The sequence below is a fragment of the Manihot esculenta genome, chromosome 16 (assembly GCF_001659605.2).
Source record: "Manihot esculenta cultivar AM560-2 chromosome 16, M.esculenta_v8, whole genome shotgun sequence".
NCBI classification, from domain to species: Eukaryota; Viridiplantae; Streptophyta; class Magnoliopsida; order Malpighiales; family Euphorbiaceae; genus Manihot; species Manihot esculenta.
The window spans coordinates 28,495,769-28,566,839 of record NC_035176.2 but is presented as its reverse complement, the minus strand read 5'-3'; the positions used below and the strand labels follow the sequence as shown (position 1 = coordinate 28,566,839).

At 33.4% G+C, this 71,071-nt stretch overlaps 6 protein-coding genes across 10 annotated transcripts; 4 read left to right on the top strand and 2 right to left on the bottom strand.

Annotated features, from left to right (window-relative positions):
- The first annotated feature begins 5,420 nt into the window (after positions 1-5,420).
- On the top strand, positions 5,421-12,421 carry LOC110604177 (glycine dehydrogenase (decarboxylating), mitochondrial). The gene is made up of 15 exons (XM_021742308.2): positions 5,421-6,876; positions 7,129-7,374; positions 7,449-7,526; positions 7,618-7,718; positions 7,801-7,996; positions 8,127-8,252; positions 8,830-9,015; positions 9,131-9,244; positions 9,805-9,957; positions 10,469-10,657; positions 10,945-11,022; positions 11,104-11,229; positions 11,322-11,420; positions 11,588-11,705; positions 12,130-12,421. Exons 1-15 carry the CDS (start codon positions 5,596-5,598, stop codon positions 12,222-12,224), a joined length of 3,186 nt encoding a protein of 1,061 aa, XP_021598000.1. The 5' UTR covers positions 5,421-5,595; the 3' UTR covers positions 12,225-12,421.
- Positions 12,422-23,267: 10,846 nt separating this feature from the next.
- LOC110604233 (probable serine/threonine-protein kinase SIS8) lies at positions 23,268-32,025 on the top strand. Of its 2 annotated transcripts, XM_021742380.2 has the most exons (13): positions 23,279-23,841; positions 25,241-25,684; positions 25,915-26,018; positions 26,538-27,607; positions 28,657-28,697; positions 29,132-29,200; positions 29,326-29,426; positions 30,466-30,544; positions 30,641-30,739; positions 30,872-30,940; positions 31,044-31,093; positions 31,188-31,364; positions 31,438-32,025. In XM_021742380.2, exons 1-13 carry the CDS (start codon positions 23,437-23,439, stop codon positions 31,517-31,519), a joined length of 2,790 nt encoding a protein of 929 aa, XP_021598072.1. In that variant the 5' UTR covers positions 23,279-23,436; the 3' UTR covers positions 31,520-32,025. The 2 variants fall into 2 exon arrangements, with proteins under 2 accessions (XP_021598073.1, XP_021598072.1); XM_021742381.2 differs by lacking the exons at positions 31,188-31,364; positions 31,438-32,025 and having other exon boundaries at positions 23,268-23,841; positions 31,023-31,093.
- Positions 32,026-32,164: 139 nt separating this feature from the next.
- On the top strand, positions 32,165-35,205 carry LOC110604234 (uncharacterized protein ycf36). Its single transcript, XM_021742382.2, has 4 exons — positions 32,165-32,905; positions 33,055-33,083; positions 33,743-33,799; positions 34,717-35,205. Exons 1-4 carry the CDS (start codon positions 32,425-32,427, stop codon positions 34,930-34,932), a joined length of 783 nt encoding a protein of 260 aa, XP_021598074.1. The 5' UTR covers positions 32,165-32,424; the 3' UTR covers positions 34,933-35,205.
- Positions 35,206-38,522: 3,317 nt separating this feature from the next.
- Positions 38,523-41,603, top strand: LOC110603746 (protein REVERSION-TO-ETHYLENE SENSITIVITY1). Of its 2 annotated transcripts, none has more exons than XM_021741635.2 (3): positions 38,523-38,862; positions 40,533-40,909; positions 41,118-41,603. In XM_021741635.2, exons 2-3 carry the CDS (start codon positions 40,601-40,603, stop codon positions 41,538-41,540), a joined length of 732 nt encoding a protein of 243 aa, XP_021597327.1. In that variant the 5' UTR covers positions 38,523-38,862; positions 40,533-40,600; the 3' UTR covers positions 41,541-41,603. The 2 variants fall into 2 exon arrangements, with proteins under 2 accessions (XP_021597327.1, XP_021597326.1); XM_021741634.2 differs by having other exon boundaries at positions 38,525-38,862; positions 41,106-41,603.
- Positions 41,604-42,111: 508 nt separating this feature from the next.
- Positions 42,112-44,372, bottom strand: LOC110603745. 2 transcript variants are annotated; one of them, XM_021741632.2, is made up of 6 exons: positions 44,092-44,372; positions 43,452-43,522; positions 43,326-43,366; positions 42,720-43,226; positions 42,566-42,656; positions 42,112-42,430 (listed from the first exon to the last, which is right to left on the bottom strand). In XM_021741632.2, exons 1-6 carry the CDS (start codon positions 44,231-44,233, stop codon positions 42,344-42,346), a joined length of 939 nt encoding a protein of 312 aa, XP_021597324.1. In that variant the 5' UTR covers positions 44,234-44,372; the 3' UTR covers positions 42,112-42,343. The 2 variants fall into 2 exon arrangements, with proteins under 2 accessions (XP_021597324.1, XP_021597325.1); XM_021741633.2 differs by having other exon boundaries at positions 43,452-43,529; positions 44,092-44,342.
- A 4,336-nt stretch (positions 44,373-48,708) lies between these two features.
- On the bottom strand, positions 48,709-51,497 carry LOC110602980 (calcineurin B-like protein 9). 2 transcript variants are annotated; one of them, XM_021740612.2, is made up of 9 exons: positions 51,061-51,497; positions 50,796-50,959; positions 50,606-50,688; positions 50,298-50,357; positions 49,720-49,828; positions 49,580-49,632; positions 49,393-49,473; positions 49,174-49,286; positions 48,709-49,069 (listed from the first exon to the last, which is right to left on the bottom strand). In XM_021740612.2, the coding sequence occupies exons 3-9, from the start codon at positions 50,630-50,632 to the stop codon at positions 49,015-49,017; spliced, it is 498 nt and encodes a 165-aa protein (XP_021596304.1). In that variant the 5' UTR covers positions 50,633-50,688; positions 50,796-50,959; positions 51,061-51,497; the 3' UTR covers positions 48,709-49,014. The 2 variants fall into 2 exon arrangements, with proteins under 2 accessions (XP_021596304.1, XP_021596303.1); XM_021740611.2 differs by having other exon boundaries at positions 50,796-50,967; positions 51,061-51,495.
- Positions 51,498-71,071: the final 19,574 nt, after the last annotated feature.

The window sequence follows — 71,071 nt, the reverse complement described above, 5'->3', positions numbered from 1 at the left end:
AAATAATCTGAATAATTAGTTTGAATATTAACGCTTTAGCAACCTTTACCGATATCTGATATCTGGTTAGGATTCTTAATGCAAGATGAATGGTAATTGAAGAGAAAATGACAATAATAATAAATAACTATACCCTACAATGAGTACTAATAGCCATTTTCAAGCACCACATACGTCCTTTTCATCAGATTATATTTCACATCCCAAAAATTTACACTCCATAAATGCCTTTTTGTCAATTTCTCTCCTTCATTATCCAATTCAATTTTACATTTCTGTCACACATTTTTTAATAACCCATCAACATTTTTGCTGTGCATGGTTGGGCAGTTTCGTCATTTCGTTTCTTTTAATAATCAAAATAAGATTAAAATTCATAAGTATTATTAAATTTATAATTTAATGATTCAGATTTCTATATACTCCTAAAAAAGTAAATTGCAAAAATTTCATGTGTCAATTGAAAATTAACTTTAGAAAGATTATAAATAATATAATAATTAAAATTTTTAGAATATTTCAATATTCAAAATGAAAATTTTAGAATATTTCAATACTCAAAATGAAAATTTTTAAATTTAAAAGAGCTAAATATATATTTCTTATGAAAAACATAAGGATATATATACAAGTTTTATAAAATTGAAGGGGCCAAAATTAAATTTTAAACAAAATTTGTGAGAAAAAAAAACAGCAAATGGGTTTAAATGAAAATTTTACAAATTTGGCTCCTCCCAACACCAGTGTAATTTCGTAGTCTGTATTTACTCACCCAAAAACTAGCTCAAGGAGAGGAGTACCCATGACCCATATAAGGGGCACATTACCACTTTTCACAATCGATGTCGATGTCGGATTTAACACACCCCTCACGCCCAGAATTTTTACTGGTGCATGGCACATTTATGGGCGTCCAAGGGGTAATGTGCCCCTTATATGGATCATAGGCACTCATCCCCTTGAGCTAGTTTTTTTGGGGTGAGTTAGACCTGATCCAAATTTAACATGATATTAGAGCCTCTCCATTCGATATTGGACGCCCCGTAAATGTGCACGCACCAGTAAAAATTTTAAAAATTTTAGGCGTGAGGAGTGTTAAATCTCATATCAGTTGTGGAAGGGGTAATGTGCCCTTTATATAGACCATAGACACTATTTTTGCTTGAGTTAGCTTTCGGGGTGAGTTAGACCTGATTCAAATTTAACAATTCTCGCTCTAGCTTTAAAATTGGATCAAATTCAGTTTGATTGAGCGAAACTTTCTTATTATCAAAATCTGATTCCCTTTTATTTAGGCACACTATCACTGGAGGTTCATCTGCATTTCTGTTCTTTTCTTTCCCATCTGCATCATCTTCTCTTTTCTTCATCCTTTTCCCTTCACAATAATTTCAGTTTTTTCTAATGATTCAAAATTTACGAGAGACCTTTGGCCATGATAAAATAATTGAATTGAATTAATTATTAAAGGAGGTCGTTGAGTCCAAGATTGCATGGCCCAGATGTCGTTAAGGGGTCAATGGGGAGAAAAGTAGCAAGCAAGTTTAAGAGACCTTTGACCATGATAAAATGAAATAAAATAAAATAAAATAAAGCCCCGTGGATAAACGATTTTTTAACAGGAGAAAGGTTAACTATTTTTTTTAATTTTATTGAATAAAAATATTTATTATATTTTCTTCGTTTTAATTAATATTTTTAAGGGTTTGAATTTTCACTTTAGGTGTGGAGAATGGTTTTAAGTGTGATGTCAGGGATTCAGAACTGCACTGATATCTCTGGTAGCTAACGCTCTCATGGACTTTCTTTTATTGGACTCTAAAGCATCTTTTCTTTTAATTTGCTTTTTATCAGTAGACAATTCTCGCTATTGATCTCTTTCCTCTTTATTTGCATGTCTGCTGGGTTATTTGGTTCTCTTTGCTCTTTATTGCTTTTCTATTATGATGGTTTCATTACTGATCGGCGTCGATTCAGGCTTCTTCAATTTTTGTTGGTGCTTGGTTGTACGGTCTGGTACTTCAATAGTGCGGCAGGATGTTGGCTTCTGACTTTGCCTGTTGGCCGTGAGTTTTGGTTTATTTAACTATTAATTTTTAGTTTTACTTGTTTTGTTTTATTTATTTCGCTGGTGATTTTGGTTAGCTCAGTTAGTTTTGATTTCTAATTTAATTTGTTTAGTTTGATTAATTTGTGATATTTTGAGATTCAGAAAATAGAGTTTTAAAGGGGTTTGTAAGTTTGGTCTAAGAGGAGGGTATCATCTCCTTTTATTCTTTTTCTTGGTATGATAATGACGTGTAATGGTTTCATTGCCATTGAGCCAACTATTCCTGCCATACGGATACGAACGTACGAAAATATCAGATATCTGCATGGCCATTTAATTCCCTTTCCCAGTGCGCGTGTAAGTAAGTCTGTTGGATATTTGGGCCGGATATCTCTTCTCCTATGGGACTCCATTATTGAGCATAATGTAAGAGAATTGGCCCAAGGGAGGTCCAACCTCGAGGCCGAATGATTAGGGCCCAATCCTCGTGGCCGAGTGATCCAGGCCGGCCCGTTGAAGGAACATCTTGTCCTTTGAGTAGGGGCCTTATACTGGGTCATCAATTTAGTTGGATCATTATTATATTTAAATTGGACTTTTATTATTTTTTTAGTCTTTTTATATTTATATCTTTTTTATTTATACTCTATGCGCCTTGAAAATGAAACTTTATAATTGCATGGTAAAAAAATTGTATTTTTATCCAGTGCAACAAGATCATAGATTAATACAAATAAATTTATTATTTTTCTCTCCGTATTATTGTTACATATATTATATTATAGAATTGTAAATTTATTAATAGACATGTTTTTATTAAAAAAGTAATATTTTTTATTTACATTGATAATTTTTAATAATTATTTTAGTTGTTTATATGATATTTTTCATTATATTTAAATATAAATAGAACTATAAATTTTACATTTATATAAATACTAAAATTAATTTAAATAATGGAAATTTAGAAAAATTAATTTTATTAGCAAATTAAATTTAGTTTTTTATTGTAATAAAATAACTTATAAAGGATCATTTTAATAATGCTATTATTCCCTCATTTTCACCTTTATATATATATATATTATAAATTTTTAATTTTTAATTTTTATTTGCAAGTAACATTTTTAAAAGTAATTAATAATTTTTTAACTATTACTACCATAAAATAACAAAATAGTAGTAAAAATTATTTACTATTATCAAGTTTTACAGTAAAAATTTTAATTAAAATTTACTATTATTATAAAAAAGCTATAATTAAAAATTACTATCATTAACAATTACTTTTATTTTTTATAATGAGCGCTGGTAATTTTTATATAATAACATTTTTTAATGTGTTTATTATAATAAAATTTATTTAGAATAATAATAAAATACAATTTAAGTACAAATATATAAACTCTAAAATAATTTAAATATAAATTTAATTTTTAACTGTTAATATCATAACATAATAAAATAATAATAATAAAAATAATAGTTACTATTACTAAAAATTACTATTATTATAATAAAAAAATTAAAATACTATTATTATAATTAATTTTATTATTTTTCTATTATAGGCACCAATGTTTTTATAATATCAATATTTTAATGGGTTTATTATAATAAAATTTTATTTAGAATAATAAAAAATATAATTTGAGTACAAATAGAATTTAAGTATTTTAAATTTGTATAAACTCTAAAATAATTTAAATATAAAAAATAAAATAAATTAATTTTAAATAGCTAATTAAATTTAAAATTTCCATTATTCTTTCTTTTTCACTGATGGTATAAATTGAAAATAATTTTTCTTTTTATTTTTTAAAATTTTAAATTCATATAAAAATATTAATGATAATGATGAAGGTTGGAGTGTGGAGAAGAGTGGGACTCGTACGCTCACAGAACTCCACCAACCAAACCACCACTCCTTTCAGAATAGATTCCCAGTCAGGGATCTTTCTCTAGAATCTAGATTCCACCTTCCTATTGTAGCTTCATCTCTACCGTTAATTCAGCATTATTTATTGATCCGACGGTCTTGATTTTATTAGGATGACCCAAACCATACCAACCACAATAACTTGGAAAAATTCGCAGATTTCCGGTTTATGTTGCAACGTACAACGTCGGCCAGACATTTATTTCAAGTTTCATCAGATAATTTCCCATTTATGCCCTCCACCCAACCCTCCTGGGTCCCACTTACCAGAATTTAATTTAAAAAATAAAATAAAATTTCCCAACTCAGAGTAGGCCCCACCATCCCCACATCACAAAGATTTCTTAGCAATTGTAGCTGGCGCTGGTTCGATTTGGTTCTTGATTTTTTTTTAAATATATGCAATTATTATTAAATCATATTGCGATCTGATTTTGAGTTTAAAGCAATAATTTTATGTGGAAAATTAGATATTAATATACAATAAAGAATTTAAATAAAATGTAAAATAATTTTTAAAATTATTTAAGCGAATTTTAACCTCTTATTTTTACTCAATATAAAAAAATATTTAACTAATTATTTTTCTATTAATTTTTATTCAAAATAAAATTAAATTATATATAATTTTATAAAAATTTATTTAAATATTTTTACAAAATAAATCGTTTCAACAAAAGTTAAACATAATTATCTTTGGGTGTCTTTTATTGTTCTAATTTGACTTTAATTTCAATTGGATTTCAATTCAATTTTGATTTTATCCAATCTGATTATTCAATTTTTTTTCCATCTAAAAATCAAATCAGATTTTATTAATTTAATTTAATTTCAATTCAAATCAATTTAAAAGACTAAGAAAGTATTTGATTTAGGTGATAGATTAAGTGAAAGAATATCTATTAATTGCATTTCGAATTGAATAAACATAGAAATCTTTTTTAAAAAAACCTGGTTCTGCTCCAGATCAAACCAACCGGGCCGGATCTAATGTGAAGCAATTGATAATTGTAGAATATTTTGAAGTGCATTTGATTGGTCCAGAAACCCTAAAGCCTTGACTGTTTTTGTACTGAGGTGAAGACATAGGAGATAGGCAGGGTGTGAAAGAGATTCTGCCACCGCAGAATCTCAGATTACATTGTTCAAGGAAAAAAATCAAAATTTTCTTACTTCTTTATCTTCGAATGAAAGAAAATGGGAATTATTTTGATCCATTGATACTCAATCTGTTTTGCTTCAATTACTTCCATTCATTTTTCTGTTTTTTGGAGATTTGGTGACCTTTTGTTTTGCAGATGGTGATATTCTCAAAAAAATCTGTCCTTTTCTTCAGAGTTGCTCAGTCACCCACCACCACCAGATCTTGAACCCATAATTTTTTTTTTTTCATTTATGTATATGCAACTAGTATATATAATAATTATACACGGACAAAAATTCACTGTGTTATCACCAGCCCATTTCTCCACTCGTTTCGTGGAGTAGAAATAATCCCATTCTTGAAACTCTTTCTATTTTTTCTTCACCAACCCCTCTCCTCTTTCTGCTGGTTTAGCCACAAAAAGAGGAGAAAGAACACTTTTTTTCTCTCTACATCACATTCATGGAACGTGCAAGGCGTCTGGCTAACAGGGCTATCTTGAAGAGGCTGCTGAGTGAATCCAAGCAATGCAACCACCAGAGCTGCCATGAGTCTTCAACTCTGTTGAACTCTTCTTCTCCTGTATTGTACACTCCTTCGAGGTATGTCTCATCGTTGTCTTCTTTTGCTTCTAGAAATCCCAGATCAGGGATGTTGCTAGGAAGCAAAAATATTGTTACCCATAATGCTGGTGGTGGTTATTATGGTGGTGTTTCACAAGTTCGATCCATATCTGTTGAGTCTTTGAAAGCCAGTGATACTTTTCCCCGCCGCCATAACTCTGCTCCTCCAGAGGAGCAAACTAAAATGGCTGAGTTATGTGGGTTTGATAATCTTGATTCTTTGATAGATGCCACTGTGCCTAAATCAATTAGAATTGATTCAATGAAGTTCTCTAAGTTTGATGAAGGGCTAACTGAGAGCCAAATGATTGAGCACATGAAAAAATTGGCATCAAAGAATAAGGTTTTTAAGTCATATATAGGGATGGGATATTATAACACACATGTTCCACCAGTTATTTTGAGAAACATAATGGAGAATCCAGCTTGGTACACACAGTACACACCTTATCAAGCTGAGATATCTCAGGGGAGGTTGGAGTCCTTGCTTAATTATCAAACCATGATTACGGATCTCACTGGATTGCCCATGTCGAATGCTTCATTGCTCGACGAAGGGACTGCTGCTGCTGAGGCTATGGCTATGTGCAATAATATCCTAAAAGGGAAGAAAAAGACTTTTATTATTGCTAGCAACTGTCACCCACAAACTATTGATATCTGTAAGACTAGAGCTGAGGGTTTTGACATTAAGGTAATTACTATGGATCTTAAGGATATCAGTTATAAATCTGGGGATGTTTGTGGGGTTTTGGTTCAATATCCTGGGACAGAGGGTGAAATCTTGGATTATGAGAACTTTATTATGAATGCTCATGCTAATGGGGTTAAGGTTGTTATGGCAACGGATTTATTGGCACTAACAATGTTGAAGCCTCCCGGTGAACTGGGGGCAGATATTGTTGTTGGATCTGCTCAGAGGTTTGGTGTTCCCATGGGATATGGAGGTCCACATGCAGCATTTTTGGCTACCTCACAAGAGTACAAGAGGTTGATGCCTGGAAGAATTATTGGTGTTAGTGTTGATTCTTCTGGGAAGCCTGCTCTGCGCATGGCGATGCAAACCAGGGAACAGCATATTCGCAGGGATAAGGCTACAAGTAACATCTGCACTGCTCAAGTAAGATACTGTATTTCGTATTGTGGGTCTTTTGTTAATCATTTGTGGACTGCTTGTAAAGCCTCTTTCAAATGCCTTGTTTTTTAACAAAAGCTTTGATATGGATTTACTTAGCTCAAATTTGTGTCAGGAACACATTCACTTGTATTTATACTATGTAGAAACTCTTTGATTGTTCAGTTCATCATATCCCCAGCTGTGTAGTAAATTGGCCTTGCTTTGGTTGAAAGATTATTATCTTCTTCTGTTTAGGCCTTGCTCGCAAACATGGCTGCCATGTATGCTGTCTATCATGGACCTGAAGGCCTTAAAGCCATTGCACAAAGGGTTCATGGTCTTGCTGGAGCCTTTGCACTTGGACTGAAGAAACTTGGGACTGTAGAAGTTCAGAGCCTTCCCTTCTTTGACACTGTAAAAGTTAAGTGTGTTGATGCACATGCGATAGCCGATGCTGCTGTCAAGAGTGAGATAAACTTGCGAGTCATAGATGCAAACACTGTAAGTTCAAACCTATCTGTTGTGTTACATGGCTAGTCAATGTCATGGGATTATCAGAATATGTTGCTTTTCAGATCACTGTTTCCTTTGATGAAACAACCACCCTGGAGGATGTTGATAAACTCTTCAAAGTTTTTTCCAGCGGCAAGCCTGTAAGTATTACAAAATATTTCTCATTCTTTTGATAGTTCCAATTCATAACAATCAGAACCTTCAAGTTATGATCTTTATCTGAAATCTCAGGTGCCATTCACTGCTGCATCTCTGGCATCAGAAGTTCAGAATGCAATCCCTTCTGAATTAACAAGGGAGAGCCCATTCCTGAACCACCCAATCTTCAACATGTATACCCTTGTCCTGCAAATTTGAACATTAAGATTATTATCCGGAAGCCACTCAAATTTATTTATTTTTCTCTTTTATTAGGTACCATACAGAGCATGAGCTTCTCAGGTATATCCATAGGTTAGAATCAAAGGATCTATCTTTGTGCCACAGCATGATTCCACTGGGATCTTGTACAATGAAATTGAATGCAACCGCTGAAATGATGCCTGTGACATTCCCTAACTTTACTGATGTTCACCCTTTTGCTCCTGTTGAACAAGCTGAGGGTTATCAGGTAGATAGTTACACATGTTTTTCAAACAGAAAATTGAGATGTGTTATTGCTATGTTTCATATTACCAAATAATGTGATTCTTGTTGATAAAAGATCCAATTGACCTTTCTGAATTCTTATATTCCCTTAGGAAATGTTCAATGACCTGGGTGATTTATTGTGTACCATCACTGGGTTTGACTCATTCTCATTGCAACCAAATGCTGGTGCTTCTGGAGAGTATGCTGGGCTGATGGTTATCCGTGCATATCATAAGGTATATACATATACATTAACTTGTAAATAGTTGTTTACTCTCCATAGGATATAGACTATAGCCATTAATTTCTCCCATGGTGTTCTAGTAAGATTTTTTTTTTATTTTTTATTTTCTTAAGTTGAAGCTTTTTTTATGCTGAGCTCAAGTCAAGCATGTTTATCGTTCAGTCTTGTTTCTTCCTATAATTCATGTAAAATGTTATCATCGGGAGAAGGGGGGGGATGCCCTGAAACTTATTTATAGTATCTGAGGTCAACACTTTCTAGTTTCCTTGGATTTGTTTCTTTGTTGAGAGTCTTGTATGAGTTGATATAGGTATAAATCCACTTTTGGATTGATTTACAAAATGGACTTCTCAAACTATCTGATCTGTTATTCTCTTACTCAAATGTATAGTTAAATGTAAGCAATAGTTGCAGCTTTCTCTTGCCTCTGTAGATGGTATTTATTTTCTTTATTCACATCTAGAAAGTCCTTCACCGTTTGCCAGTCCTTTTGCGGTGCCTTCTAATGTTGTCTATTCTTTTCTTGAAACAATTAATTATTGCTAATCCCCCCCTGAATGAAATTGCAGTCAAGAGGAGATCATCATCGCAATGTGTGCATTATACCTGTTTCAGCACATGGGACAAATCCTGCAAGTGCTGCTATGTGTGGAATGAAGATTGTTGCTGTTGGAACTGATGCCAAGGGAAACATTAACATTGAAGAGCTACGGAAGGCTGCTGAAGCCAATAAGGACAACCTGTCAGCACTTATGGTATGCATATTTTATTTTAATTTGTGATTAAATTTTATTTGATGAAAATATTAGTGGTTTTTCTGCTCGGAACTTTCATCTGGTGCCAGATGTCTTATTCTGATTTAAATTTTAGGTTACATATCCTTCCACTCATGGAGTCTATGAAGAAGGTATTGATGAGATATGTAAGATCATTCATGACAATGGTGGTCAAGTATATATGGATGGGGCTAACATGAATGCTCAGGTCTGTTTTTCTTGCACTATCTCGATCAAGTTACTATTAAAAATGTTAGTTCTTTCCTCTTCCAAAGTTTCCCAATTGGATATGGTGATGTCACTTCACGAACTCATATCCTTTGCAAAAACTTAAAATGGCTTCATTACATGCAGTTTTTATTTTACGTTCTAGGTGAGGAAGTCGTAAGCACTTCTATTACTGCATTTTTAGTCCATACAATCCATGAAGGGATGCACCTGGCAGAATTATGAATCTCTATGCAATTAGATCGAGACCGTTACTTTTAGATTCAAATTAATAACCTCTCCGTTGCATTATATGCTCTGCATAAACTGTATTTGGAACTCCAAACCAAAAAAAAAGTGCAGGTCCTTGTTTCCTCTTTGGCCAATGCTTTCCATCCTTCGGCATAATCTTGCTTGGAGAAGTTCATCAATTTAATTGAATAATTGATCAGTCATCTGAATGTTTAATTGTTGCAGACATCTCTGAACTGTTATCACATAAGCATTATTGTTTCTCAGGTCAAGTGAACATATTGTCATCTTAAGTTCTTGTTATTTCAGGTGGGTCTGACAAGTCCAGGTTTTATTGGAGCTGATGTTTGCCATCTTAATCTCCATAAAACATTTTGCATTCCACATGGAGGCGGTGGTCCAGGCATGGGTCCTATTGGTGTGAAGAAACACTTGGCACCATTTTTACCTTCACATCCTGTGGTACGTATTTTGTAAACAACTTAGCGCATGTGCTTTCTTGTTCAGATTCTATATTTGCATTACCTGTCCTGACTCTTGACTATGGGACTACAGATGCTTATCGGGAAAGTATTCTCAATTCTTTGTCAAGTTTTTTCATAATCCATGTAATAAAAAGGGTGACTTAGTGCATGAAGCATCCACACTTTTGGGCTTTAGAGAGGGATAATGTCTGCAACCTTACCCCTGCTTTGCACAGCGGCTGTTCCCATGGCTCGTACTCATGACCTCTACAAAAATGAAATAACTTTACAATTATACCAAAGCCACACTCTTCATGCTCCATAATAATTGCAATAGGTTATACATTAAGGAAATCTGGAGCAAAGCAAATTGTCCCTTCTTTTTAATTGATTCTTGTTGTTGGAATGACTAACAATCATCACTCATTTCCCTTCTTTACAGTGTTTGCAGTAGTATCTTTTATGTATTTGTCATGCAGTTCTTTAATTTATTGTTCATTGTATTGAAGGTATCTACTGGTGGCATACCAGCGCCTGAGAAAACTCAACCATTGGGCACCATTTCAGCTGCACCATGGGGCTCGGCACTTATCTTGCCAATATCTTATACTTATATAGCAATGATGGGATCTACAGGATTGACAGATGCTTCAAAGATTGCCATCTTGAATGCAAACTACATGGCAAAGCGTTTGGAGGTTACCAATTTTTCTTGACTTTATATTCTTCTGTCAAAAATAATCAATCAGTTCATTCTGAACTTCAAGAAAATATCATGAAGCCTTTCCTCCCCTTACATAACAAGCTTCATTAGTAGAATGATAAAATCATGCTCAACTCTACTACCATAGTTTGTGATGTGTTTGAAGTGCCTGTTCACTTTATTTTCTTCAGTAAAACTTAGTTGTGACTTCTGAATTCACTGTCGAATTCAATTTTTAGGTGATTGTTGCCCTTACTTTAATTTATTTGTTTTGCTTGTCAGAATTACTACCCCATTCTTTTCCGGGGTGTCAATGGAACAGTTGCCCATGAATTCATTGTGGACTTGAGAGGCTTTAAGGTAGTTTATCCTTGCATATTTGTTCTAATCATTCCCTGTTTTTGATCTGTTATGAATAATTGTGAGACATTCTTCTCCCAGAATACTGCTGGGATTGAGTCAGAGGATGTCGCCAAACGTCTCATGGACTATGGATTCCATGCACCAACAATGTCATGGCCAGTTCCAGGCACACTTATGATTGAACCCACTGAAAGTGAAAGCAAGGTGAAGCTGCAGATCATTTTCTCCCATTTTGTATCCCTCAACCCATTTCTTCCTTCTTATGGAGTTTCAATCAAATTCAACTTCTTTTTCAGGCTGAGTTGGACAGATTCTGCGATGCACTAATCTCCATTAGGCACGAAATTGCAGAGATTGAGAAAGGAAATGTCGATATACACAACAACGTACTGAAGGTGAACTGGCTTGTTATTTTTTAAGTATAACTTTTACAATTAAGATTTACTGATGCCTTTGAATTGTATACTGGGATGGTAGTTATGCATTCTGGTGCTGCTTCTTTTTTTTTATTCCTTTCAAGTCATTAATCTAAAGTGCAATTATCTAAAATGTGAAAATGCAGGGAGCTCCTCATCCATCATCTTTGCTTATGGGAGATGAATGGACAAAACCATATTCTCGGGAATATGCAGCCTTCCCTGCTTCTTGGCTCCGATCTGCCAAGTTCTGGCCAACTACAGGTACGTCTTGTCGTTTTATCTTTTTTATTTATTCGATTATTAAAAGTGGAAACTTAGTTGCCTTATTAGATCTTCAAATATTGCTATGAATTTCACTGGTTTCTCGCTTCTATACGAAATAAAGCTATATCACTTTGCTTTCTTCCTTTTTATTTCTGTGGTTATTGAAAGGTTGTCAGTTCTTCAAGTTCTTAGTTATGCAGTTGTCTTTTATGAATTTACATCAACACAGACAATGGTAATGCAATCATTAGCTATTCATCTTCCCTATTAAGAATATGAAATTTCAACAGCTTTTATGATTAGCGAATAATTAGCCAATAACATGGAACTGGAAGTACCAAATAATTTCAGTATGCATGTGTGCTATGTCGATAGCTCTTCGATTTTACTGATGACTTGATTATGGGGACTGTTATTTTAGGACGCGTGGACAACGTGTATGGCGACCGCAACCTTATCTGCACCCTTCTCCCAGCATCACAGTATGTGGAAGAACAGGCAGCAGCTACTGCTTAAATCTGCTGCATAAATGTGTTCCTTGTGAGGTTGCCTCATGAACATCAAACTCAAAAAATCATCTCTTCTGCTCTCTGTATATATGTTTATCCATATTCACATGCTCATTGCAGCTGTAAACATTCATTTCTCAATGTACTGATAATCAGCTGCCTTAATAACAATTGTTGCTAATTGCAACACTTCTACTTCTGTAATTGACATTGCTTTTCATCTCTCTTCCTCCACTATGACTAATTGATCTCTTAGATCAAAAGGCAAAAGCATTGAGCATTTATTCATAAAGTAGAGATTACTTGAATGCAACCCACATAGGCAAACATGAATCTATAGTATAAATACATGGGATTTTAGAGTACTCACTATAATTTTATCATGGGTTTATGTAGATCCGATCTGAATGAGTATTTTTCTTATGAAATTTGGAGGATTGTGTTAGTGCAAATTGAACATACAAGTTTTTTAATTTAATCTTTAATCCCGGCAATTGGAAGGGGCAGTTTCGTGGAAATTGTGTTCCATGTTCCATGCTTTATGACCAAGGACTTGGTGGCCTAAGAGCAGAGGGAAGGGAACCTACTTTCTGCTTGATTCTCTATCTTTGCATATTGGGAAGTGACAGATTTTTTATTGGCTGTTGCATGTGATGATTGCCCAGCTGGACAACAATTTCAGCCAAGGGAACTCATTGGGCCATAGGCTAAATCCATTGCCATTTGAATGGTCAAGTCAGCTTCTTAGTATTAATGGAGAACCAAATACTTTTTTTTTTTTTTTAAGTAAATAAATGAGGATTTCATTAATTAAAATTTAATTACCTTTGCAACCTTAGGATATATCAAAACTAATATGCCTTTCAGTTTTTTAGTTGAACAGAAGGTGGCTTTGTTAAAAAAAAATTAATTAATTTGATAAAGTTAAAATACAGGACTAAATAATTTATTTTTTAAAATATGATGGTATAAGTATTAATTTTGGAATGAAAATTTACTATTTAGTCTCTAGATATTATGATTATTAACAAGTCAATTCCTATATTCTCAAAAATCTATTAAAATGTCCTTATTTTTTCTCTCAGTCAACGAAATAATCCTTCCAAAATTTTTAAGACTCAATTTTACCCTCAAATAAAACTCCTTATTTAGTCTCTGGATATTATCATTATTAATAAGTCAATCTCTATATTTTCAGAAATCTATTAAAATGTCTTTATTTTTTTTAGATCCATTAAAATGTCCTTATCTTTTCTTAGATCTATTAAAATGTCCTTATCATTTTTCTTCGTCAATGAAATAGTCCCTCCTCCTCCTTCTCTTCTTCAAAAAAAAATATTGAAAAAGCGAAGAAGAAGAAGAAAAATCGAAAAAGGAGAAGGAGAAGGAGAAGGAGAATAATTTAGTGTTTTGCTATATTTTTAACGGTGAAAATAAATAAAAAAATTATTTTATTGACGAAAAAAAAGATAAAGATGTTTTAATAGGTTTCTAGAAATGTAGGAACTAATTTATTAATAATGACAATACTCAGATATTTTTTTTATTTTGAAATAATGTAAATATTAAAAAATATTATATATTTTAGATTATTCTAATATTTTAAAAATAATTAATGGAAAATCAAGATAAAACAATCTCAAATTTAATAAAATTTAAATATTAAATAATTAATTTTTAAAAATAAAGAGATACATACGCTTAATTTTAACAGAAGCAATATACATAAATGATCTATGTTTAACAAGATGGAATAACTAAGCTTTATTTAATTATGCAGAGATGGATCATATAATAAATAAATAATAATATCGTTAAGTACCATTCACAATTTTTAGTTAGTTTTTTTTTAATTTATTTAAATGCATAAACCATATGTTTGCCAACTAAGAAAATCTCACGTTTTCCTTGAAAAGCTTGGAAAATAATTTGATAAAATAAGAGTCAAAAGTCCAGTTGGCAATTTACAGAAACCCAAATCAATGCCAGCTCCGGAGGTGACGAACTCAATTTAGGTGGCTGCACAAATAGTCAATTTCACTGCAAGCTTCTTGCAATTCCAGCCGATAGATGGTCAATTTCCCTGTAACGACTTTGCAGTTTAGGACATCAACTTCCTAACTTTTATTTATTTATTTTATTTATTTTTAATTGATTTAAACTCTGAGATTTATCAGTCAGATGAACATAATATACTAAAGTTCATAAATATTGATTTGGACATAAGGAATAAATATGAAAGACACGTAATAATACAATATTTAAATTTTTTTTTTGCTATTATTATTACGGTAGTTTAAAATGATAATAGTGTTTTAGTAGGTGGATGAATAAACGAGTTGAACATTCTCTTTTAGCGACAGAAACTCGTGTAATTCTTAAAATTTTAATTAATTTTATTCAAAAATTCATATTTACTTATTTATTTTATGGATACATAAATTTTTTATTTATCAACACCTAAATTTTTTTTTCTTTAAAAATTATGATTATTATTGCTCATATTATAACGATACAATCTCAATTGTCTAATTTTTCATTTGAATTTGTATATCGATAAAGTAATAGAATTGTTGATCCCAAAAAAATTTTACTTTCTAATTGAATTGTGAGTAGCCTTTACATTTACTTTATGTTGTTTCAATATTATTCTTGTGAGTGATTCCTCCTTTTTTCCAAACCCATTTAGCCAGTTGATTCAATCAATCATGTGATCCAAAAGGTTAATTAATGTGAAAAGAATAGAGATTGTTTCGATTCAGTGCATCTCCTAACCAGATTTTACTTCAAACTATAAAAATTAATTCCACTTGATGAGTTTTATAATCAACCAAGTGGAAAATATATATATATATATATTTAAGTAAGCATTCAGTTAATCTAATTAAAATTTCATAGATTCTCAAACTCTGTTTAGTCACCGAAGACTATTTATATTTAGAAAATATTTCTTATAAAAAAATTTTTTTCAAAAAATTTTTTTAATAAAATAATTTATTTTTATTATTTATTTTAATTTAAAAAATAAAATATATTAATAAATTTATATATAATTTTAATAAAAATTTTAAATTGTGAAAAATAACTTAATTTTTTATTTAATCAGAAAATATTTTTTTATTAATTAAATTTTTTAGATATCCTAAATATTAGAAAATATAAAAAATATTTTTTATAAAGCAAATTAAAACTTAAAATATTAATTGAATCAAATTGAAATTAAAAGAAAAATTAACTCTAACTGAAATATTTAATTGATTATTGGTTATAACAAATGAATTAAAATAAATAAAAAATATTTTATATTATTAATCAATTAATTATATAAATAAAAAATAATAGTAATATTTTATTTATAAAAATAATAAATATAACTTGTTTTAGTAAAATAATTATTATAAAATTAGTAAAATTATAAAAAATAACTATATATATATATATAATATTTTATCAATAAAATTATAATTATATTAGTTAATACATATTTACTTATTTCAGTTAACAAATCAAATCTAACCTATAATCAAACAGAACTAAATATACTTCTACTTAAATAATTAAATTTTATCAGTTGGATTTATTATTTAATTATAATCAAATAATGTACATAGTTTAATTCTGTTATTCAATTATAACTGAATGATGCAAATTAGAAAATTTCAATTTTGCCCCCCAACATTTAGTTAATGTTGAAATAAGTTTATTTTTTTATTTTTATCTCAATTAATACAGATATTTTGATTTAAGTCTTAAGTTAACAACCTTTTTGGAAATAATTTTTTTAAGTTTCTAATAACAAAATGTTAAATTTATATTTTAAATACTTAAAATTATATATATTCTTTTAAAAAAACTCAATAAACTCATTGTTATATTTAACGGATAATAAAGAATAGTTATTATTAGTTACTCAAACTGAGGTTGATCCGTAATAACTCATGTAACAGAATAAATGATAGTTATTTTTATTAGTTGATAACTGATAAACATTAATAATTATTAAGCCACTAATACTCAGACTGAGGTAGATCCATAACAACTCGATTTTTGCTTCCTCTACCTTACGTATGAGCTTCCTCCCTGTTCTCCTCAACCTATCGGGTAGGATGTTGTTCAGTTGAATTCCCTTCGCTTCATTCTTTCTGGTACCTTGACCTTCACATGAATGGATTGATTGGGGAAGGTAGATCCTCTATGGATTGGGCTCTTTCTTGCAGCATTCTCCTTTCTTGTTTCACCGCAATTCATTTTCTTTCTTGTTTCTCTTTCGACTTCGTTTTCTCTGCTTTTGGCCTATCAGAATTCACTACGTAAGTTGACCCATTAACATACTACCCAATTCGCAGTTAAAGCAGAACGGACTGACCGAGAATCTGACATTATCAGAGAGGAACTCAGCTCATCTAATGTGACGAGTAGGAGAACAAATCCAATTATAATGCGACCCTATCAGTACAAGCGTCGAAAGAAAATTAAATGGTCGCATGATGATGGTGGACAGATATGTATGCCCATATGTACGGTTTTGTATGAAGTAGAGTGACGGTTATACGTCACTAGAAAATAAAAAAAAAAAATAAAAGAGGGGAACAAGTCCCATTCAGCTTAAACTTATTCATATACACCTAAATCCTATTTTTTTTTACAGATCTAAGCTCATCAAATATAATTATTAATATATATATATTACATTATATCATTTATTTTCTTATTTAAATAGATACACGAAAGTTAAGTAAAATCAAGAGACAGTAAAAGTTAGCTATATTTAACAGCAATTAATTGCAAAAAAATTTAATTATTTTTTTTTATTGCAATAGTTTAAAAAAAAATTCTAAAACTATATATTCCAGATAAAAATACATACAATATAAACTTAAACATTATTATTTTTCAATTATATAATATCTAAGATTATGATAAGAAAAATCTCTTATTAATCTCTAATCATATCAACAATCACTAAGATAAATGAATTTGACGTGGAAAAAAAATTACCAAAGATTTTAATTTTTCTGCTACAGAAATAACCCCCTAAGCAGTAAGCACTAGTCAAAATCTTTAAATGCTGCATTTGTCCCTATATTACATAGTAGTATAAAAAATATTAAATTTTATTTTTATTAAATTTATTCTTAAACTATCAATTAAAAAAATTAAATAAATATAAACTAAATCAAATAAAATGCGTAGAATCTCACCTTTAAAAAAATTAAATAAATATAAATTAAATCAAATAAAAAGAGTAGAATCTTACATTTCAGAAATGTCCATAACTAATTATTTTTTAATAATTATTGATATCACACAATAATCATTCGAAAAAAAAAACATATGTTGATGTTCAAAAATAGTATCATATAATAAGAATTTAGTCAGATAATACTCAGTCCCATCAAAGGAAAAAAAGCCCAGACGCATCAGGTTGGTTTCAGTTTAGCTCTTTGTCGGAGACTCGTCCTCCCCTAAAGAGATCGAGTTTTCACAGAAAATTACCGTTAGTGGCTACAATCCGGCAAAATCCCCTTTTATGCTTGTAATAATGGGATATCCGACCAATTAGTCGACAATATTCCTTATCAATGAACCAGCCACATTATTGCCAGATTCCTAAGAAATACTATAATTAATTCCGTTCTCTTACAGTATAAAAGCCCATGATCACAGTGGTAAAAGTACGCTATTTTCTTACACAATTATTATTGAATTCTAAGCATTACAATTCTCTTGCCCTTCTCTTCAACTTATTGATTTAAGCGTTAGAGTGGTTACCGTAGATGCTAACCACATCACTCTCTCTCTCTTGCAGGATTGACCAATCACAACACAGCTCTATTTGGCGGATCAATCACATAATAACTCTATTTTCTAATTACATCATTTGGTTTCATTGCTGATAAATCCATTGAATTCTCTTTGTTCATCTGGATTAAAATCGGTCAATTATCTCTTTTCTCTTAAAAAAGAAATCTCACTTTTTTATCACTCAAAATGGCCGACATTTTACGAGCTGCTGCTAAGGTTGCTGCCAATGAGGACGCCAATATTTCTTCCACTATTGATAGTAGACAAAACACACCTTCTATAGTCAACGAAGCAGATCTCAATAATCTGAACATCGAGCAAATGCTCCAGTACGTTAGAAGGTTGCAGGTTACTTTCGAGCAATGTAAAGCTTGGGAGGAGGCGTCACTCATGGCTCTTAGGGAGAGGGAGGAAGCCTCCGTTGATACCTCAAGGACTCGGACATGGGTAATCCAGACGCGGTCTAAAGACAAGTTCAAGGAAGATGAGTCATCAGACGATGTTATGAAGGGTGTCAACTAGAAGCCAGTATGGGCTGCTCAAAGATATCGGGAAGGACATGAAGAGGATAAAAGGACGAGCCAAAAATAAGACCAAAAATCGGAGAAGCAAGGATATGGGAGAGAACACAAAAGTTACCCAGTCTTCCGATGAAGGAATGATCGAGGTAAGTATAAGAATTACACTCTACTGAATGACTCACGGACACATATTTTAGTGTGGATCAGAAAAAATGATAAGGAAGTTAGATGGCCTCCTAAACTCAACTCTAAGAAAGCTGGAAGGCGACATAAGACCAAGTACTGTCGTTTTTATGAAGACTATGGACATACAATGAAGGAGTGTTGACAGCTGAAAGACGATATCGAGAGGTTAATAAGAAACGACACACTTCAAAAGTTCATCGGAAAGAGTAGAAAAGATAAGAGGTTCGACCCCGAGATAATAACTTCTGAAATCACCTTTGACAACGAACCTATGGGGTTTATTCATGTAATTGTAGGAGGACCGAGTGTTAATAGGGAGTGGCAGTAAGGAAAATATCATAGATGGTCAACTCCTGAGTCAAACTCTGAGTTTTGAAATTAATCAAGTTAGACGATCGGGCCTTTTATTTTGTCATTAAAAAAATGTTTGTGATTTATAAAAATATTATAAAACTAGGATGCATTCTTCAAACTTTTTTGATAGAAAAATAAAAAATGTTGGATGGATGAAAGCGTGGAGACAAGAACAAAGATCACAAGGCGAGTTCCACCAGGCCGATCGGGTGTTAGTCTCGTTAAAAGGCCACAACGCCATTTGGGCGTCTATCCCGCACAATAAGGCATCTCATGCCAGGCCACAATGCAACTTCAACCAGACCATAATCCTGGGGTTGGACCGTGAAAAAAGAAACAAACTCATAAAAGGCCATAAGGCTATCCGAATGTCGGTTCTGTATAACAAGACATCTCATGTCAGGCCATAATTTGCGCATTGAACCATAGAAACAGAAATAAAAATTACAGCACCAAAAGGTGGGAACTTGTCAGGCCAGAAAACCGGGCATTGAACCCACTAATCAAGGCGCTCATGCTATAAGACTGGACATTAGACCCACTAATTAATGCACTTAGATCAGAAGATCGGGCGTTGGACCCACTAATCAAGGTACTTATGACAGGTCATAAGTTCAAAATTCATCACGCTAGAAGACCGGATGTTAGTTCCACTAAATAAGGCCATAAGTCATAAATCCATTAAGGTAGAAGACCAGGAATTTGACTCAATAAACAAGGTATTTATACCAGGCCACTAGGCAGGGTATATGACAGACTGACCAACCAGGTGATAGTCTCCCCCCACAAAAAAGTTTATAAGGCATTTCATGCCAGGCTACAAAGTAGGTATACGCCAGGCTGACCAATCGGGTAATATCCTTGTTTCACAATAAGTTTCTAAAGCATTTCATGTCCAGGCCACAAGGCGGGTATAAGTTAGGCCACATGACTGAGCATTGGTCTCGTTTCACATAAAGTCTCTAAGGCATTTCACACTCAGGCCACAAGGCGGGTATGAGCTAGGCCATGCGACTGAGCATTAGTCCCATTTCATAGAAAGTCTTCAAGGTATTTATCGTTGCTCTTACAAAGACAGACTGCTAAGCGAACAAGTGAAGTCCGCAAGGAAGAAAAAGATTGGAAGCTCGTAAGAGCTAGGAAAATCTCACTATGGCAAGAAAATGCCCGAAATCTTATCAAGACAGGTCAGGACTAGAAAAATGCCTGAAAGCTCATCAGGGTTAGGAATGCCCAGAAGCATGTCAGGGCTAGAAAATACCCAGAAGCGCACCAGGATTGAAAAATGCCCGGAAGCTTGTTAGGACTAGATAATGCCCGGAAATGCCCTAGGACTAGAAAATATCCGAAAACTTGTCAGGGCTAGAAAATGCTTGAAAACACGCCAGGATTAGGTAATGCTCGAAAGCTCACTAGGACTATAGAATGTCTGGAAGCTTGCCAAGTCTGGTTAGGGCAAGAAAATGCTCAAAAACTCGCCAAGGCGATACTATGTCACTCAAATCAATTTTAGCTAGGCACTGGACAAGATCTTGGACTGGGTTGGCTGGCAGTGCGAGTAAGAAGAAATCAAGGACAACGCTCACTCAGCCCGGATAGAAGTGGATTTAGTTCGATGGACTAAACTAAGACCGCACGGTTTCACTCAGGACAATCAGTATGATTTACACTTTAGGACTGTGATACATTTCATGATCAGGGCATTAAGAGGGTATCCACTCGGCTAACGATCAGGTGTCAGTCCTGATTAATAAAATTCTCAAGTCATGACCGGGTGTTAAATTTGGTTTATTATATCCATCAGGCAATGATCATTTGTGGGCAAGAGTAGGCAAAGCAATGCGAGTATGGAAGGCCAATCTAAACAAGCCATATGTCCTAGATCGTAGAGACAACTGTCACCTTCGAATCTAAAGAATCGAAGAGCATCAAAGAGACTTATGATATTAAACAATAATCAGCCAAAGAAAGCCATGTGCTAACACTCGAACATAGAACCACGTGGTAAGGATATAATAAAATGATGCTCGATCTCAATGAGGGAAAAGCATACCCGGACGCATCAGATGCCTCAGTTCAGCTCGTCGTCAAAGATTCACCCTCCCCTGGAGAGGTCGGGTCTTCACAGAAAGTTATCGTTAGTGGCTATAATCCGGCAAAACCTCATTTTACGCCTATAATTATGGGATTCTTGACCAATTAGCCGGTAAGATCTCTTATCAACGAGCCGACCATATTATTACCGGATTTTTAGAAAATATTATAATTAACTTCGTTTTCTTATAGTATAAAAGCCAATGATCATATAGATAAAAATACGCTATCCTCTTACACAATTATCTTAAATTCTAAGCATTACAATTCTCTCGCCATTCTCTTCAACTTACTGATTTGAACATCAGAGTGACTGCCATAAGCACTAACCACCTCACTCTCTCACTTGTTCAATTGACCAATTACAATACAACTCTATTTATCAGTTATATCAATAATTTATGAAAAAATTTGAATAAAAAAGATATTTACTATTTTTTTATTTCATTATATAATTTAGGGCAACTACTATATGTTTGGAATAAAAAATTTATAAATAATTTAATTTAATTGATTTATTTTCAAATAATTTTTTCATTTGAAAGCTAAGAATTTAATTTTTTTTTAATTAAAATTTTTCATTTGAAAATCTTGCATAATTTTTTTTAATTTTTTTTTAAATTGAATTTTTGTTGTAAGCGTAAAAAGCAATAAAAACTAAACACATATATAAATAAAAGTCGTTAATTATTATAATTTTCATAATTTATAAAGCTCACTTGTACGTAAAGGGTATACTCTTTATTGATTTACTATTTCGTATAGATTATTAGGTGATTTCTATGATTTTTTTAATAAAGTAATACTTATTTTATTATAAAATAAAATAAAATTTTACGAATTATTTATATTTTATTTTTGATTTTTCATAATTATTTATATTGTGAAAGAATATATTATATTAATAGAGAAATGGTAATAATTCAAAAGAATATATAAAATATAATTTTTTTATAATTTTTTAAAAAACTAATATCTGTAACATTAATATTTTATTTTATTAATTTAGAAAAATGAAATATACTGAAAACATATCGACACTTTACATAGAATCATAATAATGTATTTTTGTAAATAATAGAATAATGATAATTAATTTAATATATTTTAATTATATTAATTTATGAAAATTTATATACTTGTATATGTAAAAGATTAATTTTTATTAATCTGATAAATTTTTAACATAATTATTTTAAAAAACAACTGCCTGTTTAAAATTACTATCGAGTTAAGGTGGTTTTACATATTTTGATTGTCAGTTTAAAATTTTTATATCCGATAAAATCTGAATATTAGCATTTTCCCTTGTGCTAAATGGATTGTCAGTTTAAAATTAAATTTGAAAGGGGGGATGGTGGAGAATAGTGACTTTCCAAACAGGCATAGAAAATTAAAAACGGAAAGAAATGGGAAAAGGAGGAAAGGTCAATTCAAAAACCAACTCACAGGCCTCTCGTTAGTCGTTGCCATGTCCATGTATGTACGTATCATCCTCCAGTAATACGTCTGCCCCAATAAAATAAAATAAAATAAAAGGCCTAACTCCTTGTTTGATTTTACATTTTGATTTGTTTACTTTCAAATTATTTTCTTTTTTTCTAATTTTATTTTATATAAATAATTTGTAGGTTATAATTAATCAATGCAATTGGAACCATTAGATCTCAAAATAATGAATCGACGGTGAATATTAATTTATTGCAAGACAAGATTGACGCAAAGCTGCATAATGGTGAATATTAACATTAATTTTTATATTAAAATTTAAAAATTTTAATATATTTTTTAAAATCAACTGATTAATTAATAAATTTTTTATATTATTGACTAAATAATGGTTTTTGGAGCATTTTAATGAATCTTAGGGTGTTAGCATTATTAAAAAAAATTGTAGATTTTAACATAATTATAAATATAAATTCAATCAAAACGCAGTGGATTGAATTAGAATCTTAACAAATTGGCATCCTTCAAAAGCAAAACAAGTTTTTGTGTGTATAAATGGCCAATGCAGAATGTGTATTGGAGGGAATGGATGGGTGAGCGGTTAATTTAAGTCTCTCAAGTGGTGGTAGCTTGACAAAGAAGGGTGCGCAGGTTAAGCGAATCTTCCATGGCTACTAGTTGGCGCAGGTTAAGTCAGTAGATACAGGGAAAGGGAAAAAACAAACCTAAAAAACTTACATAGAAAGAAACAATATACAACAAGAGAATACAAAAAGGCTAACATATTTTTCCACTTCTTGTTAATGATCCATGTCGAAGATGAAGCATCTTCTCAGAAAGCTCCATATCGGCGGTGCCATCAATGACCACCACCGATTGCCCGACACACGACCTGTGGCTAACCCCAGCCCCAGCCCCAGTACTAGTGCCCCTTTGTCTTCATCGTCGTCGTCTTCTGATGGTAGAATTACGGCTGTTGAATCGCCAGGAGGGGATCGGATTGCAGCGGGGGATGCTAGTAGTGTGGATTTTAATTTATTGGAGGAGGAGTTTCAGGTTCAGTTGGCTCTGGCAATTAGCGCCTCGGATCCGGATACGCGTGAGGATGCTGAGTCGGCTCAGATCGATGCTGCTAAGCGGATTAGCCTCGGCTGTCCTGTAGCTCCAGTTATCGTCACCGATTCTCCGGTTGAGTCTCTCTCGCTTCGCTACTGGGTATGTGTTGACCGGACATATTGTATATACCTATGTCTATATATAATCTTTTCTCATTTTAGGTTTTTTATTTCATGAAAATGAGTTAATGAGTTAGGTTTTTGGCTTCTGGATCTTAAATAAACACGGATTTGATTTCCATTTTTTGTTCTGGATCAGTTTCCTGGAGTATGTTTGATTCTGTACTTTATTTGGTTTGTCATTTCATTCTCGCCGTGGTCAATTACTTTGGTTTTTCTACAGTAAAATCATTTTTGAGGGGGTTTTCTTATACGCATTACAAGTTCTTAATCGTTTTGTAGAGCATTAGTTTATGCTTTCTTTTTTGTTGTGCCATCATGTCCAATTATGTAGCGTGTATACTGGGCTTGATTGTTAATGTGAATTCTAGGGACCAGTCTTCTTCATTTACTCCTGAAGTATAATTGAGTCTAATTTCTTTATGCAATAGATGGAGCTCTTTGTAAGTTGATTGATTTCTGTTTTCCTGAAATGACCCCATTCCTTCATCTATTTGTGATGTTTCCCTTGCATTGTGTCTTACTTGAAAAAGTTTTCCTTTCAAAGAGGAGTGGCAAGTAATCAATTTACTAGTTTTCTTTTATTTCTCACTTCTTATGACCTATAATTTCAAATGTTTAGGATCCAGTGAGGTGATTAATTACATCTGTAGTTGAGCAGAGTGCGTTTATTGCTAAGTGGAATGGTTGTGTTATAGAGTTTCTGGAAAGAAATTAATTACAAAGCATTTGAGGGGATTAGTAGCCTTTGAACACATATTCCTCTTATTTTTGTATTGTTTACTGGTGGGCTCTAGTTGGACCTTGTTTAGAGTAGTTCTGTGTGGTAATTTAGCATTTGACACAGTGAGAGGAATTCCATTGATGCATCTTGAAAAGTTTATGCAATCTACTTGTCTCCTTCATTGCACAGCTGCTAAGTTAATTGAGAGAAATCTTTTTGTATTTTGTTTTGTCCTACCAAAAGGGTTCAATCTTGTTTGAAAGAGAGTGGATTATAGAATGTTGAGTTCTTTATTACAGGGTGAGATAGAATCCTAATGCAAGGAAAGTATACATTTTTCTATATGTTTTGTGCTTTTTTTTAAAAGTCAGTTAGGAGGTGATGCACACATTATGCAAAAAATTTTTATCCATGCAAAGAGTTGAATAGAGGGTTCACATTTTCCCAGGTGAGGAATTATAAAAATTCTAGGATCCAAAAAAAGACTCTTAGTTTATTCATTGTCATAGCAGTCTTTAAATTATATAATAGAGCATACTTTGACATATTTTCTTAAAATTTTCCTCTCAAATTTATATTTTTCTTTTGTTGGCAGTATCTTAATTTATTTATTTATTGAATTTCCCCTCTTAATTTTTGCACATGTTTCATGCAGAGCTATAATGTTGTAAATTATAATGATAAGGTGATGGATGGCTTTTATGATGTATATGGCATTACCTCAAATTCAGTCGTTCAAGTTCAAGGAAAGATGCCATTGTTAATGGATCTGCAAGCAGTATCAATTTTAGATAACATCGACTATGAAGTGGTGTTGGTAAACCGCTTTGTTGATCCTGAACTTCAAGAACTTGAGAAAAAAGCTTATATCATGTCCCTGGAGAGCCGAATGTCTGATGGCTTCCATTTAAGTGGCTTGATTCAGAAACTTGCTGATCTTGTTGTTGATAGAATGGGTGGTCCAGTTGGTGATGCTGATGAGATATCGGCAAGGTGGACCAGGAGAAGCCATGAGTTGCGAAATGCTCTGAATTCTATCATTCTTCCACTTGGACGTCTTGATGTAGGACTTTCACGCCATAGGGCGTTGCTTTTTAAGGTTGTGAAATCTCTTTCTAACTCATGGTAGTTATTGAAACTGGCTTATTAACAAAATAAGCCTTCTTTTTTTCTTAAAATGGGGAGTCCTGTTTCCTTCAAATTTTCAATCATGTCATCATTTGTTTTTGCAATTATGAGAAATATTTTTCTTTTGATCTTGTACAATTGCTTTGAGATCTTTTGAAGAAAATTCAGCTCAAATTAATTATTGCAATATTCTGCTGTTAGGTGCTAGCAGATAGAATTAACCTTCCATGTATGCTGGTTAAAGGGAGCTACTATACTGGCACTGATGATGGAGCTGTCAATTTGATTAAGATTGATGATGAAAGGTGACGTTTTTTACTTCCTCTCTTTTAATTTGGCATGATGCTGGTTAAGTGGCAGTTGAAACTGAAATATATATTTTGAGTTGTTGTATATTATATATGTTGTGCATGAGCACAAAGTTTATGTTATGTTTTATTGATATATTGTGATGATAGCTAGATTTTCTGTTGTAATTCTACTAATATTTCAATATTTTCTTGGCAAACTTCCTCTGAAATTTCAAAAATAAAATTGGAGAATATTGGAAATTAATTTTGAAGAATCCTTTGTTGGTTGAAATTATCAAACTAGTTGTAAATCCCAATTTTCATCTAGTATTGTGTACTTATTTATCATTTGTTGCTGTTAATTTGTTTTTATTTGTCACAGTTCTCAAGTAATTGGATCTGTGTTTCCTTTCTGAGGACATATAATTTCAAAGCAAGGGTTTACCTTTCTTGTTATTTATTTCTTTCTTAGTTTTCAAAGGTTCTATTAGAATGTCATTATTAATGTTGTGCTCGATGCATTGAATGATGCAGTGAATTCATTATTGATCTTATGGGAGCTCCTGGAATTCTAATTCCTGCTGAGGTGCCCAGCAGTCATCTCCCAAGCACTGGATTTGATGTAAGGGGCTTTGCTGATCTTACTGGCATTCCTAAGGCTTCACAGTTGCTTGGTGAAGAACCCAGGGGTATAGCAGTTTCGTCTACTCTAGATAATGCTCCCCATGTTGGAAGCTCAAGGACAGAGGAGCTGTTATTTGTAGGCATTAAGTCAAATGAGCCTAACATGGGCCGGATTGAAAAAAACCAAGCTGAGGTATCTGGACATGAGAACTTATCAGATACAGGAAGGCCATCAGAAGCAGAAAACATTAATGTAAAAAATGTCTCAAAGTATGTAATGACTGCGGCTAAAAATCCTGAATTTGCACAGAAATTACATGCTGTTTTGTTGGAGAGTGGTGCATCACCCCCTCCAGATTTATTTTCAGATATGAATCAGCAAGATTTGGGCGAGCAGAAGGTGCCTGAACAAGTTCATCCAGATAATAGAGTAAATCTAAATGTTCAACTTTATCGATACTCTGATAAGCTCATGCCAAGGCATGGACAGTCTCTTATATCCTTAACTGCAGAGGATCCTTTGAACAATATTAGGTGTGATACTAAGCAAGGATGGCCTGCAGAGGGGCAAGCTAAACAACAAAGAGAAACAGAAATAAATTTCTTTAAGTCTGCTTCTTTTCCATCTGACAGTACAACTGAGGGATTTGTAGTTGCTAACAATAGAACCAATGAAAAATTACAGATGGGTGCTACAGTTGCAGACACCAGTTCTGATAATACACTAGGAGTGCTTGGAAGGACAATGCATGGAAATCAAATCCATGAATCGTCCTCAGCAGTGAACTCGTGTCAATTACAACCTGAAGATGCCTTAGTCCGCAATGATAAACAGGGTCTGCAATTGGTTGAAACATTCAATGGTGGTCTAAATATGTCTTGTAATGGTTATGATGAGAGAATACATCCAGTGCTGGGGGAGGTTGCTGAATGGGAAATCCCATGGGAGGATCTTCAAATTGGTGAACGTATTGGTATAGGTAAGACTGCAATTTTTTTAAATGAAGTTATTCAACTGTATAGTTAAAAACGGTGTTAGCAACTAATGCTAAAATATCATTTTTGGGTTTGACATTAGTGTTGGAAGTTTTCTATCATCTAACTTTTTGTGTAGCTTGCTTTAGTATTGGTTACATTCTTGTGTTTCTGGCTTAAAGCTGACTGATGAATAAAATGCTAGTACTTTTACCATTTTATATTTCTAAAAGGATAATTAAGACAAATGCATGAAAGATGGAATTAATGGCAATGTTTATAAAGCAACAAGTAGGCTAGCATTAACACCACCAATCTCTTGCTCCATCTTGTCTAGTCTTAGAATATTTTAAGAGATGAAAATTTTGGTATGAATCTGTCATTCAAAAAATTCAGTTCATTCTGCTCGTCTTCATTTCTTAAGTGCTAGCCAATATTTTTGACCGAGTACAATTTCTCATTAGTTTACCAGATGGTAACAACATCTGAAATGTTTTGATTTTTCTAAAGGGAAGACACTAAAAAATTGCTTTAATTTCATTTCTAATGAAATTATTCATCTTAAATTGACTTTTACTTTTGAAGAGATGACACAATGTTTGGTAGCCGCAACAGCGAAACATTTGATAGTGGGTTGACAATCAGCCAAACACGATTGGACAAGAACTAAAGTGAAATAATGTCATGAAGAAAGTCAAACCAGCTTCTCCGTACATGAATTTCATGATGGAGGATTGCATTTGTCTGAGCTTCTCTTTTATCTCTTGTATTACCCAGTAAGCTTAAGCAATTAAGCATTTTGTCCTTAGATGGTCTTGAATCCTTGACTCAGAAGACAGCTATTAACTGTTATTTCTTTAGATGCCCTTGGATCCTTGGCTCAGAAGACTTGGCAATCTAGCCAACAGAGTAATTAAGGGCATGTCTCAATATTTCTTATTAGTTGGAGATTTGATTTGATTTTTATAGTTGCATGTAGTGTTAGAAATATGATGCATGTCTTACCACTATATGTGTGTTTAATCAGCAGTCTCTTTTGTATACTGTCGTGCAGGCTCATATGGTGAGGTGTACCATGCAGATTGGAATGGCACTGTAAGTTCTATCCTTCCCAATAGTTGTTAATTCAGTCATTGGTTATTATAGTGGATCATGCACTCCTTGTTTATCGTCATGATATATAATAATATCTATAGGGATTTGGTGATTTAGTCATGATTTTTCATATAGGAGAGTTGATTGGTTTTGAAATTATTGACTTTCATTTTTCATTTTTTTTCCACACTTTGATATTTCATTCACTGCAATGATAGTAAGCTGTTTATATGTCATAATCTAGAACACCTTAGGAGTTAGGAAAAATCTTTTGGAATAAATTTCATGTGGAATCATTGATTTATTCATTAGCAGCAGCAAGGGATTTACTATTAGAACTTTTAGTTTATGATGTGACTCTTAATGGTTGAATTATTTTAGTGTAAAAGCATTTTGGTTTATCTTGGTGGCATGTAATTGGTTCTGCATCACAGGAAGTTGCTGTGAAGAAATTTTTGGACCAAGATTTATCTGGAGATGCATTGGTTCAGTTCAAATGTGAAGTAAGTATCATTTATTAACTTCTACATCTTATTCTGATTGTCATATAACAGAAATTTTCTCATGTAATTGATTTTGTTTTCCTTTGATAGTATTCCAACTAGCTTACTCTGATTCCTTCATGCAGGCTGAAATTATGTTAAGATTAAGACATCCTAATGTTGTTTTGTTCATGGGAGCAGTTACTCGCCCCCCACACCTGTCAATACTAACAGAGTTCCTGCCCAGGTGTTTTTCCCCTCCTCTTCGCTTCGACCAAGCTACCTTTTATCTGTCATATTTTCTTCTTTCAGAAATCTATGAATTAAAGCTACATCTGTCAAATATTTGAGTCCTTGTTCATACTGATCTATTATGAACTGAGTTAGCAATATGATGTAAGCTAAATGTTCACTGGGATACTTGAATTTTTCTAAAGCATCTCTCTCTCTCTCTCTCCCCCCCCCCCCCCCCCTTTTGCAGCCCCTCACTGCTAGGTTTTTGTTATGAACGTTGTGAATTGTATGATCTCAGATGCTTGCATGTTTATTTGTAGCTTGATATTTGATTTAGTCAGTGTGAACAGTGAATTTGAGTCATGATAATCCAATCCAAGCTTTACATGAATAGTGAAGTCTTGTTCTTTAGACATTAGATTAAATATTGTTGTTGAGGATTTTTGGCAGTTTCATCATTGTCTTAGTTTCTGCCAGCTAGTTTTTCAATGAGAAATGGTTGCTATTGAGTCTGATTGTTTTCATTATTATTAGCTATGTTACTCAGACTCGGTTTTGAGTGTCAAAAATGGGTACATATTCCTATGTACTATGCATTTCTAAATAGAAAAATGGGGGATATGGATCTAAATCTTGACACGTGTGCTTAGATATGTTATGTTATAAAATAAAATAGAATAAGAAATATAAGATTATGAAATAATTTATTGTAGTCTAAAGAGATCATCAAATACAACAAATACATCATCCAAACCAGAACCAAATAACTATTATCTCTCTAGGAAGAAAAGCAATACTTTGTTATACATGTTCTTTATCTTGACAGAAAAGAGCGTTCTATTGACGATGTTTTTCATCTTTGGACATGTTTTTAACGAGTGTCCAATTGTACGAATATGTGTCGGACACATATTCCATATTATTTTCCCATGCAGTGTCGTGTCAACAGACTCAACAAGCATGCAACGTGGATGAAGAGTTAGAGTATTAGAGATTATTAGTATTATCATTATTTTTGTCTTATTCTCAGCATGTTCCTCATTGGTGTGCAGGGGGAGTTTGTATAGATTACTGCATCGTCCCAATCCTCAACTTGATGAAAAGAGGCGAATGCGAATGGCTCTTGATGTGGTATTAGTTAGATCATCTCTTTCTCCCTCTCTTGTTACTATGGTTCTGTTTATTTTCTTTTCCCTATTTTCTGTTTATTAAAGAGGTTTCTCACAGGCTAAAGGAATGAATTACTTGCATACAAGCCATCCTCCCATTGTGCATCGAGATTTAAAGTCTCCAAATCTCCTTGTTGACAAAAACTGGGTTGTTAAGGTTGATAAACTAAATTCTGTCTCTGAAGTTATTTCTGTGTACGTTCTTATATTAGATGGAATCAGATTTGACTGCTTTATCTTTGCAGGAAAAAATCTTTAATATCTTTAACTTGTGTAATTCTATTTTCAGGTCTGTGATTTTGGATTGTCACGCTTGAAACACCATACTTTCCTGTCTTCAAAGTCTACTGCTGGAACGGTAAGATTTCATCAAATGTATTGCATGGATTTTCTTGTGTAAATATTTTCTTTCTTTATTCTTCAATAAAATAATAGGATAGATGTTTGATATTGTGCTGTAGCCCGAATGGATGGCGCCTGAAGTCCTAAGGAATGAACCAGCAAATGAGAAGTAAGTGAACTTACACAGAATGTAGGTGGCAGCATTTGATTGGAAAGTTTTCTCTAGGGATGTTTCTTATACAATTGGAGTGGCTTCCTTTCAGATGCGATGTTTACAGTTTTGGAGTAATATTATGGGAGTTGGCCACCTGTCAAATCCCATGGAAAGGCTTGAATCCGATGCAGGTTGTGGGAGCTGTGGGATTCCAAAATAAGCGTCTTGAGATTCCAGAGGACGTTGATCTAGCCATTGCCCAAATAATACATGATTGTTGGCAAAGGTGAGTATTATACTGCGCCAAAATTTTTATCATGACTTCCTGTTAATGATATTTAACTTTTCTGTATTTGCAGGGAGCCACACTTGCGACCCTCTTTTTCACAGCTTATATCCCGTCTGCGTCACATTCAAAGTTTACGTGTTGAAAGAACATAACATACAAATCAAACAACAGAATGACTGGAACAGTCCTACTGTAGTTCAAGTTGTTTCTAGGCTCAAAGAGCCGGTGCAGCTTTTATTTTATTTTATTTTTTCCTTTCCTTTTGTTTGATTCCAAGAAGGAGATTACTGGACAGGGAAGTGTTGGTTCATTCAAAGTGGGGACTCGGCACAAGCCTGTTGGTTCAACACAAGAGTGGAGATCCACCTCATTAAACTGCGCAAGTGCAGAGGAGGATGCCATTGGAAAGTTGCTTTTAGGAGCATAAATAGTTATTATCATTAATCTTACATGTAAGAAGAAAAAAAAAATCCTAAAATGGGAAAAGAAAAATAATCTTTCAATTTATCTTTGTTTTTCTGTGGAGGTCTTGTTTGGGTAAGCAATCCCAACTCCGGAATTGTAAACATGCGATCTCTACGGGTCATTGTGGAAAAAGAAAAAAAAAATATTGTGGAAAAAAAGAAAAGTAAAAACAAGTGAAGAAGAGTTATCTTTACGAAGTGTTTATATTTATTTTTAGTAATTTTTTCCCGCATGTTTGTTCTGAAATTTGTAAATTTATAATGATTTAACATTGATTTTGAATGTGGATTGTCACTCTGATAATTGAAATTTACTTCGAGGTTTAAAATGATTCTCAGATTGTTAATTGTACTTGTAATCTTTTTATTTTTAATCCTTTAATTCGTCTTCAAGCCACTAATTCTGATTGTCATCTAGTAGCTGGCACTTCTATTGATCCTGACCATTAATCAAGCGCTAATATTGTGTAAAATGAAGCAAACACACGTTATCAGAACCCCTTTCCCTCAACGATCATAATTTGTTCATCCGCTCTTAGAATAAAATGAAATTTAGATAGAGCAGAGCAAAGCCATCAAACTGAGCAACGACAATGGCAATTGCAGGCCATCACTTAACTGGAAAGCCACCTCCCCCAGTACTCTTCTCCCCTCGCTCCCCCAAATTCATCATCCCATTTGCCAAACCTAGATTACACCACCATAGAATTACTAAAATACCCTCTTCATCATTTAGAAATGGAAGCAATACTCCATCTGAAACAGGGTGCCCTGTTCCACTTGACCAACAGCCCATAAATGAGTACCAGAATCTCTCCACTTCCTTCCCCTTTTCCTTGGCTGCCAACGATATTGTTGCCTATTGCTCTCGACTGTTCGTTTTTGGCGCTGCTTTCGCGCTCTTTATCGGGTTGCCCGTCGCTTGGTTTGGTTCCGTGAGACCAGAATCGGAGCCGTGGAAGCCAATTCTTGCAGCTGCATCCAGTGGGATTCTTGTGGTGAGCCTCGCTGTTGTCAGGATGTATCTGGGCTGGGCCTACGTGGGGAATCGATTGCTCAGTGCCACTGTTGAATGTAATTCTATCTGTTTCTTGCCCCTTCTTGTTTTGCTTTCCTATATTTCTTTTTATATTTGAACAACCAGCTCAAAGTTTTTCACTTCTGTATATTATAGGTTTCTTTGATTGAGGAGGCAGTTATTTAATCTCTCTTTTTTGTTGCAGACGAAGAGACAGGGTGGTATGATGGTCAGGTATAAGAAATTTATCTCCTTTGCTTAAGTTTTAACGGCTTCTTTGTCACTTTTATATTGCTTTGATAGGCTGATGCTTGCAGGGACAGGTAGTTATCTTTCTATTGCGCAAAATACAATTTATTGTGACTGCTAAGCTTTATATTTAATTTCATTCAGACAGTGTTTTTTGTCAGCCATTTGATTAGTTCTATGCTTGTTTAAAATGGTGCAGTTTGCGTTACTATTTTGCGAGGATTTAATAAATTGACACTAAACAAAGTTATTGCCAAGTTTTTTCTTTGGTTATCCAGCGTAACATTCATCACTTTATTGTGATTGTTAAGTAATATGACAAGAATTTGCTTGCAATTGTTCAAGAATATTTTTTTTTATGATTTGGCACATTTGATTATATTTTAAGAAATGTCCGAATGGATTCATGAATATTGGGCCGGCTAAGTTGTTGGGTTGAAATCACAAGCTTGGTTCAAGCTTTTTGTATCAAGCAGCCTCCCACGGGGAAACACTTATCTCAGCTTCATTTCTGCTCCTAAACATTATGAAATAGAATATTATGGTCAAGTTGAGCCTTTAGTATCGATGAGCCAACGGCGTCTGCATTGCTTTGTATGTAACAGATTTGCAAACTTGATGTCTAAAATGAATTTTCTCAACAGATATGGGTGAAGACCTCTGAAGTTTTGGCACGAGATCGACTCCTTGGTTCATTTACTGTAAGTGCACTATTTCAGGCTGATTCGAAGTTTCATTTCTTTGATATTGTGTAATTGTTTTTAAATAGAGGTTGGGAATTACTAGAAATACTAGAAAAGATGTGTTATATGTTATTTAAGGATGAAGTCCATGTAACCTTTTTGTGAGGGCATGTTTCTGGTGTCCTCTTGAAGAAATTTATTCAAGAATGAAAATCTTCTACCTCCATTTGCATTGCAAGCTTGGCCTATTGGTAAGCCCATTTCCTAACTTTGGCAATATACTTGGGTTCTCCTTGAGATTGATATTGGAATTGTGGTTGAGAAATCACTTCTTTAAATATATTAGTTAGATATTATTGAAAATTTTTTATCGAAAAAAAGGAAAAAAAAAAAAGAAAATTTGTTTCAAATAAAACGACTTTTTGCAAACTATGGCTTAATATTTGGTTATGCTGGGTTTCAAGCTAGCTGATTGGCTTAACGACACATGGATATATAATGTGTCAGAAACTGAGGATATATTATGTCAAGAATCTTAAGATTACAAATTGAGCAGAACCTTGAATATGTTGACTCATCTATAGAGGTTAATTTATGATTCAGCTTGCCATATCTTCTATTTATGACTGAGAGGCATTGTCAGGAAACCTGAAGAGCTTCTGCCATGCATAGTGGCGTCAAATGTTATTCTTTTTGAAATTGTTATTTTCTGTATATCTTGGAAACTGAAGCAGATTTGGTGTTAAACAGAGTTGAATGGTGAAAATGAATCTATAAAGCCAATCCCAGTAGTAGTTGTTATTGTACCTTGTAACAAATTACGAGCTTTCCTAATTTGATTGTCAGAAAAGGAACTGGCTCTCTTTCTGTCAAAATTTAGGAAATTTATACATATACTGTAATTTATGTTTTTCCTTTTTCAATTTCTCAAACAGGTTAAGCCCATACTTGGCAGATTAAAGTACACTCTTCTAACACTCGCAACATCATTATTTATATGCATTATTCTGTTCATCAATGTTGATGGAGTCCAAAAGGGTTCGTACATGACTGAAGCAGCCAAGGATAGAGCCATTCCTGGGGTGTATAATGATGATTCAGCCAGATCATTCGAGCCAGATGCATTCTGCGGTGAGCCAAATCTTTCATAGTTACAGAAGAAAAAGAAAATTAAGCAACTGTCAATATTTTGTACAGGGCAGTATAGATTCAGGAGCATATTTTTATATCTATTCCCTTTCTGTACGGTTATATAAGTGCCTATATATATGCTGTAAAATATTTTCCACTGTGGTTAATAGATTGCTGTGAACAAATAAGTTCAATAACATCGAAATATGTTCACCTCTCATTTGTTTATTTGGATGCCTTTGCTGCTTTTGGCATAGCTTTTCAAGTATTCAATTCAGTAGATTTAATTGAAATTCTAACTCTGAAATCTCCAAATCTCATCCCACAACTTGGTTGGAGGAGGTTTGTTGAATGACTCTGATATTTGTTGATAAAGAATTGAATCTGCTTAGCCCATTGTTTGTGAGATGGCGGAAAGTGGAGGGGGAGAGAAAATAAGGTGAATATGTGATTGTGGGCTCACATCTCAATAAACAAATGGTAGTTCCTCTACTCATTTTTGCTTTACCTCTATTTTTCTTTCTCTTCCAAACAAAGCCATTCACATTCCAAGAGAGGGAAAATAAATGGTGGAACATAAAGAATATTTTCTCTTATTATTACTATTTAAAAAAAAAAAAAAGAAACAGCTCAATTGGCAATTTTTGCAGCCATAATGAGTTGGATACGTGATGTTGTGTTGAATTATTAAGCATGTTAGATTGAGATATGGGTTCAAAGTTCAAAGTTCAATATATTTTTTATAAAAAAAAAAAAAAATCTTGAAATGATATTGTTGGTTGGATTCAAGTATCGTGGTGGGATGCTAAATCCTTTAAATAATGTGCGTGGGATGGATCTAAGAAGCCATCATTTAATCAAATCTAGGCATCCTTTTACATGAGAATTCTATGGATTTTGCTGCATTATTATTTCTCCACTTCTCCTTTTTCCTCTGTTTCTTAAATGTCAGTTGTCGGAGCTTTTTGGCTGTCTACTCTTTCTTTATTTCTAAATTATTAATAATGATTTATCTATATTTATATATTTTCTGTCAAAGGTTTATACATCAATTGGCTTGGGTTGTTACTTGATTATTAAGGTTAAATATATATTTTAGAATCACAGTCCAAAAATCCTATTTACAATTTAAATTTTTAGATTGTAATGTCAAAATTAAAAAATCATAATTTTTATTACTATTAAGTCTAATTATTAACTTGTATTTTGAATTTCTCCTCTTCCTTATTATTTTCCTAGTTTTTGTTTTTATGATGGAAGATTTTGTTTAGGTAGCAAATCTTGAATCTTGAGTGAATTTTTGTACTGCAAAGAATTAAATAGGATGACTTAATGGCAAGACCCCAAATGGGTTTGAAAAAAGGGATGGTTTGTGATTTATGATTCGATACGTGATGTTTTGTTCAAAGTTCAATATATCTCCAGACAATTAAATTATTTTATTATTGACATAAAAACAAAAATATTACTTTCTTATATCAAATTAAAATAAAATTTTATTAATATAAATTAAAAATAGTATAATTAATATGCATTTATCAGCTGCATATAAACTATCAATTGTTTTAATAAAAAAATATAATTATAATTTTATTAAATTTTAATTCATTAGATTTTTGTTTAATTAATTAATAAAAAAATCAAGTTTTTAAATTTTTTTAAAAATCTAAAAGTAGTAAAATTCATATCCAACTACTCCATCTAAAAAAAGAAAGTCTCAGGAGGTGGTAGTCCTCCCAATTCCCTGCCAGAAATGTTTGATCAAACTGAAAAACAAAACAAAACAAAATATTGGATAAAATCAGCATGCCACGTCAGTGTACCGACAACAGACAAGTTACGTGAAGAACAAATGAGTTCATTGTATCTGAAAAAAGAAAGGAAAAGAAAAACAATATCCGTTGTCTTGGATAAAATTATGTTACTTGATTCTTCTATTTTCTTTTTAATATCTCTTTTATCCATTAATTTTTATTTAAATTTTCATTAGTCAATGGATTTTAAAATTAATCAAAAGACTTTTTTTTCCTTTTATTCTATCTTATATTTTTCTCTCCCTTTCTTTCACTCTCTCCCCTCATCTTCCCTATTTCTTTCTACATATTTGTTCCAGCAAAAAGTCACATTTACCTATAAATTCGGTGTAATAAATTTTATATTTTAGTTTAGATTTTCTTCTGAAATTTCATTTTACATTATTTTTTTATAATAAAAAAATTTTAAATAAATTTTTATAATGGCTTTTTTTAAAATAAAAATTTTATAATTTAAAATTGATACTTTAATATTCAAAAAATAGGATTTACTGGGAATGAGTTTAGTTGAATATGATCACTCCTTATTTTTTGTCTTTCTTATTTTGTCTTGTAATAATGTATAACTATCTTTCTATTATTGTGTTATTTACTTTTATTACTCAGATTCATACGTACGAATATATTAATATATTTTTATCTGTTAGATGGTAATTTAATTCTCTCGATTTATATACTGAAAAGACTGCGACGTTACTGGACTTATATTTTTATCACTTATTTTATTATTAGGCTAGACTAATACACATATAATTAATCCAGTCTACTTTAAATACAAACTGAAGCATGTGATGCTGGATCATAATAGGTTCCACTCTCACCTACGTAAAAGAAGCATGGTGATCATAAAAAATAAAATAAATTCTTTTATTGCAAATAAAAAATTAATAAAAACTATAATATTCCAAATAAACATATAAACATAATATGTTTTATTTTTTAAACATATTTTTATTTTATTAATTTATATAAAATGATACATGTTTTTACAAACATATATTATAATTAAATAATTTAAGGATTTATATAATTTTATTATATAAAAAATTTTACTTCTATATGTTCTGAAATTTCAATATTTTTTGTTAATTTAATATATTTCATCTTAAAATAATTACTTTCATAAAAATAAATATCACCTTATTAAAATTTATAAAACAAAATAAATTTTTTTTGTAAAGTTAAATTTGTTTTTATAAACAAAATGATTTTTTTTTTTGCAGGTCAAAAACAAAATGATTTTTCTTTAGTTAGATCAAGTAACATAAACACTACCTAAATAGTTTATGGAGATCATCATCCTAAATGAAAAGTGATAAACATGGCTCACCATTTTGAATGGTTATTGAAGTTAGTTGAATATTAACAAATTAAATAATTTTAATTTTTATATTATGAAAAAAATTATTAATTTATTTTTTATTTTAAAAATATATTAAAATATATGTGATATTTTAAAATTTTTATTAATTAATATTTTTATTAATTTTAATTGATGATAAATATTATAAAAAAATAAAATATTCTCAATATAAAAAATTAATTAACATATTTATTATAAATATAAAATATTTAATAATAATTTTTTTAAATTATAAAAATTAATTAATAAATTAATAAATAAAATTAATGGATAAATTAATTAACCAGTAGTTGTTTGTAATATAGGAATTAAATACTAATTTTTTAGTTAAATAATAATTAATAAAAAAATAATAATATAATACCATATGGTATGGAGGATGAAGGCGGGCCCCACGAGGGAGGCGAAAATCAGCAAAGGTTCATGCATCTTTCCCCTTTCAGTCATCTCCTTTCTTCCGTGCTTTGCCCCTTCCGCCATAAACAACCCAAATAAAAATCTTACCAATTTTAATTTTTTTATTTTTTTCCCCATTTTTTAGATTTATTAATCATTATTATTTTTTCTTTTTTAATCTAACCACTCTATTAAAGAGCTGTAGCCCCTTTCTCTGCTTCTCTATACACCATGAACACAGCTATCAGCAACAATCTCAACAGCTACCAGAATCAAAGAAACGTTTCATCTTCTTCCTCACACTTTGTTTAAGGTTTTTTCTGCTGATTTTGTGCAAGCTCATTTCCTTTTTGCCTCTTCGCCGCCTCTTTTTACTGGTAAGTTTCTTTTTTTTTTTTTTTTTTCATTTCTTTTGATTTTCCTCTTATTATTATTGTATGTGCATTATCGGAGGATTCGGGTTCTTTTCTTTTACTTTATTTTTTTTTTTGGGTTGATTTTTCTTCTGTGAAAAGTTTTCTGGGTTCTGTTTGGTTGCATGGAAACTGGTCAAGTAAGTTCCAAATTCAAATTTTAATACCCTTTCTATTGGTTTCTTTTTCCCAGTTGGGGATTGATGTCAAGTCTTTCAGCGAATATAAAATTGGAGCATTTGGTGGCTAATTTGAATGTTGTGTGAGTAAAAGTTGCCTGGTTTGCTGGGTGTAACTTTTAGGTATCTGAGATATAGAGAGTTACTGTTTAATCCTTAAAGGTTACGTAGATCAAATAGAAAGTAGCGTTACAATTCCACCTTTTGAGAAGTTCTATTTATTTTTATTTTTTATATTTTTTTTTGCATTTGTTGTTCAATAGCAACTCTTGGTACGGAAAATTTGAAAGTTGGCGAGATTACATTATTTTCTTTAGAAAACTTATGTAGGCTAGAAATTTTCTCCTTGTGTAAAGGATAGATTAAATCCTGCATAGCAAAAAGCGCAAGAAGTGCTCACTTACGCAGTGAAGCAGAATGATGAATAGCAAATCACTTTTACAAATGCTACTGGAGTGAGTTTAGTGAAATGAGGGCCTTTTGCACTTAAGCGATTGCTTGATTTGAAGCGCAAAGTGCAAAAAAACCTTGCTTTTAAGTTAAACTCAAGTACTAGAGCTTTACTTTCAACACCAATCATCGGAAGACTTTAATGGAAAATGGATCTGATCTAGGAGATGAGGATGAATGTGTTGAGGACTTTGATGGGAAAGCTAGTGAAGATCTCTAGGCTGCCATTTTCTTGAATGATTGACTTTATTTATGTTTGTCTTAAAGAAATTCATAGGTTATGGCTATGAATTTGAATGCTAAAAACTTTTGGATGTTTGACAATTTCCTACGGGTTCAAAAGGAGGATTATATTTTCTTTGCATACTATATGATTAGTTAATATTTACATAATTTTGTCCTTCATTCAATGAAGCGGATGCTTTCCTTGCGCTTAACGCTTTAAGCAATCGAGTGATATTTTGCTTTAAGTGCACTTTGTGCTTATAACTACCTTGGTCAAATCTTCCAAGATATTCATTTTGATTTTACCAAAATTTGAACTAAGAAACTCAATTGAGAATTAGATTTTACCAATTTAGTTTTCTGAAAACTTGGTAAATCAGTACATAAACATTGTACATGTCAGGAACCTATGTTCTGAACTTAAAAAAACTGATAAGATAAAGAGCTATGGTTGAATCTTGAAATGGATGCAAGTAATGGACTTGAAGATCAATACAGAAGATGAGTTAAACTACCATTTATTTGTTTGAAAACTTTCTAGTAGGAAGGGAATTGATCATAGGATTGAAGATGAAATTTAAAAAAAAAAAAAACAATGTGTTTTTATTCTGTTTACTTGCATTTTATTAACTGTTATTTCAAACATCAGTAATAATCTTCTGTGCATGCATACTTTCATTCTGACTTTTGAGAAGAGCAGCAGGTTTTGTATTTTGCTTTCTGAACATGGCTGTCATCTTGGTGCCCTGATAATTGATCCATTTGATTGTTCTGTAACAGGTCCATTATGTCTGAGGGTGTAGTTTGACATATTTTATGTTTCGCCATAGAAAGGTGCTGAAATCCACATGCAACGAGGAAGTTTTTCTGCAATGGATGTAAAAGGAGCTTCTGACATTGAGCATATGAGTCCTACATCAGGACTTCAGCATGAATTATGGCCTCTAGATGAAATTGATCCAAGTAAAGCCAAGTTTCCATGCTGTCTAGTTTGGACACCACTCCCAGTTGTCTCATGGTTGGCACCTTTCATTGGACATGTTGGCATTTGCAGGGAGGATGGAACTATATTAGACTTCGCAGGATCCGGTTTTGTTAATGTTGATGATTTGGCTTTTGGTCCTGTGGCTAGATGTCTTCAACTTGATAGAGAACAGGTACAGATACATGAGTGCTTCCTAAGTCACCTAGTTGTGTTCCCTCTCTTGCTCTCGCTCTCCCTTAAGGTCTTGACTGCATTTCCAAAACAAGATGGCAACTCAATTGGAATCATGAACTAGTCATGTTACACTCATTTTTGCTTCATGAAAGATATACTTCTGTTCTACTGACAATTTTGTTTTGGTATTTGAGTTGTTAATGCAGTGTTGCTTTCCCCCAAACCTCGCCGGGCATACTTGCAAGCACGGCTATATGCACACCAAGTACGGGACTGCAATAACATGGGATGATGCTCTTCAGTCAAGCAAGTCTCACTTCGAGCATAAAACCTACAACCTTTTTACTTGTAATTCTCATTCATTTGTTGCCAACTGTCTGAATCGACTCTGTTATCGAGGATCAATGAGTTGGAACATGGTAAATGTGGCTGCTCTTATACTCTTTAAGGGACATTGGATCAACTGGAAGTCAATAATCAGGTCATTCTTTTCTTTCGCAGTGGTCCTTTGCCTGGGTATTTTTTTTGTTGGCTGGCCTTTTCTAATTGGGCTGTTCTCATTGTCCTTCCTCTTCATGGGGTGGTTTCTCATGGGTACTTACTGCGCGAAAAGCCTGTTAGAATGCTAGAAATTTAGTCACTAATGTAAAAGGTTTGTTTTTGGGAAGAATCTGAATCAATATAGTTTCTCATTTAGAAGTGTTCATAATACCAAATACGAGAGTGACAGGATCATGAAATTGATGTTGGGAGATAATCTTTACCCGGCATCATGAAACTGAACTGATTATACGGTTGACTTGAAAATGAAACTGAGCATATGGATTTCTGGCATTGTTGATGGATGGTGTTTGAATTCTGAAATTCTAGTATTTGTTCGGATTAGAAATTTTTACCCTTCTGTTTTTTCTTTTGTGAAGAAGTTGGCTGATTCTCCCTCTGTCTCTCTGCTGTTTATTGCTCAAGCTTGCAACCGAAACATGATAGCAATTTCTCTAACCAAGAATATGCATTCTCCATCAAAACAGCAGAAGTCTTTTTATTCATGACAGATAAACCCTCACATTACAGACTTTTGAGATGAGAACTGCAAAGTGCCCATTAGCAATAGCCGGCGAATGTGATGAGAGGCAACTCTTAAGAGTTAAAATCACATATTAGCATTACTAAGGATCACAACAATAAAGAAATGTTGAGATAGAAAGAAACAAAGAAAGTATTATCAACTTCTTGGTCAAATAGATTGTTAATAACTTCAATAGATGAGAAAGTTCTAAAACGCCACACGAGAAAATCAAATTTTCGTACCATCTCAAAAAGAGTGCCACTTGTTAGTAATCCCTTTTCATGGCTCAGCCTTCTAATGTTCATACAGATTATTGAACTTCAAAGAAACAGTGCCGTTTCTTTTCTAAAAGCAAAGAAACAGTGATTATGCTCCATATTTTGGGGCCTTCCAAAGCTTAAATGCAACCTCATGCATAAATCTGTCAGCTGGGATTACGCCATTTCCACCATTCTGCAAAGAAAAGGAAAACATCATCTAATTTCATTGGAACCCTGTAAATAGAGTTTAATTTAACATTCAACTAGGAGAGGCAAGAAAAAACTTATAATTGTTTACAAGAACAAGATCTGATAGTCAAAATTGTACCTCCTTAAAATCTTTAAAAGAAAATGTCTTTGCCATGTCCTTGCGAGTCACAGCATGCTGCCACTGAGCAATTAACATGGGACAGTGGTGCCTGTTGAAGATAAGTTAGATATATCCATATGAAATGGAATCTACCATAGTTTTGTTGCCTTACCTAACATCATTCCGTGGTTTTTCTCCTTTCATTGTGTAACTTTGTCGCGGGATGAGCATGGAAAATTCAGAGATAATTTCATCTTCAGAAGCCAGAACTGATAAATTGGCACTGATCTCTCTGATATCCCCATAGCTCATCACAAGAGACAAGTGCAGGCGGGAACCAATTTCTGAACCAGGTTGTGCTGTGTTCATGACACCACCAACCAGAGCATTTACATATTCTGCATCGCTTATAATATCACTGCCTCTCTCACCATTCGTTCTTTCACCAGCCCCTATGTGCACAAGTACAAAATCAAATTGGCTTGTTTCTATTGTCTGCCCTTCTTGAAATCCAAGCAACTTTAGTAACTCAGAGGTTACAAAATCAACTGATTTTCCAGAAAGTGAACCATCATTTCCACTTAAATCACTGAATTGGAACACTGTAAAGCCAAGCTTGCTGCCAAAAGATTTCAGGCATGGACTATTTGTGATAATGGCAGCCTTCATTCCCATGAACCTGAAGTGAGATTATAAGCATGCCAATTGAAGTGATCCACGTCTAGATAAAATTTACATTTTCAATCTCAAATAACTAAAAGAAAAAGAGAGCCAGAACCTCTGAGAAATGGTTGGCAGCAATGCACTCTTCTCAACACTCTTAACAAAATCAAGAAAAATAACTATCAGTAAGATTTATCAAAGATGGCACTTTCTTATTCCCAGAAATATTTAGACATCCTACCATGTCTCGATAAGCTTCACATGCATCCAGCAGATTTGCAAACTCCCTAATTATCCTCTCATCCTCGCTTTCTGCAATCTAAATCCAAGTAAGTCCTACTAACCATAAACACCAAAGGTCCAAGTTCAAAAGATCCAGGGCAAGCATCAATCAAGTTATGATACTAGCTCAAATTCAATAGAATAAACAAAGGTTTTGAGTAAGAAATATAGGATTGGATTATATACAGCAATGCAAATGTGCCTAACTGAACCCAATAACAAGGTTAGATTATGCGATATATACAACAAAAATTGTGATGGAAAATGAATATATATTACTCTACATTTCACCAAAGCAATTGGAAAATTAATAAGAACCCATAAAAGCTTAATTCACGAATCAACTATGGACAAGGTAGAAGCATCCATAACATCACAATCAAGAGCAGAAGATTGTGAAACTACTATTAAACCAATCTATCCAGATGTAAGGAGCAATAACCATCTAAAATGGTGAAAAAGCCACTACCCAAAACCACTACCATGTTAATACACACACACACATATATATATAGAAAAAGCACAAGGTTGTGGAAATTTATTGGATAAATTACAGAATGAATTAAAAGAAAAGAATAAAGAAAGAAATTGGATGAAACCTGAGGGAGGGGCATTGGGGAGGCTCAAGAAACCGCAGGCAGCTTTGGATGCGAGGGAGTGGATGTGGGTATGGGATGGATCGATGAATTGAGCCAATCCATCGCCGTACAACACCAGCGCTCTGCTTGGCTTATCCGCCATTGCTAATTCTGGGTTTTACACACAATTCGAAGAAGAGAGACAGAGACGGAGCTAGAGATAGAGAAGAAATGCTTTTCTGTTAAAGGAAGTTTTAGGCGCCGTTTGTTCCCATGGGCTGAGTAATCTCTCCAAGGCTTTCTTTTTTATGAAGTAAAATTTACTTAATAATAAGGGAAAATTACTTTTTAATCCCTGAGATTTAACGTAATTAACACTTCTGTCCCTCTATTTTGGCGACCCAACACTTAAATCTCTCACTTTATTTTCTGTCCAAATTCGTAGTCCTTCCGTCCAAAATAGCCATTTGGGACACGTAAATTGACAAAATTAACCCTCACTAAACCCAAACCCAAATGCCTCTTCTTCTTCTTCTCATTCTTCTTCCTACTCTTTTCTACAACTTCTTCTTCTTCTTCTTTTTTCTTCTTCTTCTTCTTCTTCTTCTTTCTTCTTCTTCTTCCTACCCTCATTTCTGCAACTTCTTCTTCTTCTTCTTCTTCTTTCTTCTTCCTACCCTCCTTTCTGTAATTTTTTTTTCTTCTTCTTCTTCTTCAACGAGAGAAAACATGAAAGAGAAAAAAAAATAGAAATTTCACATTAAGAGAAGGGTATTTCTGGAAAAAATTATCACCTTTCACTTTTGACTCTTCGACCAAACGGTTTAAATGGATGGAAGGATTATGAATTTGGACGGAAGAGAAAGTGAGGGACTTAAGTGTTGGGTTGCCAAAATAAAGGGACAGAAGTGTTAATTACGTTAAACCTCAGGGACTAAGAAGTAATTTTTCTTAATAATAATTATTTTAAATAAATAACGTTTAATTTAATAAAGAAAAATTAAAGTATAAATAAAATAAATTAATTTAAAAAACTGTTGGATTGTGGAATCCACTTTTATTATTAATTTAAAAATGCTAATTTAAATTGGATGAAATTAATATTATATTTTTAATATTTTTTAATACTTCATTACAATAAAATTAATATTATATATCTTGATTTCTTAAAAATAAATAATTTACTTATATTAATAATAATTTATAATTATTATAATAAATGGTAATGAAAATTTTTGATTCTATAGGTAAGATATGGAGCTATTTTTTTATACAAAATTTAGATTTTTGGCTTTAATATTTAATTTATTTTAAATTTTTAGGAAAAAGCTAATTTTAAATATTAAATCAGATAAAATTAGTCCTCCTTAGAGAAAAAAATTTTAGAGGCAAATTAATAAAATTAGTCACTAAAATTAAAATGTTTAATAAATTAAATAAAAAATTATTAAAATTCTATATCTAATATTTAATTTTTTTGGAAATAAAGAGTGGGGACATGTTTTTTCTTTAAATGGACTCGATTGGGGCTAGGGCCCAGCATCACGTAGGTCTACCGGCTTTTAACTGTTTCACATTAAAAAACAAATTTTTTTTCAAACCCTGTTTCACTATCTACTACTTAAATTTTTTAAAAATTTATTAATTTGCTAAAATTATTTAATTAAAATATTTTAATATTTTATAAAATTAAATTTAATGATTTTTTAAATATTTAAAAAATTATTTAATTTTTATAATTTTAATTATATATATTGATGTGACTTGTAAATATTCTTCAACTCTTTTATCATAAATTATTTATAAAAAAATAAATGAAATAGTTGATGAAAATCAATAATATATATAAATTCAACAATTTGATTTGTATAAAATACAAACAAGAAGTAATGAAATGATTTTAAAATATAGATTGATTTAATAATTTTTAAAAAATTTGAGGACATGATGGTAATTGTCCATTAATTTATGCGCGTTAAGTTTTTGATTTGGACTTTTCAAACGAATTAGGTTATCTCAGTTGTTAATTAATGCTGTCAAAATTTCGTGCAATAATACACAAAGATAACAATGATAGCAATCATTGACCAGTTTATTCTCAGAGGGCCCATTCCATCTGTATTTATTTATTTCTTTCTACTGAAAAATAAAAATCTTATTGAATTTTATTTTACCTGCACCACGCAAGTCTGTGGCCTCGCATTGTCTGTTTTTTGTTTCTTTGCTGCGCTTTTTCTTTTTTATAGAAATATTAATCAATAAAAATTAAAAATAAGAATTATGGATTATATTAATAAAATTTTATTAAATAAAAAAAATATTATTTTAAATAAAAAATCATTATATTTAATAAATTCTTTAATTAAAATATAAATAATTAGAATAGTATTACCATAAATCTGTTTAATAGAAATATTAGTTTTAGAATCTAAGAAAAAATTTATCACCATTCAAAATTAAATCCCTGTATAATTCAATCCCTGTATAAGATAATTTGATAAAAATATTTCTTTAAGTGTCTGTCTAAACCTCTATATAAGATAATTTGGTAAAGATATCTCTCATTCTTTCTCATCTTTCGAGCATAAATCATTAAAATCTCCAGAACAAAACTATAGACGAAAGCTTCTACAAGATAAAACTCGAATAAGGTTTCAAGACTGACATCATCGTTGCGATTTCAAAAACACATAATAACTAGTAAATCTCTATTGAACATTACCATCCGAAACAATCGAATCAATAAAATTTGAAAAATAACCAACCATAAAAACAGACTCATAACTCTTCTACATTAACGAAATGTCTCCTCCTAATTCTTGTCTATTGACTGCTAAGCAATCATCAAAATATAAAGAATTACGAAAAAATTTCATATAAGAACTAAGAGTTTTTGTTTCCATAAAAAATAAAATGTTCGGCTTATAACTAGAAACCAAATAATTCAATACAATAACTGTCCGAGAATACCGCCATGTATGTGAGAAACATCCCAACTATATAGAAATCATAAGTGACGATCGGAATATTTTTGAAACTCTTAATAGGAATATATTTTATTCATGGATAGTCAATTTTTCGCATATCATCTTTCATAGGGAATGGAAAATAAAAAATTAAATTTAAAAAATATGAAAAGGCGAGAGTATCAAATTAGGAAAAACTTAAAGCCAGCGATTTAAATTGAAAAAAATCAATTGAATTGAATTATTTTAAAGTTTTAATTTAATTTTTTATTTATTTTATTTTTAATTTAAAAGTTTTAATTATTTTAATTTAATTTTAATTAAAAAATAAAAAAATAATCTACCTGATTAATAATAATAATATTTTAATTTAATAATATTAAGAGAATTAAAATTAAAATATTTTAAAATATTAAAAATAAAAATTATTAAAAAATTCAATTAACCAAATAAACTAAATCAAATTAATTTAATTCGATTCAATTTTTATTTAAAATCGATTCAATTTAATTTTTATAAATACTAAAATTTTAATTTTTAATTTATTTAATTTAATTTAATTTTTAACCGAATCGATTAAATTCTTTATCTCTATTTAAAAATAAATATAACGTAAATATAAATATAAAAAATTATAAATTTCTATTTGGATTCGATCCCACAGTAGCAGAAAGAAAATTTCTGAATTCTTATTTCTTTAAACACTGTCCATCTATCACAAAAATTTACATTATTAACTATTAGACAAAACCATTATAAGTGCTTATAGATTTAAAGTATGTAAAAGCATATAAAAAAATCAAGGATACATGGTACATTTTGTACTACCAAAGCCATCAAATAATTTATCTAAAGATGCAACACGTGACAAACCCCAATAAGAGAAAATAAGTCTCCATTTATTTATTGAAAAATAATTTTTTTTATTTTTCCATATTTGTGATACTTAAAGTAAGTTATTTTCTGAATTTAAGAACTTTTTAAAATATTATATATAAATTTATTAATCTCCTTTATTTTTAAATCACAACTGAAAATAACTATTTTTAAAAAATATTTTTCACATAAATCAGGCTCTACCCTTTCTTTTTTTTTAACGGAATCAGGCTGTACCTAATTTTAGTGATAAACTTACCAGTTGCCAGCCAAAGAGAATTTTTAAGGGAAAGAAAAGATAGTCTTTCTGAAACTCTATGCCAGCCATAAACTTTTTTTTCTTAATTATTAATCATACAGTTTTTGACCTGTAGCGCACTTGGGCCTTACAATGCTGTGCTTATTTTAAAGAAAAAGAAGCGTTGTGAGAGTAGTAGAATCACACTTAATAAATAAATAAATAAAGATAGATAGAGATAAGAAGAAAATATTGAGTTTTTGGAATCAAAGTTCATCTGCGTAGAAATTTGGGATACAAATCAAGATATAGACCCTATTTATGCTCACAATACAAATATATAAATACATAAATATCCATGTAGATTAATCTAAACAATTATTTTTTTATCTTGTAATGTATAATCTGAAAAGAAAAAAAATAGTGATTTTTCTTGACTCACTTGAGTAATTATTTAATAGAATTTTGGAATTCACAGGATGATTCAAATTATCTAAAATTCTCTTACTTAAATCGGCAGCTTTTGGTTGCTGGTAGAAAGAACAGAAACAGAGACCATCAACAAACCCTGAAGGATGTGTATTTAACGCTTAAATTCACAAATTGAGGCAACAATAGTAACTAGACAGAACCATAACAAGAACTGTACAACACGGGTTAGATTAGATCATCAAAAAATGAAATGCCATGGAGCTATAATTGGCAAGGATGACCTTGTGATGCCACAACTCTGGTCTTGCTTCCGCAAACAATGGCTTCTCTGTCCCTGCAAAACTCCATAATTTACAGCACAAAGCAGTTTGCTATGCATAAATGAATCTTTTAAACGATTGGCTTTCGGAAACACCCAGATGAGCTTCACATTCAGTCTTCAACCTCAGTGTTGAAAATAAAGCTTGGAAATACGGTGGTTATGTCCCTGGAAGAGAATCATAATAGACAAAATAGGTGCAGGTAAATATAGAGGTGAATTTGGTTGCACGGATGTGGTAGATGGAGTTAAGAATTTATAAAGCCACTTACTTCAAATAAGGAAGGGTCATGTTCTTCAAAATAGATGGATGTTTTACCACAAATATTTTCCATTCATCTTTGCCGATTTTACCATCCTTGTCAGCATCAACTTCAGCAAATGTCTGAATGAATATTGGAGGTACAACATTGAGTGACCCAGAAGATGGTGAAGGTACCATCTTTCTTAATTTATTTTTCTAAGAAACAAAGTTTTTAGCTGATACTTGCCTTGTCTATGATATCATCAAGGAGTTCATCCGGCAAATTAACATCAGATTCCATCAAAAGGGCAACCAACATTTGCCTAACCTGAAACCATTAGAAAGCCAGATAGCTAAAAGTCTTGGTATGAATTATCTGTCAACTTTGAGAACATAGCTAAAAGCCAGATAGAAAGCCAGTGTAGTGTACTCACTTCTTCTCGCTCGATAAATCCAGTTTGTCTCAAATCATACAACCTAAATGCAACTGCAGATAATAAAACACTTGCAGATAAAATACAACCATAACTGAATTTTAGCAGTGTAGAACAAAAGATTGTCAGCGAAATCTTACAATCTATTTTTTCTTCCAAAGGAGCACAGGGGTGGAACACACTTAGTGCATGGACAAATTCATCAAACTCGATTACACCATTTTTCTTTTCATCAAAAAGATCAAAAACCTTAAGGGAAAAGAAAAATTAGTTAGAAATAAGAAAGATTAGACTATAATAGGAAAAAACAGTGATTGAGGTCATTTTTCTAATTGTCTAAAATTTATCCAAAGACAGATACAGTTGAACCATTATGATGTAATTCTTAAGCAACCAAGACTGTTTCCATTAATGGGCTCACACTTTTCAAATTTCTGTTTGAAGGATCTTTCCCATTTCAGTACAATTTCAGCACAGGATTTGGCCAGATTTACATCCTATAGCGCTATCAAGTTCACTTGCACACTTAGTTTCTCTCATCAAGTCGAAACGAAGCTGGAATTTACTATAGACTACTAATTTAGCAAATGCTAGTTCAATATTCTGTTCTACTTCCATCATATTCTGATCCCACCCAAAAATATCAAATTGAAGCAATGCAATGTTTACGTTTCACAATCATAGAAAGTAAACATGACACAGGTTCCATTTTCATTACCCGGTCAAAGAAGAGATTCTCGCCATTAGGAGTTCTGAAGATTGCCAACTGAAGTTCTTCCTTCAATAACAAAATTAAATTAGTTTAACCGTGACAATCACTGGCCAAAACCAAGGATCATTTCAAGTATGCAACAAAAACCACGGTTAGCATACATAATCATCAATTACTATAATCAAACCAGGTCAAAATCCCCATTAATTCCCAGATCAACACCAGAGAAAAAAAGTTCAAAAAGAAAAATTCTGCAGCAATCAGTTAAAATCACAGACATCCAAATATTTGACATTATGTACAACTTTCTTTACCTTATGAATCAATCCATCGTCGATCATGGAACTACTCAACTTCTTATACAGCTCATACAACGCCTCCACTTCGTTAACGGTAACTGCATCGCCATTAACACCGCCACATAAAATGTCATTTCAATACCAAAGCCACAGAGAAGAGAAAAGCAAGGCAAGAAAGGAAGTTAAGAGAGAGAGAGAGAGTCACATCGAGATTGATGGGCAAGATCAGCAAGATCAGTGAAGCGGTAAGCGTTTCTCTTAACCCGTGGCCGTAACTCGAAGCAATTAGCGACAGCAAAAATCAAAACCTCGATTAAAGCCGCAAATGGAACAAGCGCAGCGCAAATCCGCTCTCCAATAGTCCAAGAGCTGGATCCCTGCCCAATCCAACAATCAGACAAAAATGCTCCAAACCGAAAAGCAAAAACACATACGCAAAATCAAGAGAGAGAGAGAGAGAGAGTATATACAGAAGAATTGTAGGAGAAATTCATGGCGGCCTGCGACGACCATTCATGCGAGGAAACAGGAATGGAAAATTTTCTTCATATTACGGAACCTATTACACGAAAAAAGCTAAACCGGCGAGATTGCGTGAAGCTTCGTCGTTTGTGTTAGGTGATGAATCGATTTAGCATTTTTTGGATTGCGACGGAAACTGCTGGAAGAGAAAAGGAGGACGAGTACGAGGATGGTAAGACGATGACAATTTCTATTATAATATGCGAAATCATTAAGCGAGGGATAAATTGGATAAGTCTGATTAGCGTATGAATGACACGTTATTAAAAATCATTATAATCATTATTTAAAATTAGGTTATATTTAATTTTAACATTATATCATATATTAATTTATTCTCTACAAAATTTGTGGTTAAACTTTAAGTATCATATGAATTGCGTAGTCAATTTGATTTGAAACATTAGGTAAATGAATTAATATTAAAGACATAGATGCAAAATTAGTCGACTGGGTACATAGCATAACTTGTACTCGGGGAGGGGAGGTGTTGCATATATACATCTCCATGGAGAGACAACCCACAGCTGAGTGGAGAGGAAGCTCTCTCTATCCAAAGGGCCAGAGGAAGTTTCCAAATTGAGACAAGAAAATTGATGGAACTCAAAAACAAAGGGTCTCAAAAACCACCCAAAAAAAATAATTTTTTTTTCCTGGCTAAATGCATGATCATTAATCTTTATAAAAAAAAAAAAATCAGTTTACACATTGTTAATTTTAATCAGTAATTTTTATAAAAATATAACTATTTAATACTTAAATTTTGTAAGATATAATTATTTAATTTTACAAAATATAATTATTTAACTTTTAAAATTTTGAAATATACATAAATAATATATAACTAAATAACTATATTTTTGTAAAAATTAAATATTAAAAATTAATAATAAAAAATTTAAGATATCAATTAACTTTTTGAGTAAAATAAAATAACACATTATATTTGAAAAAATAAGTGCCACATTGTATATTCAATTTTTTTATCATTTAATGTTTTAAAATCAATTATTCATTAATTATAAAAATAGATTAAATATTGAAACTAAAAAAAAAATTTAATGCTTACTGTATAAATTTTGTTTTAATTTTTTATCCTTAGAGTCAAAATTTTTAGTTATTCTTTATTATAAATTATTTACTTTAGTATAAATATAATTAAGAATTTTTTTTTACACATTGAAGTTCAATTTTGTTTAGTTACTTACAGCTGTATATTGAAAAAAGAAACCAGAGAAACAAAAAAAAAATTATAGAAATTTAAATAATCAAATTTTATATTTTAAATAATTATAGAAATTTAAAAAATTATAGAAACAAAAAAAAATCATATTTTTTTCCTCCACCTACTTTCATATTAAAAAGAAAAAAAAAATCAAGGCTTACTCTATGTTCAACATTCTATTTTTCTATTTTTAAAAGAATTTTAAAATTTTTTTGTATTTTGATTGGTCAATTTCAATTTAATTTTATGTTCAACATTCTATTTTTTTAAAAAAAAATTATAAGTTTTTTTAAATTTTTCTATATTTTGATTGGTCAATTTTAATTTAATATTAAATTTATAATATGATAATTAATAATTTTTAAAATATAATTTAATCTAATCATTTAATCTAATCTAATCATTTAATTTAATACTCGTAAAATTAATATAATCTAATCTAATAGTCCAATCAAATCCAGTTAATAATTAAGAAAATAAAAAAAGTAAGTTTCCTAATTTTTTATTAAAATAAATAAATAAATAAATTAGTCGAATTTAATTTTTCAAATAAACGTAGAAGTAAAATTAAGCATTTAACCATTTACTGATTTTGAGAATGGCTAAGGAAACATCAATGAAAATGAGCTTATTATTATTATTATTATTATTTATTTTCAAATATAAAATAAGAAGTTCATCCTAAACTATATATATCAGTCTTATACTACATTCTCCAATTTATTAATTTACAGTGTGAAAAAATATATCAAAAAAAAAGATAAAATTTTTTTTTGTTATTTTATTAAAAAAATTTTATAAAAAAATTAACTAAAATGATAGATAATTATTTTTTTAATTTCTAATAATTTCTCATACTTCAAACTTTAGTACTATAACTCAGATATAATTTAAGTTATACGTAATTAAAAAGTAGTGAATCATGGTTGGCTGAAATAACAAAAATGTGATAATTATTAGAGAATTATTTAATCATTACGTATTATTAACAAGTTAATTTTTATATATTTAAAAATTTATTAAAATATTTTTATATTTTTTCTCTGTGAATGAAATAATTTTTCATTCTTTTTATCATTAAAAATAGATGAGAGATAAAAAAAAAATTTAAAATCTAATTCTGATCTCAAATAAAACCCCTTATTTAGTCATTAAATATTGTTATTATTTTAAAATTTAATTCTGACCTCAAATAAAATCTCTTATTTAGTCATTAAATATTGTTATTATTAACAAGTCAGTCTCTATATTTTTAAAAATCTATTAAAATATTTTTATTTTTATTTAGATCTATTACAATGTTCTTATTTTTTTTAGATTTATTAAAATATTTTTATCGTTTTTCACTATTAATGAAATAGCCCTTTCTCTGCTAAAAAAAAGGAAAATAAATAAAAAAGAAAAACATAAAGATGATGAAGAAGAGTAAAAAGAAAAAAAAGGTGATGATGATTAAGAAAAAAGAAGGGAAATAAAAGAAGTAGAAGAGAACGAAGAAAAATAAGAAAAAAATGATGATGAGGAAGAAGAAAAATAAGAAAAATTATTTTTTTTCTCTTTTTTAAATAAAACAATTTAAAAAATTAAAAAGGTGTTGGAGGAAAAGGAAAAAAAATCGAAGAAGAAAAGAAAAACGAGAAGGAAAAGAGTGAGGGTAATTTAGTTTTTAACTATATTTTTAATAGTAGAAATATACAGAATAATTATTTTGTTGAAAAAATAAATAAAAATATTTTAATATATTTTTAAAAATATAAGAATTGACTTATTGATAATAATGATATTTAAAGATTAAATTATAAATTTTTTAATTATTAATACGTAAAGATTAAATTCGTTAGGTTTAATAATTTATAACATATAAAAATTTTAATATTATTTTATTTAAAAATTAATTTACTTTGTAATATATCAAAAAATATATACATATTAAATAATGCAATAAAAAAATCATTTTTTGAGTTCATCGGCTTTAATAAAAGCACCCTCTTGTTTTTAAAAAAATTTTATTCCTTTTCTATTTTCTATTATTTTTCTCTATATTTTTTACCATTTAAATTTAAATTTAATTTGAATATCAAAGAATTTCTATCAAAGCCATTCTCAATCGATTCTTGATTTCACATTTTAAATTTTACCGACTCTGTTTTTGAAGATTAAACTTGAGTTATCCATACGAGACAATAAGACGAAAGTCCATCATCAATCATTTGTTCATATAAATCATCAATGTCTGTCAGCATTTCTTATCAGTAGAAGAATATGGGAAAAAAAGGTAATCATGCATATAGGATAAGAATACAACAATTATCTCACATTCAATAATTTTTTTTTTGTTTTTAAATGTGAATTAAGTTTATAATATTATTTTATATAAAATATAATTAAATGTCAAGAAAAGCTGTGATAATATTGTTACTATTTAAAATTTTACTTTATTATTAATTTTTTCTAATTATTGCTAATGGGGCTTTTAATTAAATTAGGCACTGCTATTTCCTAATTTATAATATATTACTGTTTTAGAATTATTACATGAATAGGCTGTCTTGTCTTGTAACTTTCTTATGTAAGATACAAGAATTATTCATTTCATGTCCCTTTGTCCTTTTTATCAACATAGTATTAAAACCCTTAATCATTATAGTTTCGGTATTATTTATGGTACTAATATTCATCTATATGATTATTGAAATTCAATCCACAATTTCACAGAAGATTTAATATCGATAGAAAGTTTCTGATATCATGTTGAATTTAAGATTAAACTTAATTTATTTTCAAAATTAATTTAAAAAAAATGAATGGATAATGTCATGAACACGTTATTCATCTATTAAATTGATATGAGATTCAATAAATTTACGTTGAATTCAACACATTATTTTGTTTGATTGAATTAACTGTTATTAATTCAATTTTTAGTTAATGAGAATATGAAAATTCACAAATCATGTGGTGACCTATTAACTCAATGTAATCTCAGATTTTCTTAGTATAACATGGAATGAGGTAAGATGACAATATCATTACATCATAATATCGTATAAGAAAATAACTCTGACATAACTTTTATAGCCATCTCTGAACTCGTAATAATTTTTTTTTCAAATTTTATATAATTAAAATAGTTTTTTATAAAAAAAATCATTGATATATGAATCATGCTTTGCTCATTCCTACAATAATAAAAATATGAGAAGAATAATGAATGTGTAGATATTAAAATCTTGTGATTTAATAATTATCAATCGTACATTATTCATATAAATCTATCAAAATCCGTTCATTACTCATCATTTAATTGGAAGAAAATGGACGAATATCATATAGGATATTATTATATCACATTCAATATATCTTATATATTATTAAAATCTCAAAATAGAATATTAATAAAAAAATATTATCAGTCATCTTTAATTTAAAAATTTTTATAACACTTCATACTATAATTTATAATATAAGATTATTTTCATGATATTATATATATTATTTATTACATTATTATGAGTTACAAATGTAACGCCCCGGAAATCCGGACCGCTACCGGCGCTAGGATCCAGATCGGCATAAGGCCGCCGGGAACCGTAGCAAGCCTGACATAACCTGTAATCCTGTTTAATCCCATACATGATCAACAATACTCATAAACCTGTAAACATTCTCATATAACAACCAAGCTCAACCTGTACATAAACATAAACATAACATAAACCTCCACTGGAGCCCTCATCAAATGCTCCAATGGGGTATCTCATCATACATAAGCTTGGTTGAAACATAGCCTCATATCTCATATCATAAAGACCATGTACATACAAGTGGGATTAACAATCTGTATTGGTCAAGCACAACTCTATCCTCAATATTCAAATTACATAACATAACTTTAAAACACTTTTACATTACATCATAATACAATTGTCATGTCCACAATCTAACTATTACATAAACATATCTTCCATACTCTGGCTAACCTCCTGGTCTACCCTGTACCTGCACATCTGATATTAGGGGAGGGGGGGGTGAGCTATAAAGCCCAGTGAGCAGAATAGAGAAAACATATATTAAAATATTTTATGCTTCCATGAAATGCAACACATCACAAACATATCACATAAGGATGGCATTGTCACCTATAGTCCTCAACATAGTCCAATCGTGCCAGGGGCGTAGAATGGGCCTCACTGGTCTTTCTCTTACATACATAATATAACATAACATTCCAATATGCCAAGGGCGTAGAATGGGCCTCACTGGTCTTTCTCTTAACATAGTCTAGGGGCGTAGAATGGGCCTCACTGGCAATCCATACCGTATCATCATCATATCATACCATAGGAGGACTAGAGGATCATTCAATAGCCAATCCGCATCAACATCAAATTATGCAATGCAACATCTTCGTGATTACTAATGCAAACACCCTATAATATCACATGGCATATATGATGCACGAACATGCTCCAAAAAGTTATATTTCATTTATTTAAAAACTTAAGGTTCATTCCACTCACCTCTGGCTGAAGCTCCACAGACTCTGAAGCAGCTATCTCACTGCTGAGGTCCTCGGTTCCTCGGGTCTGAACCTACACAGGTGGACTCCAATGAGGGACCAAATATACATAAACATAACTCTAATAAACTCCCCCAAAAACCCCCTAAAACATTAGGAAAACATCACATAGAAATATGCATGAAATGGCTAAACAGGGCACTTTCGGCGGCACCTTCGGCGGCCGAAAGTCCTGGACAGAGACGAAAGTCTCTTTTCGGGGGCAACTTCGGCAGCCGAATGCTGCCTTCACAAAAGGGGGTTCGGCGGCCGAAAGTCACTTCGGCGGCCGAACCTGAGCTTCTCCCGAAGGGCAGAAACTCAGCTCCTCTATGCACATTTCGCCTCCCAAGCTCAAATCATGCAAAAACTAGTTCTAAAACATGCATACATATCATACATTACACCTTGGGGTCTCAAACTATCATATACCCCATCTACAACACTTCCAACAACACATAAACAAGCTACATTGTTTAAAACATCAATATAAACCCATAAACTCAACATATGCCCTAACATGCATTTCTACTCATAGATCTTGCATAAAACTTATTTAAAACACATAAGGAGCTTAAGATCGGCCCTTACCTCTTGAAGATCGAGAGGAAGACGACCTAAACTTGGAGATCCACGAAAATGAGCTCCTGAGTTCCCAAAGCTCCAAAACTTGTTTCAAAAGCTCAAAACTTGCAATGTGAGTTTAAAACTCAAGAAAAATGGAAGAGATTTGGAGGAAGAACACAAGATTTGCAAAGGGAAGGTCGGAAGCTCACTGTGGCCGAAAATGGGAGAAAGCTCACCCATTTCGGCTAATTGCCCCTTTTATAGGTGGCTGGCCAGGCCACGTTCGGGGGCCGAATGTGCCTCCGCATCCATACAATGTTCGGCGGCCGAACTTGACTTTCGGCGGCCGAACCTAGACTTCCCTAACTCATGCTTTCGGGGGCCTAACGTGCCTCCAAAACGCATGCATGTTCGGCGGCCGAACTTGGCTTTCGGCGGCCGAACCTGGGTTTTCCTCAAAAGATTACTCATGCAAAACTCATTTAATTTTGTACTTAAAAACATTAAAAACATGAAAACATTTCATAAAAACATGCTTTCACCCTTCTAGAAGTTTCCGACATCCGAGATTCCACCGGACGGTTGGAATTCCGATACCGGAGTCTAGCCGGGTATTACATTCTCCCCCCCTTAAGAACATTCGTCCCTGAATGTTCCTCAACTAGTACATGCATAGTAAAATAACATAACATACATATAAAACACATAGGGACTAACCTTAAAAGAGGTGGGGATATTGCTGGAGCATGGACTCCCGTGTCTCCCAGGTACATTCTTCTATATTGTGGTGGTTCCAAAGGACTTTCACCATTGGGATTTCCTTGTTCCTCAACTTTCTGATCTGAGTGTCAAGAATCCGCACTGGCTGCTCTACATAGGTGAGATCCTCTTGGATCTCTACATCAGGCTCACTAAGAACCTTGCTCGGATCTGACACGTACTTCCTTAGCATGGAAACATGGAAAACCGGATGGATTCTTTCCATAGACGCAGGCAAGTCCAGCTTGTACGATACACTCCCAATCTTTTGCAAGACTTCAAAGGGTCCGATGTACCGTGGAGCTAGCTTACCCTTTTTACCAAACCGAACCACCCCTTTCATTGGAGACATCTTGAGCAATACTAGATCCCCCTCCTGAAAATCTACCTGTTTCCTGTGGAGGTCTGCATAACTCTTCTGCCTGCTCGTAGCAGTTTTGATTCTCTCTCTGATGATGGGTACCACCCTGCTGGTGATCTCTACTAACTCAGGCCCTGCCAAGGCCTTCTCTCCTACTTCCTCCCAACAGACGGGTGATCTGCACTTCCTCCCATACAAAGCTTCATATGGAGCCATCCCGATGCTAGCATGATGGCTGTTATTGTAGGCAAACTCCACCAAAGGTAGATGCCGCCTCCAAGAACCGCCAAAATCCAGCACACACATTCTGAGCATATCTTCTATTGTCTGGATGGTCCTTTCTGACTGTCCATCGGTCTGGGGATGGAAGGTAGTACTGAAATCCAACCTGGTACCTATAGCACTCTGCAGACTCCGCCAAAACCTGGAGGTGAACTGGGGCCCTCTATCTGACACTATAGATACCGGGACCCCATGCAGTCTGACAATCTCATCAACATACACCTGCGCTAACTTATCCACAGAGTAGTTGCTCCTAACTGGAATGAAGTGAGCAGATTTAGTAAGTCTGTCCACAATCACCCATATGGAGTCTAATCTGTTGGACGCCGCCGGTAGCCCCACTACGAAATCCATAGCTATATTTTCCCATTTCCATTCTGGAATAGGTAGCGGGTTAAGCATTCCAGCCGGCTTCTGATGTTCCAGCTTCACCCTCTGACATACCTCGCAGGCTGACACAAACTGTGCCACTTCCCTCTTCATAGCTGGCCACCAATATACTCTTTTCAGATCCTGATACATTTTGGTGGCTCCAGGGTGAACGCTGTATCTTGCATTATGAGCCTCTCTCATAATGTCTCCCTTAAGCCCTATGTCATCTGGTACACATAATCTGTTCCCATAGCGGAGGATCCCCTTATCATCAAATCTGAACTCTTCACTTTTGCCTGACTGAACAGTCCTGGCAATTTTCACTAACTCTGGGTCCTCGTGCTGTTTCTGAGCCACCTGCTCCAGAAACACAGGTGTCACTTTCATCTGGGCTATTAAAGCACTTGTACCAGACAACTCCAACTGTAGACCTTCCTCCATGAGCTTGTAAAACTCCTTCACCACTAGATGGCAGAGCTAAAACTGGTGCTGAAGTCAACCTCTTCTTAAGCTCTTCAAAACTCTCTTCGCACTGGTCGGTCCACAGAAATTTATGATTCTTCCTGGTTAGTCTGGTCAGAGGAGCTGCAATCTTTGAGAAGTCCTGAACGAACCTCCGGTAATAACCAGCCAAACCCAAGAAACTTCTGATCTCTGTCACTGAGGTGGGTCTAGGCCAGTTAGTCACTGCCTCTATCTTCTTGGGGTCTACTTCAATTCCGTTCTCTGACACTACATGCCCCAAGAACGAAATGCTCCTCAACCAGAACTCACACTTGGAGAACTTGGCATACAAGCCATGCTCCCTCAGGGTCTGCAAAACTATCCTCAGATGATGGGCATGCTCCTCTGCATTCCTGGAATACACTAAGATATCATCTATGAAGACAATAACAAAGTGATCCAGGTACTGTCTAAACACTCTGTTCATGAGGTCCATGAATGCTGCAGGGGCGTTGGTTAACCCGAACGGCATCACAAGGAACTCATAGTGCCCATATCTGGTCCTGAAAGCTGTCTTTGGCACGTCTTCTTCTCTTATCCTCAGCTGATGGTACCCGGATCTCAGATCTATTTTGGAGAAACAACCCGCTCCTGCTAGCTGGTCGAATAGATCGTCGATCCTTGGCAATGGGTACTTGTTCTTGGTAGTGACTTTGTTCAACTGCCTGTAGTCGATACAAAGTCTAAGGGATCCATCCTTCTTTCTGACAAACAAGACTGGAGCACCCCAGGGTGAGGTACTCGGTCGGATGAAGCCCTTGTCTACCAACTCTTGCAACTGTTCTTTCAATTCTTTCAACTCAGCTGGTGCCATCCTGTAGGGAGGAATAGAGATCGGTCTAGTTCCAGGCATCAATTCAATCTCGAACTCTATCTCCCTAACAGGTGGTAAACCTGGCAACTCGTCTGGGAACACATCTAAAAACTCATTGACCACTGGCACTGCGGCGGGCTCTCTAATCTGACTGTCTAGCTCTCTCACATGAGCCAAATACCCCTGACATCCCCTCCTAAGCAACCTACGAGCCTGAAGAGATGAGATCAAACCTCTAGGTGTACCCCTCCTGTCTCCTCTGAAGACGACCTCTGATCCATCCTGACCTCTGAACCTGACTACCTTGTCCCTGCAGTCCAAGGTAGCGCCATGGGTAGATAACCAGTCCATCCCTAGAATGACGTCAAAATCTGTCAACTCTAGAACCACAAGGTCGGCGAACATGCATCTCCCCTCAACAAAAACTGGACTACACTGACAGACTGACTCTGCCACTGATGGATCACACTTGGGTCCACTGACCCAGAGAGGACACTCTAACCCAGAGACCATTAATCCCAACCTCTCTACGGCCCTCGGAGCAATAAAAGAATGAGATGCACCAGGGTCCATTAATGCATACACATCAGAACACCCAATGACTAAATTACCTGCCACCACGGTGTTAGATGCATCTGCCTCCTGCTGTGTCATGGTGAAGATCCTTGCTGGAGCTGACGGACCCTCACCTCTGAACCCTGCTGAAGAAGAGGCTGATCCTCTCCCTCTGCCTCTACCACTGGCCTGTGTCATGGCTGGAGCTACTGGCTGTGCCACACTACCAGAAGCTGTCTGCTGAGACTGTGTCACAAAAGCTGCTCTAGGACACTCTCGTGCCATGTGTCCCTCCTGCCCACATCTGAAGCAGGCTGACGTCCCAACCAGACATACTCCTCTGTGCGGTCTCCCACATTTCTTACATACTGCATTATCTGCACCTGAGCTCGAGCCACTCCCTAATCCCAGACCTGACTTGATCTTGTTCCAGAACTTGTTCTTCTTAAACTTCTTGGTGGTACTGCCCCACCTCTTACTACCTGAGCTTAAGGAAGAAGGATCCACTTTTCCCTTACCTGGAGTTCTGGAACCAGAAGGCTGTGCTGCTGACTGTTTGACTTTTCCCTCGATGATAGCACTAGCCTCCATCCTCCTAGCCATGTCTACTATGGCGTGAAAACTCTCTCTATCTGCTGACTGTATCAAGGAGGAATACCTGGAATGGAGCTTCATGATATACCTCCTTGACTTCTTCTGGTCTGTATCAAGGTTCTGCCCAGCAAATGGCAGCAACTCCATAAACCTGTCAGTATATTCATCTACACTCATATCATCAGTTTGTCTCAACTGCTCGAATTCTATCATCTTCAATTCCCTTGAACTATCAGGAAAAGCCCACCCTGCAAATTCATTAGCAAACTCCTCCCATGATAGACTATCCACCCTCGGTTTCACATAGCCCTTGAACCACTCACGGGCCTTCTTGCATTTTAGTGTGAACCCAGCCATCTGAATGGCTCTACTGTCATCCGCCCCTATCTCATCTGTTATCGCCTTGACCCTCTCAAGGTACACAAACGGGTCATCACCGGTTTCAAACTGGGGAGCGCCCAACTTCATATAATCAGTCATTCTGACCTTGCTCCCTCCTGATGAGCTAGGTTGAGGTATTTGGGCTTCTGGGACAGTAGGTGCTGCTGGTGGTGGAGGAGGTGCAACATTTTCTGTAGTAGGGTTTACTGGATTTGGATGGTAGGGTGGTGGTGGATACATAGGATACTGTGGGTATGGTGGGTAATATGGTGGGTATGGCATCTGTGTGGGGTAAGGGCTAAAACTAGGGTAATCCGATGTACCTCTCATCGAATACCCGGGATTCTGTGAGAAAGGTGGGTAATGAGGTGGCTGTACAAATCCCGAGGCCTAAGTGCCTCCTTGGGACTCTCCCATACCTTCCTCTGACATACTCATCCCCAAACTGCCATCCCTCCTCTGGTCCACATCCATGTCCTCTCCCACATCTTCGGACATACCACCTTGAACTGTTCCTCGTACCGATCTGCTTCTTCCCAGATCTAAAGACCTTCTAGGGTCTCTTGCTACTCTGTCCCTGTTGGACCTGCTAGACATTGCCCTAGGCAATGCTGGAGGACGGGCGTTCATGCCCTCATCCTCAGGTGGCATCCCAGTCAATCGTGCAGATCGACGAGTTCCTCTCATCCTGTTTTCTGAAAACAGTACATAACACATAGAATCATCAGCATCATATGGTTCATGTGGGCACACATGAACCCTCATCACAAACGTCACATAGCATAGCATATCATTAATGCACATGCATAAAGTCATGGCATTTCACATCATCATGCAAGACAGGACTCCATATCCTATCCTAGTGGACATGACTTTTCCTACTGTGCTTGACCTGCTATAACCTCTATGAGCCCGACACTCTAGGTCCGACCATATGAACCTAGGGCTCTGATACCACTCTGTAACGCCCCAGAAATCCGGACCGCTACCGGCGCTAGGATCCAGATCGGCATAAGGCCGCCGGGAACCGTAGCAAGCCTGACATAACCTGTAATCCTGTTTAATCCCATACATGATCAACAATACTCATAAACCTGTAAACATTCTCATATAACAACCAAGCTCAACCTGTACATAAACATAAACATAACATAAACCTCCACTGGAGCCCTCATCAAATGCTCCAATGGGGTATCTCATCATACATAAGCTTGGTTGAAACATAGCCTCATATCTCATATCATAAAGACCATGTACATACAAGTGGGATTAACAATCTGTATTGGTCAAGCATAACTCTATCCTCAATATTCAAATTACATAACATAACTTTAAAACACTTTTACATTACATCATAATACAATTGTCATGTCCACAATCTAACTATTACATAAACATATCTTCCATACTCTGGCTAACCTCCTGGTCTACCCTGTACCTGCACATCTGATATTAGGGGAGGGGGGGGTGAGCTATAAAGCCCAGTGAGCAGAATAGAGAAAACATATATTAAAATATTTTATGCTTCCATGAAATGCAACACATCACAAACATATCACATAAGGATGGCATTGTCACCTATAGTCCTCAACATAGTCCAATCGTGCCAGGGGCATAGAATGGGCCTCACTGGTCTTTCTCTTACATACATAACATAACATAACATTCCAATATGCCAGGGGCGTAGAATGGGCCTCACTGGTCTTTCTCTTAACATAGTCTAGGGGCGTAGAATGGGCCTCACTGGCAATCCATACCGTATCATCATCATATCATACCATAGGAGGACTAGAGGATCATTCAATAGCCAATCCGCATCAACATCAAATTATGCAATGCAACATCTTCGTGATTACTAATGCAAACACCCTATAATATCACATGGCATATATGATGCACGAACATGCTCCAAAAAGTTATATTTCATTTATTTAAAAACTTAAGGTTCATTCCACTCACCTCTGGCTGAAGCTCCACAGACTCTGAAGCAGCTATCTCACTGCTGAGGTCCTCGGTTCCTCAGGTCCGAACCTACACAGGTGGACTCCAATGAGGGACCAAACATACATAAACATAACTCTAATAAACTCCCCCAAAAACCCCCTAAAACATTAGGAAAACATCACATAGAAATATGCATGAAATGGCTGAACATGGCACTTTCGGCGGCACCTTCGGCGGCCGAAAGTCCTGGACAGAGACGAAAGTCTCTTTTCGGGGGCAACTTCGGCAGCCGAATGCTGCCTTCACAAAAGGGGGTTCGGCGGCCGAAAGTCACTTCGGCGGCCGAACCTGAGCTTCTCCCGAAGGGCAGAAACTCAGCTCCTCTATGCACATTTCGCCTCCCAAGCTCAAATCATGCAAAAACTAGTTCTAAAACATGCATACATATCATACATTACACCTAGGGGTCTCAAACTATCATATACCCCATCTACAACACTTCCAACAACACATAAACAAGCTACATTGTTTAAAACATCAATATAAACCCATAAACTCAACATATGCCCTAACATGCATTTCTACTCATAGATCTTGCATAAAACTTATTTAAAACACATAAGGAGCTTAAGATCGGCCCTTACCTCTTGAAGATCGAGAGGAAGACGACCTAAACTTGGAGATCCACAAAAATGAGCTCCTGAGTTCCCAAAGCTCCAAAACTTGTTTCAAAAGCTCAAAACTTGCAATGTGAGTTTAAAACTCAAGAAAAATGGAAGAGATTTGGAGGAAGAACACAAGATTTGCAAAGGGAAGGTCGGAAGCTCACTGTGGCCGAAAATGGGAGAAAGCTCACCCATTTCGGCTAAGTGCCCCTTTTATAGGTGGCTGGCCAGGCCACGTTCGGGGGCCGAATGTGCCTCCGCATCCATGCAATGTTCGGCGGCCGAACTTGACTTTCGGCGGCCGAACCTGGACTTCCCTAACTCATGCTTTCGGGGGCCTAACGTGCCTCCAAAACGCATGCATGTTCTGCGGCCGAACTTGGCTTTCGGCGGCCGAACCTGGGTTTTCCTCAAAAGATTACTCATGCAAAACTCATTTAATTTTGTACTTAAAAACATTAAAAACATGAAAACATTTCATAAAAACATGCTTTCACCCTTCTAGAAGTTTCCGACATCCGAGATTCCACCGGACGGTTGGAATTCCGATACCGGAGTCTAGTCGGGTATTACAACAAAACTAACCACTTTTTTCTTATTAAATTTTATAAATTTGCTATGATTTTGATATACATAATTAATTTTTACTTGAAATTTGATTTTAGACATATTTTTTTAAGTAAAAATTAAGAAAAGGGATGAAAAAATACTGAATTATAAGATTTTCGGATTAGAGGATTATAGTCTTGGATGAGACCATAGTCCAAGGTGATAGACATGTTTAGAATCACGATTTTTTCAACTGTACAGAGATAAAATCAGCGTCAGATTGAAGTAAACACAATTAGATTATGATAGGGATAAGATAGAAGTAGTAGGATTTATTTTAAATTGAGAATTTTTATCTTTTTGTTAGGGAAAAGCCTATATAAAGGCTGTCCAAGAATTAACCTATCATCATATGTTTCTCTTTTTCTTCTCCTCTCTTATATTCGGTAATTATTTAATTGAGTTAGTAACAAGTAGCAATTAGCATAGTCGTTTATATTAAGAAATTAATAGATTTGATTTAAATAATCTGCGTGTTATTATTGATCAACTTTGGGTTCTTTTCTTTTAAAACAGTTAACTAATTAAATCTACACGCGGTTGGAATTGTTCATTAACTAGGAATTAATTTAAGTGTGAAGCGGATTAATTTAATCATAAGAAAAAACCGGTGGGATTGACCACTATAACTAAACAATAGATAATAAAATGAATTATTTTTCTAATTAATGATCAACGGCCAAACCTCTCAGTTTGATTATCTTCAGCTGAATTTAATTTAATTTAATTATTTGTTTTACTATCTCAATTGCATTATTTATTTTTCTTTTCAATTTTTTTGGCTTACCCAAAGCAAAATCAATCCTCTCAAACAAAAATTTTCTTCTTCTCTCTTTTTGTTTTAAACTATTATTCTTATTCAAATAGTCATCTAAATTAAATAGAGTTAAGGTCTCTATGGTATCGATACTCACTTATCTTATCTATAACTTCATATTGAATCAAGAAAAGGGAGATAAGTTTTCATTGACGGATTCGACACCCGTCAAATTTTAGCACTGTTCCCTACCTTTAACTATTTATTTTTATTTTTATGACCAGGTCTAAAAATAGTAGAATTCAGTTTGATCTGAAAATTGAGAAGATTGCAAAAAGGTTGAGAAAAAAAACTAAGTTGCAAAAATAGGCCAATTCGGAAGCCTCTTAACCACCTGCCTGCTCACCTTTGCGCACCAAAGACACCACGTCGTTAACACCAATCGAGCCTCCAGTTGACACCAATTGAAGAGACACTATGGCCGCAGCTGCTGCTGAAGAACAATCCCTTTGCATCACATACCCAGTGTTGAACACACCCCTGAAATTGCGAACATGTATGATTCATATGTTACCAAAATTCCAAGGATTGGAGAATGAAGACCCATCATCATCTGAAAGAGTTTTATGTAGTTTGTTCAAGTATGAGACCACAAGGTATAACTGACGAATAAATAAAGTTAGTAGTTTTTCCTTTTACTTTGATTGAATCCGCTAAAGATTGACTCTACTATTTACCTCTAGGTTCAATCACCACTTGGATGCAAATTAGAGAATTATTTTTAGAAAGGTTTTTTTCAACAACTAAAGCATCATCTATAAGAAAGGAAATAAGTGGAATCAAACAAAGAAAAAAATAAAATTCTACATGAATTTTGAGAACATTATAAGAAATTAATTACAAGTTGCCCAAAACATGGAATCACTCCAAAACAGCTCAACCTTCACTTCTATGAAGGACTTTTTCCATTAGAAAGAAGAATAATAGATGCTACTAGTGGATGAGCTATTACGGAAATGAAACCTGAAAAAGATAAAACTTTAATCTCAAAATTGACTGCCAACTCTAGATAGTATGGCCGAGATGAGGACATTCCTAGGAATGCGAATAAGGTAAGTATTGCATCTTTAGATTCTAAAATTTCATAACTTATTGTTGCAATTCAACAATTGGCTACAGTAAATAATATATGAACCTGTGGTATTTGCAAACAAGCAAACAAGCTGATAATCCCACAGATATGTGTCCTATCCTTCAAGAATGTGAGCTACAGGTAAATACTATTGGAGGATTCAATGAACAACAAATGAAGTATGACCCGTTTTCTAGCACTTACAATCCGGGATGGAGAAATCATCCAAACCTTAGCTATGTGAATATACAGCAAAACTACCAGCCAAGAGCAAACTATCAAGCTGCAAAATTAGGTATGTCTCTAGAAGACATTGTTCAATCCTTTTCTAATAGCACTCTTGCTTTTCAACAGGAAACGAAGTCGAGCATACAGAATTGAAAAATTAAATGAGCCAACTTGCTACATCAGTGAGCAAGCTGAAATCTCAAGGAAAACTGTCCTCCCAAACCATGCCAAATTCAAAACAGAATGCAAGTGCAATTACGCTGCGAAGTGGAAAGGAGTTAGAATCTGCTAACCTGAAGAGATTTGCCCAAGACAGTACGGCAGATCTGATACCAGAAGCAGAAATATAAATTCTAGCAGAGAATCAGACTAAAAAATTAGAGGTAGAATAGCCCCCAAGTCAGGTAAGACGTCATCCTTTTCCTAAAAGACTTGCTTAATAAAAACGGAAAAAGAAAGAAAAAGAGATATTGGAGATTTTTCGCAAAGTCCAGGTGAACATCTCCCTTTTTGAAACCATAAAACAAATACCTAGGTATGTGAAATTTCTAAAAGACCTTTGTACTAATAAAAGAAAATTGTATGGGCACTAAAAGATTAAAGTGGGGGAGAATGTGTCAGCTGTACTTCAAAGAAAGTTTCCACAAAAATGTAAAGATAAGGGAATGTTTACCATATCATGTAAAGTTGGAAACCTTGAAGTCAAGAAGGCAATGTGTAGTTTAGGAGCTTCCATAAATGTTATGCCTGTGTCAGTTTATTTGTCTTTGGATGCAAGTCCTTTAAAATAAACAGGAATCACATTTTAACTCGCCAATAGATCAATAGTTTATCCTAAAGGCGTGTTGGAGGATATTTTGGTCCAAATGGAGAAATTAATTTTTCCAGCAGACTTCTTTGTCTTGGACATGGAAGATGACAGTTCATCCAACTCTATAGATTTATTGCTAAGAAGATCATTTCTTGGCACAGCTAGAACGAAAATCGACGTGCACAAAGGTATGCTCACAATGGAGTTTGACGGAGAAGAGATAAAATTTAATGTCTATGATGCAATGAAGCATTCTGATGATAATTTTTCTCTTTGCAGCATAGATGAAGTTGATCATCTCGCTCAAGAAGCATTTGAATTAAGCAAGAAAGACAAGTTGAAAGTAGTTTTAACTGAAAACTTGACAATGACCGCCTTGACAATGACTGCCTTGACAATGACTGCCTTGACAATAGTACATCGTAATTCAATGAAAAAATCATAAAAACAGTCCACTCATTGGATACTTTGAGCCACAAGGCACCAAAACTTGAGTTGAAAATACTTCCAGCTCATTTAAAAAATATATTTTTGGGAAGTAATAACAAATTTCCAATCATAATCTCATCCAAGTCGAATCTTTTAAAAGCAAAGAAGTTGATTTGGATGCTGAATGAATACGAAGATGGAAGTGGATGAAATTTAACATGTTATTAAGTCTAGCCTAGGATAATAAACAAGGGCGCTGCTTGGGAGGCAATCCAGGATTACAGGCTTGCCCAAGCCTATACAGTCACCGCTGAGTTTCTTTTAATTTTCAATTTTTAATTTATATGTCTGTTATTTTCTACCTTAAAGCAGATTAGACCTTCTGGACAATTTTGGATTTTATGGGATCTTTTATAACCTTCAATGGTTATTTTGGTGGTAAGTTATTATTTTTGAAACTACTCTAAAGAAACGTAAATTTTATTATACTATTTTTAATTACTGTTATTTATAAAAAAAAAATAAATATAAACTTAACCCTAATTTTCTTTTTTCTCTTCTTCCCTTTCTTCCCTGAGACCTCTCCCTCTCGCCTCTCTCTCCCATCATAGGTACATCCATGGCGAGGACCACCCAGCCCGATGACACCACCACCCAGCCCGAAGCCTGCTCCTCCTTGCGCCGCTGCCATACTTCATCAATGACACCAACAACTTCGGCAACTGACTCGCACATCCCTGGCAGATCGACAAACGCACCGCCAACACCACCCGGGTCACCCTCACTGTTGTCCTCTCCGCCGGCCTCGATAAGGAGAAAGACACGTTCGCAGGCAAAGGAAGACCCCTTTTTATGAACTGCCCACCGATGATAAGGAAGAGGAATGGGCGGTGAAACCCAAAATTCTGAAGCAACTCCAGGTTCTATCATTCCACCATGATCGCGCTTATTTCGAATAGAGGATAAATCAGCGCCAGCAACCTTAGTAGCACCTCCAGAACCTGATGATCAAACCCGCCTAGCTAGAATTGAGGTAAGAATGCACCACATTGATGCAAAGTTAGATGTCATCCTCTCTCACTTGGGGTTACCCATACCCCAACCACCACCAGCCTGAGTTTTCAGAATTATTCTCGGATTTTAATTTTTCTAGGTTTTTTCAGTATTATTTTCAGTTTTAAATTGTATTAAAAAAATTCATAGAATTCAAGTTCTTATACCATTTGTATACTTGCTTAAATAGAATAAATTTATCGTTGTTCATTTTGTTAGTTTTATTTTGAAGACTTGATTTGAAAACTCATGAAGTATGGTCCTTATTTAAATAATTGGGTAATGAATGCATATTATTTTAAATGAGTTGCTGCCCTTTATTGAAAATATTTTAAAGAACACTATCTAGACTATGTGTTTATGTGAAAATTAAGGGGTATCATAAAAAAAAAGAAAAAAAAAAGAAGAAAAAAAGTAAAATTAAAAATCAGAAATTAATGCACTCCTAATGCACTCCTCTAATTGCTTGATTAATTGGTTACTAACCCAATGCCCCAAGTAGTGCGGTATTTGGTGATCCCTTAAGTTGATTCCGTATAGAAAAATCGATATTTGAGAGATTATCACCCCTTTTAGCCCATTTAAAAACTGGCCCCATGCCTTTTAACTAGATAACCATGGATGGAGCTAGTAGTCACCTGAGCTGAATAATCTGGAGCAAGTGGCTCAGTAATCATTTGTTGTACGTTCACTTCATCGGTTTCAGACAAGATATAGTAGGAAGTGTAAATAAATAATAAATCCCCTAAGTCTTTAAAGTTTCGTTGGTCTAGTCAAAAGTTCATAAGAGTCTACTCTTTCAAAAGGGTAGTTTAATAACATATGACATTCTAATATTTTGTGTGCTTGAAATTGAATTGAGAACCAACTTTATGTCTTAAGAAACACGCTTTAAATATGAAACTTGTTGAAGTGAACTTTGGTGAAATTAAATTATTTTTGCTATCAATCTATTGCATGATAATTTGGTTCTTTGCTTTGGACATTAAATTTCAAATAGGTTTAGGACAAGGCTGATTTTTATTATTTTTATTTGAATTTCTATGTTTGAAGACAAGTAAAGATGCAAGTGTGGGGGAATCTAATGAGTTACAAAACTCACAACTTTTTCCTTATTAAATTCAATGATTTTGTTATGATTTTGATATACATAATTAATTTTTACTTAGAATTTGATTTTGGACAGATTTTTTAGCAGAAATTAAGAAAATGAACGAAAAAAAGGCTGAATTAGAAGATTTTCAGATTGGGAGGTTACAGCCTTGGGCAAGGCTGTAGCCCAAGATGATGGATAGCTCCAGAATTCAAAATTTTGCCAGCTCATCACAATTTTTCCAGCTGTACAAAGATAATATCAGC

What these genes read in the sequence shown, in the direction of transcription:
- LOC110604234 (XM_021742382.2), top strand. Translation starts at nt 32,425, where the DNA reads ATGGCAATTGCAGGCCATCACTTAACTGGAAAGCCACCTCCCCCAGTA. An exon ending in GCTCAGTGCCACTGTTGAAT is followed by an intron (nt 32,906 to 33,054) that starts GTAATTCTATCT and finishes TTTTTGTTGCAG; the next exon opens with ACGAAGAGACAGGGTGGTAT. An exon ending in CAGGGTGGTATGATGGTCAG is followed by an intron (nt 33,084 to 33,742) that starts GTATAAGAAATT and finishes TTTTCTCAACAG; the next exon opens with ATATGGGTGAAGACCTCTGA.
- LOC110602980 (XM_021740611.2), bottom strand. Translation starts at nt 51,084, where the DNA reads ATGAATTTCTCCTACAATTCTTCT. An exon ending in ATTTCTCCTACAATTCTTCT is followed by an intron (nt 50,968 to 51,060) that starts GTATATACTCTC and finishes TGGATTGGGCAG; the next exon opens with GGATCCAGCTCTTGGACTAT. An exon ending in TCTTGCCCATCAATCTCGAT is followed by an intron (nt 50,689 to 50,795) that starts GTGACTCTCTCT and finishes ATGGCGATGCAG; the next exon opens with TTACCGTTAACGAAGTGGAG.
- LOC110603746 (XM_021741634.2), top strand. Translation starts at nt 40,601, where the DNA reads ATGCAACGAGGAAGTTTTTCTGCAATGGATGTAAAAGGAGCTTCTGAC. An exon ending in TTCAACTTGATAGAGAACAG is followed by an intron (nt 40,910 to 41,105) that starts GTACAGATACAT and finishes TTGGTATTTGAG; the next exon opens with TTGTTAATGCAGTGTTGCTT.
- LOC110603745 (XM_021741632.2), bottom strand. Translation starts at nt 44,233, where the DNA reads ATGGCGGATAAGCCAAGCAGAGCGCTGGTGTTGTACGGCGATGGATTG. An exon ending in CCCCAATGCCCCTCCCTCAG is followed by an intron (nt 43,523 to 44,091) that starts GTTTCATCCAAT and finishes TTTAGATTGCAG; the next exon opens with AAAGCGAGGATGAGAGGATA. An exon ending in GTGAAGCTTATCGAGACATG is followed by an intron (nt 43,367 to 43,451) that starts GTAGGATGTCTA and finishes GATTTTGTTAAG; the next exon opens with AGTGTTGAGAAGAGTGCATT.
- LOC110604233 (XM_021742380.2), top strand. Translation starts at nt 23,437, where the DNA reads ATGTCGAAGATGAAGCATCTTCTCAGAAAGCTCCATATCGGCGGTGCC. An exon ending in TGGTGAACGTATTGGTATAG is followed by an intron (nt 27,608 to 28,656) that starts GTAAGACTGCAA and finishes ACTGTCGTGCAG; the next exon opens with GCTCATATGGTGAGGTGTAC. An exon ending in CAAAGTCTACTGCTGGAACG is followed by an intron (nt 30,941 to 31,043) that starts GTAAGATTTCAT and finishes ATTGTGCTGTAG; the next exon opens with CCCGAATGGATGGCGCCTGA.
- LOC110604177 (XM_021742308.2), top strand. Translation starts at nt 5,596, where the DNA reads ATGGAACGTGCAAGGCGTCTGGCTAACAGGGCTATCTTGAAGAGGCTG. An exon ending in GGGCTAACATGAATGCTCAG is followed by an intron (nt 9,245 to 9,804) that starts GTCTGTTTTTCT and finishes TTGTTATTTCAG; the next exon opens with GTGGGTCTGACAAGTCCAGG. An exon ending in TACACAACAACGTACTGAAG is followed by an intron (nt 11,421 to 11,587) that starts GTGAACTGGCTT and finishes GTGAAAATGCAG; the next exon opens with GGAGCTCCTCATCCATCATC.